Source organism: Ipomoea triloba, chromosome 3, assembly GCF_003576645.1.
Source record: "Ipomoea triloba cultivar NCNSP0323 chromosome 3, ASM357664v1".
Taxonomy (NCBI): Eukaryota; Viridiplantae; Streptophyta; class Magnoliopsida; order Solanales; family Convolvulaceae; genus Ipomoea; species Ipomoea triloba.
Window position 1 is genome coordinate 23,516,075 of NC_044918.1, and position 64,063 is coordinate 23,580,137.

The 64,063-nt window shown below is 34.4% G+C and overlaps 3 protein-coding genes and 3 non-coding genes across 7 annotated transcripts; 4 read left to right on the top strand and 2 right to left on the bottom strand.

Moving 5' to 3' along the window:
• Nucleotides 1-21,881: 21,881 nt before the first annotated feature.
• Nucleotides 21,882-22,274, top strand: LOC116013094. The gene has a single exon (XM_031252753.1). The coding sequence runs from the start codon at nt 21,882-21,884 to the stop codon at nt 22,272-22,274; it is 393 nt and encodes a 130-aa protein (XP_031108613.1).
• A 538-nt stretch (nt 22,275-22,812) lies between these two features.
• LOC116011931 (putative pentatricopeptide repeat-containing protein At5g37570) lies at nt 22,813-28,039 on the bottom strand. 2 transcript variants are annotated; one of them, XM_031251365.1, is made up of 5 exons: nt 25,990-28,039; nt 25,354-25,459; nt 24,387-24,478; nt 23,708-23,800; nt 22,813-23,631 (listed from the first exon to the last, which is right to left on the bottom strand). In XM_031251365.1, the coding sequence occupies exon 1, from the start codon at nt 27,933-27,935 to the stop codon at nt 26,289-26,291; it is 1,647 nt and encodes a 548-aa protein (XP_031107225.1). In that variant the 5' UTR covers nt 27,936-28,039; the 3' UTR covers nt 22,813-23,631; nt 23,708-23,800; nt 24,387-24,478; nt 25,354-25,459; nt 25,990-26,288. The 2 variants fall into 2 exon arrangements, with proteins under 2 accessions (XP_031107225.1, XP_031107224.1); XM_031251364.1 differs by having other exon boundaries at nt 22,813-23,800.
• A 9,363-nt stretch (nt 28,040-37,402) lies between these two features.
• LOC116014377 (60S ribosomal protein L9-like) lies at nt 37,403-39,194 on the bottom strand. The gene is made up of 3 exons (XM_031254423.1): nt 38,692-39,194; nt 37,945-38,067; nt 37,403-37,740 (listed from the first exon to the last, which is right to left on the bottom strand). The coding sequence occupies exons 1-3, from the start codon at nt 39,064-39,066 to the stop codon at nt 37,651-37,653; spliced, it is 588 nt and encodes a 195-aa protein (XP_031110283.1). The 5' UTR covers nt 39,067-39,194; the 3' UTR covers nt 37,403-37,650.
• Nucleotides 39,195-54,297: 15,103 nt separating this feature from the next.
• Nucleotides 54,298-54,371, top strand: TRNAI-UAU. Its single transcript has one exon. It is a non-coding gene; the product is annotated as a tRNA-Ile (tRNA).
• A 2,265-nt stretch (nt 54,372-56,636) lies between these two features.
• Nucleotides 56,637-56,710, top strand: TRNAI-UAU. Its single transcript has one exon. It is a non-coding gene; the product is annotated as a tRNA-Ile (tRNA).
• A 2,314-nt stretch (nt 56,711-59,024) lies between these two features.
• Nucleotides 59,025-59,098, top strand: TRNAI-UAU. The gene has a single exon. It is a non-coding gene; the product is annotated as a tRNA-Ile (tRNA).
• Nucleotides 59,099-64,063: the final 4,965 nt, after the last annotated feature.

The following is a 64,063-nucleotide window of genomic DNA, read 5'->3' on the forward strand; positions in this document are numbered from 1 at the left end:
AGCAGATGAGTAGCAATCCAATGCCTTGGAACAAAAACACCAATCACCAATTACTTTAACTCCTCCTTTCAACAACAAAATGAGTAAAACCACAATCTTGTGAAGCAATTTATAAAAATTTTGAATCAGATGAGCTATACTATTGGTGGACTAAAATCCCTTCTATTGTCCTCTTCAGCTCTAGTTCTATTTCTAAAATTTGATCTACATAATAGTGATGTGATTGAAGTGTCATTCTCCAGTGCTTCTAAATATCTTCACATCTTTAGCCACATTAACGATGAGAACATATAATTGTATGTATTGACAACAACAGGTTACAAAGTCTGAGAGAGTATATAAATACATATAGGTAGAGGTATAGGAGGAGTAGGACAGTGAATCACAATATGAATCAAAGACATAGAGTCCTAACACTCCCCCTCAATCACAGGGCAGACTAGCAACCTGTAGCTTGTCCTTGAGAAAAACAAATCTAGGACTCGGAAGAGCTTTGGTGAATATATCAGCAAGTTGATCCTTCGTAGAAATAAAGTTCGCCTGAATCTCAACAGCAGCAACCTTATCCCTAACAAAGTGATAATCAATCTCCAAATTCTTTGTACGAGCATGAAAGATTGGATTGGCACACATATAGGTGGCACCAAGATTATCACACCACAACTTGGGAACCGACACACCAGTAATACGAAGCTCACGCAAGAGAGACAAAATCCATGTTACCTCAGCATAAACATCTGCACGTGCCTTGTACTCAACTTCAGTAGAAGACCTGGCAACTGTCATTTGCTTCCTGCAGACCCAAGAGACAAGATTGGACCCAAGAAACACAACGAACCCACTAGTGGACTTGCTATCCTCAAGACATCCAGCCCAGTCAGAATCTGAAAACGCATGAAGCTCCCTGGAGGAAGAGGTTCAAATACAAAGCCCATAGAGAAGAGTGCCTTTGACATACCGCATGACCCGTTTCAGCTGCTCCCAGTGCTGAACCGTAGGGGCATGCATATGCTGACACAGCAGATTAACCTCATAGGAGAGATCCGGACGAGCAACAGTGAGATACTGTAGAGCCCCAGCAACACTCAAGTACCTGGTAGGATCATCATAAGGATCTGCCTGCAGAGTAGGAGATTTAGTCAAAGAGATAGGAGTGGTTAGTGGTTTACAGTCAACATGTCTGCATGTTTCAAAATGTCAGTCATATAACGTTGCTGAGAAAGCAGCACACCATCACCACACCACACTATTTCAATACCAAGAAAGAACCCAGGCTCCCTAAGATCTCGTATCTTAAACGTAGCAGATAGTTGAGCCAACAACGAATCCAACAGGCCCTGACAACTTCCCATAACAAGAATATCATCAACATACACCAGTATAAACATAAAATCCGAGTCCAAAGAATGATGAAATAGAGAAACATCCATCTTGGAAGCAACAAAACCCACAGATAACATAAAATCATGCAACCGATTGAACCAAGCACGGGGTGCTTGCTTCAAGCCATACAGAGATCGTCTTAGCAAGTACACATGGTCAGGATACTGGGAATCAACATAACCAGGTGGTTGACACATGTAAACAATCTCACTTAAGTTACCATTCAAAAAGGCATTGTGCACGTCAAGTTGCCTAACAACCCAACCAGAAGACACAACTAAAGAAAGAAGTAACCTGACTGTAGTGGGCTTGACCACTGGACTAAATGTGTCAAAGAAATCCTGGCTAGGCACCTAATTAAATTCCTTTGCCACCAACTGAGCCTTATACCTCTCTATCGAACCATCTGCATTGCGCTTAGTGCGAAAAACCCACTTGCAGCCAATCACATTCATAAAAGGTGTCGACGGAACCAAACACCAAGTCTTGATTCTAAAGAAGAGCATTAAACTCCTGATCCATCGCATCACGCCACTCTGAGTGTTTGACTGCCTGAGAGTAGCAAGTCGGATCAGTAGGGCACACCTGAGCAACCAGACCAACAAGAAGAACCTGAGACCGACTCCTAGTAGCCATGGCATGAGACCTAGTCGTAGGCCGAGTGGACTTCCCACGAGGCCTACCCCGCGGCTTAGTAGTAGTCACAGCCGTAGAAACACCGGACTGCAGAGGGGCGGAAGCAGGCACATCAACAGAGCACGGCTGAAGAACAGACTCAGCCCACGGCAGATGGCGCGGAGATGCAAGTACCTGTGAAGCAGACTTAGCAAACGGAAACTTAGTCTCATCAAACCGAACATGCCTGCACACATAAACTTTATTGGTCAACAAGTCCATGCATCTGTACCCCTGGAAGGAATCTGGGTAACCTAAAAAGACACACTGAGATGACTGAAAAAAAAATTTTGTGACGATTATAGGGACGCAAATGCGAGTAACATAGACACCCAAACACTCGAAGAAAGGAATACGAGGGCGAGGTCTTATGAAGAAGAAAATATGGGGTGGAATTATGCAATGTAGGAGAAGGCATCCTATTAATAAGATAAACATCAGTTTCAAAGGAGTAATCCCAAAACCTAGATGGAATAGAAGCACGAGCAAAAAGAGTCAAACCAGTCTCAACAATATGCATGTGTTTGTGCTCAACTCGCCCATTCTGCTCATGAGTATAAGCATAGGACTACCTATGAAAAATACCTAAATGAGCAAGAGTGGAATGCAACTTCTTATATTCAGCCCCTAAATCAGACTGAATAGACTTAATCTTACGATTAAAAGACCGCTCAACAATGACACGAAACTTATCAAAAATAGCATATAAATCAGATTTCTGTTTCATTGGATAGTACCAGGTATAACGCGAATAATCATCAACAAAGATAACAAAATATCGATAACCATCATAAGATAAAATGGGAGCAGGACCCCAAATATCAGTATAAATTAAGTCCAAAACATCATGACTAGAAGAGTCAAAACGAGATAAAGGAAAACAAGCAGACTTGCCTAACTGACAAGCACTACAAAGACCCGAATTACAACGAGACATAGACTGAGGCCCACTAACAGAACAAAAACGTAAAACAAAACTAAGAACACGATCATGCGGGTGACCAAGACAATCTTGCCAAGTAGGAACGGAGGCGCGGGCTGAAAGAAACGCAGAAGGAGACGAACTAGATCTCGAAACTGGCAAGGTGTATAAACCTCCAGAGCTATTGCCCCGTAGCAGAATTTCCTTGGTTTGTATATCCTTCACAACGAAAAATGACGGGTGAAACTCAAAACACACATTATTATCTGTAGTGAATTTCTGAACAGATAAAAGAGATGTAGAAAGCGAAGGAACACGAAGAATATTAGACAGACGAAAAATACGAGAGGAAGTACTAAAGGTAGCATGACCAATATGACTAATAGGAAGACCCATACCGTCACCGACACGAAGAGTGTCAGTACCCACATACTCCTCAGGAACAGACAACGCAACAATATCCGGCGTCACATGACTCGTAGCACCCGTGTCAGGAACCCATAACTGAGAATCAAGCGGAGGAGCATCGTTATCATAAAGCGACAAATTGGCACGAGGAGCAACTGCTTCATTGAACCGATCGTAACACACCGCGGCGGAGTGACCGGGATAGCCACAGATCTGGCAAAACACACGGCCGGCACCGGAGCCACTCCGACCACCACAGAATCCTCGATCAGACTATTGGCGCCCAAAATGGCCGCGACCACGCTGACCTCCACCACCGGCGTGCTGCTGCCCACCGCGCTATTGGCCTCCACGAAGAAACCGCCGGCCTCCACTACCACCGGCAGAACCACGCTGCACAGAATATGCCGCCGGCGTCGCACCACCGTAATCATTAGCAGCGAGGAACTCCTAATGCCCCAAGTGATCAACCAGCTCCTGAAGCGTGACCGAATCGCCATGAACAGCAAGGAAAGACGTCAACCCCCTGTACTCCGGCCGCAACCCTCGGAGGACATACATGTTCTGCTTGTCGAGGGTCACCGGCCGACCGGCAAGCGCAAGCTCCTCAACAATCAGCTTCGCACGACCGATGTAATCCACCATAGAAAAGTCTCCTTGCCAGAGACTATGGAGTTGGCCGACAAGGTTTTGAGTCCGAGCACGGGTCGACGACGCCAAAGCCTGAGTAACCGCATCCCATAGCACCCGACTAGTGCGACAACCAACCGCCAAAGGCATAATCTCGTCCGTCAGCGAAGACACGAGCATGGAGAGAAGCGCCCTGATCCTGGCGGCGCCAAGCAGCGAAGGCGGGGTTCAGCGTCGGCAGCGCGTCCTTGTTAGCCGCAAACAGCGTGACCGACGTGGGTGGAATGGTACCATCAACGTAATCGATGAGATCATGACCAACAAGGAAGGGCACCACCTGCGTCCTCCAAAATAAAAAATTCTTATAATTAAGCTTTATACTGATGAAGTGATGGGCTGTAGACAACGAATTCACCATTGTCGTGACAGAAGAAATAGCCACATCAGAGACGGTACGTTCTGACGAATTCACAGAATCATCAGCCATTGAGAACCTAGGCTAACAGATACCAGATGAGAACGTATAATTGTATATATTGACAACAACAGGTTACAAAGTCTGAGAGAGTATATAAATACATATAGGTAGAGGTATAAGAGGAGTAGGACAGTGAATCACAATATGACTCAAAGACATAGAGTCCTAACATTAACAATGACTTCAACATTGTATCACATCGGTAGGTACCTATAACTATTCATTAGACAACAAAAACATATTAGGGTTATAAAAACCATCATGTGCTAGCAAATCATCATTTTCCATCTTTTGTTTCCTTTAGTTCAACGAAAATATGTATATCATGAACAAAACTAGTAGTCAAAAACAAAAGACTCCCTTAAATTATAGCTAAAAATTAAAATTTTCTTTTTCTAAAAAAAATTGTGCACCAATTATCATGTATCACAACAACTCTTGTTGCACAACTCCAAAAATACTAACTTAATAGAGCACCAAGATCCAAGTTGGATCTTTTGACCCAAAAAATGTCTTCTTTAATTTACTCCCCTTTAGATTACAACCTTTCTTATGAAGCAAGATTGAATCACCTTTAAGTGACTTGATTGTGAGTACCAACAATCATGGCATTCCTTTGATCTTTAGGCACCTCAATATTTGCTACATGACTCACTAAATCATTTTTCCTCACCCACGCTTGCTTGATTAATCTATTAGAGTAATTAAGGAAGACCAACAACTTGATTATGAGTTATAACTAATCATGAAGTGCAACCAAACATATAGATAAATATGCATAAAAAAAATAGAGACACCAAGATTTTCACGTGGTTGAATCATGAGGCCTAGCCTAGAAAGAAGCTCAATTCACTATGCATTTTTATTTACATAAGACATATATATAAACTTATACAAGTACCAAACCTTACATATAAACTTATACAAGTAAGTACGAAACCTGAACACTTGTTGCACGACTCCTTTGTGATGCAAGATCCCTCTTGCCTTCAAATGCAACTCCCGTTGTAAAGGTGAACTCTCATCCCTCTTGCCTTCACAAATATTTGTAAATTTCAACAAGTTGTATAATTAATTTGACATGCATCACTTTTTTATTTTGAAGTTACTATATTTTACAAAGTATTTTATCAAACTTTGAATTTTATAAGAGAATTATGAGTGAAAGAAAAATATATGTTAATATAGTGTCGACACCTGTGAACTTACTCGGTGGGTGTGTTTGTGCATTAAACTATCTTTTTTTTTTTGGGTAAATTTACAGGGTCTTTTTCTTTCTCTCCGTCAGGGGTTCACTATCTTTTTTTTTTTGGGTAAATTTACAGGGTCTTTTTCTTTCTCTCCGTCCGGGGTTCACCCACGTTCGCTCTTTCTCTCCGTCCGGGGTTCACCCACGTTCGCTCTTTCTCTCCGTCCGGGGTTCACCCACGTTCGCTCCGGGAGGCACGGGAGCTGGCCCAAGGAGAATCGTCACTTGTGGGAATTGAACCCGAGTTCTCCCGAAATTCCTCCCCACAAAGAGAGCTCATTTGCCACTTGAGCTACCCCATTGGGTTAAAGCATTAAACTGTCTAGTATTGTGCAACAACTTTTGTGGTTAGGGAACATTTATATATATATATATATATAGGCCCTTGTTCACTGACCAATATTAATAGAGGGCCATGAGGAAAAATCATATCCATCCAATTCAATACCTTAACGGCTGAGTCATGCATCCATAATTAAGGAGATTCATGCTTAAATATACGAATGGAGGGCAAAAAAGTGATTTGATACCAATTATAATTAAGGAAGGATTTAAATTAACAAACATAGAGATAGAGTTCAAGTATAATTATGGTAGAGGCTCCTTTGTTCCTTAGAATCGAGTGCTATCACAGTGGATATTCACAACAATGTTAGAAAAACTGGTTTTGTATTATTCCTAGATGCATGAATATAAAATCTAGAAAACACATAGAGTGATTAGTTGTTTGGGAGGAATGTGTGTCAATTGTCAATAAATTGTGTGCTAGTATTTGGAACATTGTGTGCCTAATATAATAGACTGCTTGTTATACCTACTTTAGATGGTCGGGAATAATTCTGAAGATAGTATAGTATGCATATTTTGAATTGAATATGGATAGCAATAGAAATTAGAGAACACAACATTTAAAAAAAAAAAATGGTTTCGCATTATTTTTAGATGCATGAATATAAAAACTAGACAAATCCTAGAGTTATTAATAGTCTATGAATAATGTGTGACAAGGGTTATACAATTGTGTGCCAATTTTAAATATATTACATGCCAACCATGAGTCGTTGAATATAGCATTCATATAGGTGTCCGAATTTTGAACATGTTAGAACTGAGTACATAATCATATCACGCTTTTACACGAAAATATAGATCAAAATCATATAAGTAAAACTGAATTATTATACGGTAGAATGCGTCGGATTGCATACTCTAACTCATTGTTTAATATAATGTGTGCCACGATTTGATGTATATTGTGCCACGGTTTTATATGTGTGTGAAAAAAAGTGTCAAATTGACCCCCTAAGTCGAGTAGATAGTGCAATTAGCCCCCTAACTGAAAAAAGCTCCATTTAAGCCCCCTAAACCGGAAAAAAAGTGCAATTGAGTCCTAAATGACTTGTTTAACAGGTTACTACTCCTTGGACTGAAATTAGGTGCAAAAATTTATAATTTGTATCACATTTGGTCCTACTATAAAATTAATTTGTATTTTATAAATAATTTTAATAATTTTTAATTTTTTTAGAAAAAAAAAAAAAAAAAAAGCAAAAGTCGGCAGTCCCAGGGACTGCTGACTTTTGTTTTGTTTTGTTTTTTTTTTTTTAATTTATTTAAAATAATTTTTTTTTATATTATTAAAGAAGTTTTGTGTAATTATTTTAAATAATTTAAAAATAATTATTATAAATAATTTAAAAAACAAAACAAAACAAAAAGGGAAAATTACATTTTTCGTTCCTAGGTTATAGGTAATTGTAGAATTCGTCCCTAAGTGTTGGTCATACTTACTTTTCGTCCCTAAACTATCATTGATGTTGCACTTTTGTCCCTTTACTCATAAAACATTAGGGATGAAATTTACAATTTTAGTATAACTCAGGGACGAAAAGCGCAACGCCAACATATAATTCGTCCTTAAGTGTTGGTCATGCTCACTTTTCGTCATTCAGTTATCATTGGCGTTGTACTTTTCATCTTTTCGTGCTCACTTTTTGTCCCTGAGTTATACTAAAATTGTAAATTTCGTCCCTAATGTTTTATTAGTAAATGGACAAAAAGTGCAACATCAATAATAACTTAGGGGCGCAAAGTAAGTATAACCAACACTTGATGACAAATTCTACAAATTAATTTGACAGTAAGACCAAATTATTAAACGACCGGTGGCTGTTTTTTTAATATTTTTTATTTTTTATTTATAATAAATAATATTTTAATAAATTAAAAATATTTGTTTTGAAAAATAAAATAAAAAAAAAAGTGTCAAATTGGCCCTTAAGTCGGATGGATAGTGCAATTAGGCCCCCTAACTGAATTTGACCTGATAAACAAGTCATTTAGGACCCAATTGTACTTTTTTGCCGGTTTAGGGGGCTTGAATGGAGTTTTTTTTTTCAGTTAGGGGGCCAATTTGACACTTTTTCCTATGTGTGTGCCACAATTAAGTATGTTGTATGCACCCACCACCCAGATGGACAGGACAGCACCAGTGTAGTGTGCGAGGTAGAAACCGGCCAGATATGGGAGGACGAATTTACACTAGATTGAGACAACGAAATAAAATACCCTCATTTTTACACAAACTCGTGATTCAAAAAATAAATTACCAAAAAAAATTGCTAAAAAATTAAAACCCACATGGTACTAACATTTAAAAAACAAAACAATATGATTAATTTTCTCCTAAACACTATCAGGCACACAACTACTCACAATGTGCACACAATAAACCCAACCGCCTACACAACATAAACACATCCAGTTTATCAAACTCATAATTGAATAAAATAATATAAAAAAATAAATTACCACAAATTTAAAAATCACACGGGTCTAATAGATTAAAAAACAAAGATAACACTATGATTAGTTCTCCGCTAAATATTAACAGGCACACAACAATTATTAAGCACATAATTCAATTTTTCAATTCGTTAATCGCGTAATATGATTATATACTCAGTTATTACAATCTCAATGATCGGAAACATATATGCATGCTATTCATCAAATCATGGCTGGCACGTAATATATCCAAATCTGGCACACAATTGAAGACAAATGACACACAGTATTCACAAACTAGTAATAGCTCCATGTTTTGACCAGTTTTTATGTTCTTGCATAAAAAAAATGCTAAACCATTTTTAAAAAATGATGCATTCACTAATTACAATTTCTATTAATATTCAGTTCAGAATATGCATACTATATCACGAATAAAATTTTTCCCAAACGCCTAAAGCATGGTTGTCAGTATATATACATAGGCACACAATATTCCCAACTATGGCACACAATTAAATTACACTTGGCACGTAACATTCTCAAACGAGTAATAACTCTAGGTTTTGCTCAGTTAAACCTATGATTAATTTTTTCCCTAAATAAATTCGGCACTTGATGTCCCTTTCTCTCCTTTTCAAATCTACTTCCCAAGCTGCCAGTTCCTTTTATTTTTTCTTAGGGTCATTCATTGAATCAAGTGGTATATCAACAGTGGCATCATGTTTCTGACCAAAACCAAGAGTATTAGCAACCATTTGAGGAATGTGTGATTTTGATCCTGGAGCATTACCACCATTCGAAAATGGATTGACTTCTTGCTCTTCCTCATCGAAAGGGTTGGGATCGTTTCATCGATGTCATTAAAATCTTCCAATTCTCCCAAAAAATCCTCAGAAAAACACTACGGAGAGAATACGTGTCCTCCGCCGCTTTCGGCTACGGCACTTTCCTTAATCTGTCAACTTACTCAAAATGTCTCATTACTGTGCCTCTTTATTTCATAAAGAAAAAATGACCTATATACATACAGCTCTATACACAATGCCAACATACAAAATCACTCCAAACACAAACAAAACGCGGCCGCCCAATGTACACCCACCGGCCTCTAAATCTTCAAGAGAGAAGGGTGGTTGTGAATGCAAGAAATGTAGAAAAAGTGTTTCCATAAGTGAAGTTACAACAACGTAAGCCATTTTGCTTCACTCTCTCTGGAAGAGGAAGAATTTGGAAGAAATGAATGATTAGAGCGAACAGATAAAATATGTTCTCAAAAGAAAATACGAAAAGTAGAAGAAAAACATTAATTGTTTTTTTTTTTTGAGAATAAACATTAATTGTTTTTTTTTAATTCTTACCATAACACAATTTAGAGACAAAATTAAGGACACAATGTTAGCATTCAATTCAGTGTTGCAAAAATCCCGCCTAGGCGCCGATTAATCCCCGCCTAGGCGCCGATTAATCCCCGCCTAGGCGCTAGGCGCTGGTCGACCGCCTAGCGTATCACATTAAATGGTGGTCTAGGCGGCTGGCCGACTAAGCGACCGCCTAAGCCGCCTAAGATCCGCCTAGGCCGCCAAACCACCTCCTAGGCCGCTTAGGCGCTGACCGCCTAGGCGTCGACTAAACCGACTAGGCACCGACTAGGCCTTCTAGTCGGTCGATTAACTATTGTTCTTTTTTCTTTTGAGTTAATACCACAAATGGTCCTCTGACTATTGGGCTAGTACTCCTTTTAGTCCTCGACTTTCAACTCGACCACAAATGGTCCTCTGACTTTTATTTTTGACCACAAATAGTCCTCCATTAAAAATTCTGTTAAATAGGTGTTAAATCTAGGGATATTATCGTCAAATTGATATATATAATTGTCATAAAATAAAAATGTTTACAATTTTTCACCAACAAACATAATTGAAAAAAATTAACAAATATAAATACTCCTAAATAAAAACACAATACACATTAGTCTCGTAATTATGCGTACAAAATGAAAATTTAATATTAGAGCTATCTATTTTTAATTTAACCAACAGATTAAAATGGAAGATTTTTTTTTAAAACCTTGTTTCCATAATTTTCATGGTTGTTCATACATGGCTGATTAATAGTTTTCACTCTTCATTAATCGATCAAACATTTTGTTTGGGACATAACTGAAGGTCACCACCATTGAATCTATACTATATATAAAAACAATTTCCTCCTCCCAAATTTTCCCCCCAAAACTTAGGGGTATTTTGGTAAAATCATTTATTTTATTTATTTATTATTTTATTATTTTATTAATTATCCATCCTATAATATTATTATGGTAATATATATATATGATAATGATAATATGATAATATGGTAATATTGTTAATATTAATGGGTGATGGGTGATTGGTGATATATAATTGATAATTGATAATATGGTATATGGTATTATTCTTAATATTAATATATTAATATATAATATATTAATATATACTAATATTAATTAATTAATTGGTGATTATTTTAAAAAATAATAATTAATTGGTGATTGGTGATTAGTGATATGGTAATATTGTTATATATTAATATTTATATTTATATAGATTGATATTGATATTAATTAATTAATTGGTGATTGGTGATTAGTGATATGATAATCTATATCTATATCTATATATCTATATATATTTATATAATTGACATGTAATTAACTATATTAGAATGAAAAAATTATATAATATTGTAGTAAAATTTTAACATGTCAATCATCTATATTTACATAAAATTAAAATTAATTATACTTTCCTTTTGAAAAATCTTCCATATTATGTTTATCCTCCACTATATAATGATGAGAAATGACTCTTCTCTCACAACGTACCAATATCTGTGCTCTCACTATTAGTTAGAGATCTATAATCTGTAATTCTACGAAGTCGAAGATCGAACTTTAACACGCGTAGAATTGTTATGGTATGCGATATGATTTAATTTTTAGTTGATTCATTCTGCATGTTGGAGATCCTTATGGTGTAGTCTGCATTCCATAGAGTATTTTGTAGTACTGTGATTTAGTTTGATTTTAACAGCTCAATATGCTTTAATTTTTGCTGATAAGGTTTCAAGTAGCTAGGCTAATTTTTCCATGGGCGTATCACGTATGTAAAATTACAATTTTCAGAGTGATTGTAGTGAACAATCAAATGTTTTCTATAATTATATATTTTAATCACATTACTTTGATTGGTAATTTCTAATGGAAAAACATTGTATTGTAACTTTGTATTACAAGATTTTGAATGATAATACCTTATTTAACTATCCATCTTTTTAGTTGTACTGTGCAAAATAACTAGCAATCTACGGATGCTCATCTATATATTGTAGAATTTGCAATCTTGATCCTCCCCATTTACGGATGCTTATGTAATTTGGTAAAAATGGTGGTTACTATACTTGAATAAATCCTCAATTATTCATTCCAATTGTTCGTTTTACCATTCCAATTCTTCATTTTATAAAAAATGGTGCATTGGAAGCTAAACATGGGTCATTGTATCATTGATTGTTGATTTCAATTATTATTAATCTTTATCATTAATTGCACAATACTAATTCACACTTATTAGTTAAAAAATGGTGATTACTATACTTGAATAAATTAAATAATAATATTAAATTTTGTAGCCTCGATTTAAAATCTATTATGTTAATATAATAATAATGTTAATATAATAATAATAATAATAATAATAATAATAATATAATACTTCGTAGTAATAATAATCTAAAATTCTTAATATAATTTTCCTAATAATAATAATAATATAATAATAATAATAATCCATAACTCTTAATACAAGTTTGTAACTAAATTTTCCTATTAAATCTGTTTATAAAGGTAATTATAAATATAGAATTGAGAAATTCCTATGATATTTTATTTAATTGATATTATTCCTAATATATTTTATCTAAAAGGCTTCCTTCCTTTTTTATAACATTGTTCCATATGTTAATCGTTTAATATGCTAATCTGTATAGGTAATTACCATATACTATTTATCATCTAAATAATTCATGCTAATTACACTATATTTAACATCTAAATTTATTATGGTCATTAAACATAGAGATTTCATTCTTACGATAATTTTATATATTTTACTTCAGATAATGTCAATTACCCGTGCATTTCATTTGATTACTTTTGAATAAAATCTTAAAAATTATGACAACTAATGAATTAATATTGTTGTTCGTAATATAAATTTTATCAAATCAGTTAACGAAATTGATAATACACATATTACATCCATAATTAGAGGAGATTAACAAAATTATGATAATTATTTCAATTCACGTATTATTATGCTAATTCACATATTATTACGTCCATACAATTATGTAAATTATTTCAATTCACAGATTATTACACATATAAAATTATGCTAATGGTTACTTTGGAATAAAATATTAATAATTATGGTCATTGAGAAATTAGTTCAAACATTATACTTTTATTAAACGGTTTTTTATACTTGCCGTAATTTTATCTAATCAATTAAAGAAATTAATGGTACACATATTACGGACATAATTAAAGAAAATTAAACATACACATATATATTACGGATAAAATTAAAGAAAATTAAACATACACATATTACGTCCATAATTAAACGAAATTAAAATATACATTATTTTTTAATTATAATATATACTCCTTAATTACCATACTTATTCATAATACATGGACGTCATAATTAGCATAATATTAATCTATACTATATATAAAAACATAAGAATAGTAAAGGCATATTTTAAATTTTAAACAATAGTAAAGGTAAATTAAAAATAGAATNCTAATTGACTGAAAATTATTTAAAAACTTTAATAGTTAATTATACTTTCCTTTTGAAAACTCTAAGTTATTTAAACTTTAAAAAAATTAATTGAACATGGGTTGTTAGATTTTTATAATAATCAAAATTAATTCATTCAAATATGGAGGAGGAAGATAAAACTAAATGCAATATGGGGAAAATGAATATACTTAAAGTATAAAAGTATAATTACACATATATTAGTGTAATTGACTAATAATAATTGCCTAATAATTATTATGATAATTAAGTTAAGCATTGGTCGTTGAATTTATTTTTATAATAATTACAATAAATTTATTTCTCATTTTTTCATATTTATTTTAGTAATAATATAATTATATAAGTCATATTACTTATAGATCTTTTAAGATAATTTTAGACAAACAAGTCATATATTATTCAATTAATTGAGTAATATTTTTGTACTAATCTTATAATCAAATAAATGTATACGTTCAATATTAGAATTTTTTATAATTTCATCTTTATTTTTATTATCTCAATATATAATAAAAAAATTTATCCACGCCCGGGTAATTGGACAATTATTTGTTCTAATTCAAAGGAAAACATCAGAAAACATAATCGATCCAATCAATTTCATCAATTGCGCTATATAATATTCGATGTTATAATATATATAATTGTATATTGATCCAAATATTCTTTAAATATTATAACAAATCCATTCCGTGCAACGAGCACGGGCGAAAATACTAGTTAATATAATTAATCAAATACAAATTGCGAACATTAATCATGGAATTTTTTTAATTTGTTCATTTATGTGATTTTTCACGTCCTTTTTGTTATTATATTTATTAACTTAATGTTTATTAATGTTTGAAATTAATTATGGTGTCATATAATTCTCAAAAAGAAGTAATCATAATAATATTAATCAATTTGACGATATTACTCCTAGATTTAACACCTATTTAACAGAAATCTTAACGAAAGACTATATGTGGTCAAAAATGAAAGTTAGAGGACCATTTGTGGTCGAATTGAAAGTCGAGGACTAAAAGGAGTACTAGCTTAATAGTCAGAGGACCATTTGTGGTATTAACTCTTTTTTTTTAATGGGTTATTTCACTCAAAACAACATCATTTTGAGCGAACTAATTTTAAATTGTACAAACTTTAGATATTTTTTAGGTTAATATTTAATATTTTAGTATTAACTATTAAAGTATTATATAATTTATAATTATTAGTCTTTAAAAAATAAAAAAATACTGAAACAAATTTTTAAAAAATAAAAAATACACGGGCCCCCAGACGCCGATTAATCGCGTCCTAAGTGTTCTAGCGATTTTTTCAACCATGATTCAATTACATCGGCGACGTCTTACTAGCCACAGCGATGAGAGTTTTTTTTTTTTTTTAACTGATCTGAATGCATTGAACAGCAAAAAAAAAAAAAAAGTAAAAAACACCTTCATGATCGAAAACAAAAGACAACACGAAAGGAAAAAAAAAATACCAACCCTACCTTCACGAACTCCCATTGCCGAAAAAGCCACCGGAAAACAACCCTCACACCTACCACCCAATGCTCGTCCGAACCAATAACCCCATCGGAAAAACCCGTCAAAAGTGCCAAATACAAAAACAATGCAAGACAAACACAATGAAACGGACAAAAAAAAAAAACACGGAACAACCAACCTTTACTCACCGGAACACCATGCATCTCGGCCGAAACACAAAGATCGCCGACGGGAACCACTACATCCGCCATTGAAACACACTGAGACTTCAAAAACAAGAACAATGGACACATGCACGGCTCCCGTCGCCTAAACCGAGCAATCCATCTGCCAGACGACGACTGCTACCAACCCAACAGCCCCAGAACAATGAACCGTCCAATACCTTGCAAATCCCAAGCGGTTAAACCCCTCCTATTACAATTACTACCCAAAAAACACACTACTACCATTATTAACTACAATAAAATGTCACACAAAAGACCCAAATACCCATATAATTAATCTAAACCATTCAATAAATCAATCTAACATACAGAAATAGTTCTCAAAATCCTCTATACTATAATAGTCTTCAGGGTTCTCAAATACCTTGTTTTTTTTTTTTTGTTTGTTTGTGTTTTTGTGTGTTTTCATTGTGGGAGTGGTATATATTTGTATATATCGTGGTGTATTTTGCACCGATCGCACGAGAAGGCGCGACCACATTTATATATATATATATATATATATATATATATNTATATATATATATATATATATATATATATATATATATATATATATATATATATATATATATATATATTTTGGTTCAGGTGCAGTCGTGCTCTCCCGTGCGGCCGTGCGGTCACACACCACTCAATGTTACGAAACACACCACAATGAAACACACCACAATGTTAAGAAACACACCACAATGCATATATGTGTGGTGTGTTTCTTAACATTAAGTGGTGTATTTCGTAACATTAAGTGGTGTGAACCGCACGGTCGCACGGGAGAGCACGGCCACACCTGAACCTGACCCTATATATATATATATATATAGATTGTATGTAGTAGATAATTGAATTGAAGAATTAATGTTTGGATGTTTGTGAAGTCCAATCCGATTTTCAATTGAATTCTTGCATGCATATTGTTTATTACATGAGCCTAGCTAGCTCAAAAAATGAGTCACACTCACACCCCATGCCATCCATCTGGGAATTAATTCAACAATAAAACCAAAACCCGGCCCCCATCATATCCGATCTGACCCTTCCGGTTTCAATTCATATATGCTAGCTAGGCTTGAACGACGTCGGAGTGTTGGGTTTTATCCTCTTTCTCCTTCTCCTTCTCCTTAACGGCAGCGGCTTCGGCTTTTTCCTCCTCAACCTTGGTATTAGCCTCTGAAGCTGCTGGGACTTCCGACACATCTACCAAAGGCTCTAATAGTTCCTTGTTGGTGGTCTCATCCTGAAGAGGAGCGGTAGCAGTTGCAGGGTCGACAAGCTCGGGCTTTTTGGGTGTGATAGGAGCCTCAGACTCAGAAGGGGGAGGAGCAGCCTTCTTCAAATCCTTTGGTCTACTCGCGCAAGCTCCCATTATATATATTTCTAGGATCGGATCGGGGAGGGAGGGAGGGAGGCAAGCTAGCGGCGAGACAACCAAATTAAAGAAAAAGCCAATTAAGAAGGATGGGTTCGATGGAATTCAATTGATGATGGTGGAGGGTGTAAGCGACAGATGATGGAGGTTTTATAGGATGGAGGAATTATTGTACGTTCATCGAGGATGTCGTGAAAGGGGTGTTGATGCGTTGTGGTCGGCTGATGATGCGGAGAAACGGAACAACTTTATGGGATGCCTCATTTGTTGTTGTACGTAGGGGAGCCTTAGGCCAGCATTAATCATCATTTTACAGCTCATTTTCTCATCCTCTCTTGTTTCCTTGTACCATTTTCATCACCAACAATGTGTATGCTTCCAAATTCTAGCCTGCTGTAATCCATTATTTTAAGAGTGACTTTCTGTGTGATTCGTCGGATCCTCGGATCCAAATCAAAATGTAATAGTTATACTTACGTTTTTTTTTTTAAAGTATTATACATCTGCTTATAAGTAATAAGTATTTTATTCATTATTAGTATTATATTTTTTAGTATAAATATTACATTTTCATTTTGGTTCGACCCCTCTCATGAACAATGATTCGTGGAACGGTCTCACCGAAATTTTTTGTCTTATTTTTATTATTATTCCCTAATTTATTATCATTATCTTGCCCAATTTGGGTCTTCAAAAAAAAAAAATTTTCTTTTTTTTTTTATGTTACATTTTATTTAAACAACCATCATTTTTACTCACTAATTGTTCAATTACAATCAGCATATTGTAATTGTAGTCACCAATTATGAAATAATAATTTTAATCCTTAAATTTTTCAAGGTGAAAGGATGAACTTGTGAGTTGTAACACAATTTCAAAATTATTTATACCATACTAAACAATTAACACTAAGATCATTATTCCGTCAATTAACAATTCATCTTTTTTTCCTATAAGAAAATGCCTTTTTGGAGCAATTCTGGTTGCAATGCAATACCATCTCCAACTTTATGAGTTGGCATATGCATGACAGGATACACAATATTTTTTTTGTCCCCACCAACTTATAATTTGCAACATTATAAGTACGTTTTATTTTTAAATATTTGAAATTAGATCTAGAGCCGTCAAAACGGGCTTAGTCCGTCCCACCACGTAAAAAGGGCGGGGCGAGCTTTGATATTTTGAGTCCGTATTTCGGCGGGCTTTTTAGCCCACCCCGCCTAACCCGCAGGTTTTGGCGGAGTGGACTTGGCGGGTCGGCGAGAGCCCGCTAAATATATAATTAAAAAATTATTAAAATAAAAATGCTATAATATATATATATATATATATATATGTCTGTGTGTGTGTGTGTGTGTGAATTTACGTTTACAGTTTACTGTAAAGCAAATTCAATTAGAATTGAATTTGTAAAATTGAATTTGCTTTACAAGTTTACAGTAAACCAAATTCAATTCTAATTGAATTTGGTTACTGTAAACGTAAATTTTATATATATATATATATATATATATATATATATATATATATATATATATATATATATAATCAAGTTCAAAATAATTTAGTATTTGTTATTTACTTATAGATTAATGCATTATGTATTTAATTATTTATTTGTTATTATTGTGTTTAAAAAATTACAAATGCAATAATATATCTTTAAATTATCCAAATTATTTTAGTATATACTTATTATTTTTTTATATTAGTTTTTATTTAAATTTTAAAATTTAGCGGGACCTCGCCAAGGCCCGCAAGCTTAAGGCGCAGCGCGGCGCGGCGGGTCGACCTATCATAGGCCTGTATTTTGGCGGGACTTTTAGCCAGCCCCTGCCACATGGCAGGCTTTGGCGGGCCCCACCCCGTCGGCCCGTTTCGATTGCATATTGAGTTTTTTTTTTCTTTTTATATATAATCACAATTTTTTTCAATTTTTTCTTCTTTTTAATTTGAGTTTATTACCGAAATGGTCCCTTGACTATTGCGAAATTACCAATTTGGTCCTCGACAATTTTTTGTACCCAATTAAGTCCCTCGACTTTGAAAATTTTAACCAATTTGGCCCTTCGTTTATTTTGTCGTTAAACATCCGTTAAATCGGGACCAAATTGGTAATTAATTTTTCACTGAAATAGTCCCTTGACTATAGTAAAATTACCAATTTGGTCCCTTGACTATAGCAAAATTATCAATTTGGTCTCGATTTTTACGGATGTTTAACGACAAAATAAACGGAGGACCAAATTGGTTAAAATTTTCAAAGTCGAGGGACTTAATTGGGTACAAAAAATTATAAAAGACCAAATTGGTAATTTCGCAATAGTCGATGGACTATTTTAGTAATAAACTCTTTTAATTTTATTGTTTTTGAAAGATGCATTAAAGACAGTTTTTGAGTGATGATCGCTTGTGACTCATGAATGAAGTTTCTAGCTTATGTCGTCATTAGTGCTATGCCGCTTTATCAAAATGTTTTATAATTATTTCACACGTAATATATGATATGATTATTTTAAATATTATTTGCTTGAGAAATCAAAAGTGAATCATATCATATCAATTTGCTTGAAGTAAACAAGTGAGTGAATGTTAAAAATGTTTTCTCGAAAATTTAGCTTGACATTTTAGAGATGTTATTGGATGATCTTATTATCTGTATTCCTACTTGACATTGAACTTCAATTCCTAATATATATAGTTGGTATGTTTTCATACATTAGCTATACTATTTGGTTTAATTAGTTTTAATATATTTCTCCTAATTATATATGTGTTACTTTTAGAGACTTGTACATATTTTCTAGTAATTATATTTATTATGTTGTGATACCTTTCTTTAAAAAAAAAAATTAAAGACCTAGATTATTACTCCGTATAAATTATGACATGAGCTAGTGGGTCATCTTGGGTAGAACATAATGTGGCAGATGTTTATTTTTTTGTTGGACATCATATGTCAATCAGTTGGTTCCCTTCTACAATATAATTGAGTATTTTATAAACCATGTGTGGATGGAAATTCTCAAATTGCCTTTTTTTTTTTTATGGGGACATTTAGTCTTACATACTGATGTTTTTATCTAAATCTGGCCTACTGGATATCTTGATTATTTTGCCTTACACATAGTATGTGGTGTAGAATTAAGCATTTCTCATCTATGTTTTATTATTAGTGTGCAATCTATATTATATTCCTATTTCAAGTATATGAATCTTATCATATACTCGAAGCTTTGCTTTTAATAATTCTTCTCTAATCCTCTAATTTTCATGTATACAAACCATTCTAAATTTAGATTGAATCTTATTTGGGCTCCAAATGTAATATCATTATTTTCAATGTTATAGAGTTTTAAATGTATATATACTATTAGTCTAGTTGTTAGCTAGACAAAATGTGAAGTGTATAATTTACCATCTTACTTGAGTGTGTAAGACGGCGGTTTGTCTCAACACCAAGTGTATGTGCCTATAGTCTATTGGCAACAAAAGGGTGAGTTTGTTATACCATTTGCTACAAAGGAGTGAAGGTCGTAGAACGTTAGAAGTGTACGTTATCGGGGATGATGGTGTGCAAGGGGCCATGAGATGAGTTGGTGTTTTGTCTCACCCTAAGCTACAAAGGAGTCAGTACTGTCTCCAGTGAGCCTCGATCTCATGACCTCCCATATGGGAGAATCACTACATGTTATTTGAACACAAAGGGTTGGCCAGACTATGTGTCATTTAGTCAATTGTTACGTCTTCTAACCTGTAAGTGTACCTAACAATTTAACAAACAATATTAACAATTTTACCTAATTGTTCAATTATCAATGATAAGGGACTAAATTGACCAATTTTATAATATAAAAACTAAATTGAAAATTTCACATTAGTATAGAGACTAATGACATTAAATTTTAAAAAATGAAAATAAAAAATATAGCTTATGATTGGATGAATGAACTTAGATACAATTATATATGCTGCCTTGGTGTATTCAGAAATGAGTTGTATAAAACTATATTTATTTATTTATTGATACATTAGGTTATCCTAATTAAGCCCCCAGGTGGATCGTCCCACACTTGATTAATAATAATAATAATAATAATAATAATAATAATAATAAGCCCCATGTCTTGTAGTTGATTCGTTATCTGATTCAAATGTCATAAATGGGGGCGGTCTTGGATTAGATTTTTTGTGTGCACATGAAGACTAAAATTTGACCGATGGATTGATTGCACGACTCATGATTTACATCCGCAATAGCTCTAAGTGGGGGGGTCCTATGGACTTAGGATTAGCCTGGAAAAGGATCACGTAAGTTTTTTAAAATAATAATAGTAAAAATAATTCGTGGGACAATTACACTTTTCGTCTCTAAGTTATAAGGTAATTATAGCATTCGTCCCTGAGTGCTGGTCGTTCTAACTTTTCGTCCCTGAGTTATCATTGGTGTTGCAATTTTTGTCCTTTCGTGCTCAATTTATCTCTCTAAGTTATACTAAAATTGCAAATTTCGTCCCTGATATTTTATTAGTAAAGGGACGAAAAGTGCAATATCAATGATAACTTAGGGACAAAAAGTGAGTATGACCAACACTTAGGAACAAATTTTAAAATTATCTTATAACTTATGGACGAAAAGTACAATTTTTCCTAATAATAATAATACATCCTTTGATGGGAAAAATTATGTATGCCCATGGTTTGGTTCTAGTTTCGGAATTGACTGAACCGGAACCGGAATCGGAATCGAAGGTTCTGGTTCGAACCGATTTTTTTTTAAATTTTTTTGTAAATTCTATTTTGTATTTTTAAAATTGTCTAAATTCAACAATTAAATTTTATTTTAGAAATTTTCAATTATAAAATGTTTTTTAAAATAGTTATATGAAATATTTTTAAAATTCAAAGTTAAAAAATAAAAAATAAAAAATAAAAAAACTTTGAAATGTTATTTAAAATTTATACTTTAATCAAATAGTAATAGTTAAACTTTAATCAAATAATAAATAATTAAATATTTTTACTTTTTCTAGTTTAGAACCGGAACCGCGTCCGTATGATTTCATCCGATTCCAACAATTCACGGTTCGTTGGTCATCCCTCTCACTTGAAATTTGTCAAAGTTGGTGTTGCAGTTGAAGCCGTTGGGACAACTGTACAGCGATTGAGATACTCCCAACCCTAGAAAGCGTCAAACCAGAAAGGAATACTTAGTATACCGCTGCGCTGTCCATCCTCAAAATACCTTTCTTTCATCCTCAAAAAGCCCCCAAATTCTCAAAACTTGTCTTAGGGTTTGATAATTTCACAGGATTTTTACGGTTTTTCAGTACAATAATTTTGGGAATCGACGGCAAAGGGCGAGCTCCGCTTCAAGCTCGCCATGATTTCTTCAGCGAAACCTCCGTTTTCCCTCCTCGTGTTCGCCCTTCTCATCGCCGTTTTCTGTTTGTCCACATCCGTCTTGGCAGAGTCGAGCAACAACCCGCTCCGATTGCCGTCGGATCAGGACGATGGTGACGTCTGCGCCATGCTGGATCCCCCGGCTTCCTGCCCAATCAAGTGTTTCCGGCCCGACCCGGTCTGCGGCGTCGATGGCGTGACCTACTGGTGCGGTTGTGCCGATGCGCATTGCAACGGCGTGCAGGTGGACAAGTTAGGGTTTTGCGATGTGGGGAATGGTGGATCGGGTCCCGTGTCGGGTCAAGCTCTGTTGCTGGTTCACATTATTTGGCTCATTTTACTTGGGATTTTCGTGCTATTTGGGTACCTCTGATTCATTCTTTGGCTTCTCGGATTTATTGATTTTCCACTGTGTTTCACATGAGAGGTTAGACTTACAGCTTTAATTCATATATGTATATGTCTCTTCTTCTATTCATTGTAATTTACACCTTCAGACTCCGATATTGTTCAATGACCTTCTACGTTCAAGAAGATCATTATACATAATTCAATATTTCTACTGTAATGAGAGGGCAGTGCCCACACCAGATCTAACAAGTCAAAGGCTCTTTCTTTTAATGTGATTTGTAAAACCAAAATCTATCTTTATGCAGAAAGATATTTCATTCTATCATCAGGATTTCCATTGAATTCTATCTGGGCTACAAACCCAAACCTAGAATAATAAATATTAACAAAGTAAAAGACAAAATGTTTTTTCTTCCTTTGGGGGAGTTTGTGTAACTAATAGCAGTAATGGAGTTCTTGCCATCAGGCACTCCTAAAGGTCAGTTTATGTATGCTTTCACATGGGAATTAAACATTTAGTGGTTTGAAAAGTGCTTGAGTGCATTTATGAAGGAAGGGGATATGAATATAGATATATTATTGAATCCTCTCAAGAGTTTGTTGAGATCTTCACAAGGGATTTTAGATTAGAATGGAATTCTTGTTGTCTAACAAAGTGGAAAACTGGAGGATTTTCTGTTTTCAAGTGTGTGCCTGCAGTTAACATAGCAGCTGCTGCTTGGAGTTGCATGAACTCTATGTTCCATTTTATGGACTACTATGTTCTTCCATTGCAACCTGTTGTCCCTCTGGACCAAGATATGGCTGGAACATGGGCAACAGAATTGAATACTGGGACTTTGTGTTAGCTATTCTGTGGACATCAGTATTTTCATTGTAGTCTTCAGTGCTTAAGGCAGCACATATATTCTTCTTTAATTTGCATATGGATAACAAGTTAAATAACTTGTGTAATGTAGCAAAGTGGTTATGTTACTCTTACACAAGGTCCACCAAAGTTCTCAAACCCCAATCATGACGAGGAATTTGCAACCAAGAAATCAACAACTCTATTTTGTTTCTTAAAGACGTGCATTATCCGAACACCCCAATCCCGAGCCTTTAGCACCTTACACAAGGTGGGCGTCATGAGCATTTTGTTCATTAGCTAACCACTTGGCCACTTGACTAGAGTCACATCCAACAATGGCATTATGAAAACCCAAACCCCAAGAGGTGAAGAGGTACATATCCTTCAAGAATCAAGACTACCCAAAGCTCTGCGTCTTCAGTGCTGCAGGCCCCAATATTTAACCTTGTACAATTTTGTGACTTCTGAAGCAAGGATTTGAACCATTTTTCTACTCGTCTGCAGTATTTAATGTTGGCTTGCCTTTCTCCTGTAGAGCACATATATACAATATTGAATGTGTGCTGTACAAAAAGAAGCACCAATAGATGAGTAGAGAAAGTTACAATTGCTTAATATTTTAAATGTGATGTAGCTTTATGAATGCTGTCCTAGAGAATACAATTGTTCATATCAGCAAATATCCTTCTTAATTGCCCCTGCAAAGGTAACAAGAAATAAATCAGAAAAGCAAGAAGACCTTTGTTAAAGTTAAATGGAGAATTCACTTCCCATTGTGTAAGCTTTATTATCACAAAGATATCCAAGAACTGACTTAAACTCACTTCTACCAGCAATTTATAGCAGACTATAAACTAAGCTTGTTAGAGAACAACACACAAAACAGTTCCTTTTCCCCCCCATCATGGTCAGTGTAGTTTTGTCCTTGCTCAAAATTATGCCTGAATATTTATCAGGTCATTTTGGAGACTAATGTGGCATTATTTCACACTTCTGTGTTTATTCTTAGTTTATTACTCCATAATAATATTTTTCAAACTGCATACTAAAATCACAATCCCTCTCATAATACAAAACTTAATTTCTACTAAAAGAAAATTTCAGGTGTGAATAGTTGGGGAAAATGAATGTGATTCCAGTGCTTATCAAGGACATGTAGTACTGTATATATTTTCTAAAAAAGTACACATTACTTACACCCATAGAGTCTACTTCCACAGATGCTCAAGGAGCTGAAATCCAAATTACTCAAAATGAACAAACATAAAGAAATGGTTAATTTACCTTCTGATTCTATAACTTGAGCCATTTATTACGTTATATATTTCTGTTTGCATCTCCATTGCTGCCCACCCCAACCGGAGGCGATATATCTCCTGAAGGAGAAAATTTAAGCAATGACAAATAATGAAAGCAATGAAAGGCATAACATTATATCATTCATAAAGTCACACTTATTTCACAGTGCAGACACTTCAAACCCCAATCCTTGGCAGATTGATGGCCATCTACAAGAAACTGCAAGTTCATAGCAGTCAACTGCAAACATTTAGAGTAATGAGAATTTGACAACCTAAAATCATTTCTTGACAGGCATTCTATGTTTTACAACAATCATTGTTCACCCTGCACATTACGATGGTGCAAAAACATATTGACAGCTATCATCCAACGTTAAGTCAAAGTTACTAAAAGAACCGTAAGCCCATATAACTTTATTACAACAATTTCTTGATAAACCCGACATGTTTAGGAAAATCCTACACTGTCATACATAATAATGTTGTGCAAATATTTGTGTTTGATGAAGTTGTACTCTCCCTCCTTTATATCACTAGTAAAGCAAATGGTATAACTTCACCAAACATATTGCACCGTTCGTATTGCACTATAGAATTTTCTCTTTTTTTAAAAAAATAAACGGAATATGACGTCGATACATTAAGTAGTGTAAATAGTTGTTACAGCAGTACGTCACCAACACTCTGCCGATTATAAGATCATTGAAGTACCAAGATTATAGTTGATAGACAGACTACTTGCAACCTAGTTAAAATACCAATCCCTTAAAATACACAGTTTCTGTAATTTTTTAACTGACACCACAGCTCTACTCAATAAATGCCTAGCTGTTTTGTGTTCAAAAGTCTCAAATCAAAAAGGTAATATAACTAGCTTCACATTTAATATACTTTTAAAAAAAATGGATTTACTATCAGATAGGGAGTTAAAGAAATGGTACTATAAATACCTGACAACTCTTGTATTATTTAGAATTCAGGTCAGCAGTCTCCTTCCACATAAAGCAAAATATAGAAGTGTATTCTCTTTTGTTCTTCCATATATTCTGAAGGCATCTGAAAAAATTTGATTTCCATGATTGTAAAATTTATATAGAGCTTTTATACAGTGAAGCATGTAAGTTACACATTTTGAATAGAATAGTCTGCAAAACAAATTTCAATATTTTTCTCTTCATATATTTTTCTTGCTCTTAATCTTCTATGCTCTCCTCAAAGGTGCGCTGGCCACTCTGTTGGGGCAGTAAGGCATGGGGTATGACTCTTTCAGGGCACCACACTGTGGCAGTGAGGTGAATGGGGAACTTTTTTTCAGCTTATTCTGGAACAGCTTTCAAACCCGTTAATCACTCAAAACTATGAGTTATAGAAGACTATTTGTGTGCAAAGAGAGTTAGGGGTAGTTAAAACCTCACTGCTTTAGAATTACTCAACTCAGCCAAGCATTAACCCAAACTAAGCAGCAACCAGCTATTTGTATTCTATTTCTCAAATATATTCTTAGTTTAAAACTTGTTTGATTTAAATTTAAAAATAAAAAGAAAAAATAAAAAACCACCATGTCGACAGGGTGCATGACCAATTACCTTAACGTGCAGCATCTTGAATGGAAGTAGCATGGTAGCCAATATTGCAATTGTCATCACTACGGAAACACAGTGGTTACTGATTACCATGCCATCGTGTTTCTTCTCTTATAAAATTTCGCCAAAATGAAGTACCCCATTGAGAAGGTCATTTGCTTTCCACATTTTGTAAAACAATTTCATTGCTCACAATCTATAAACTAAAACTTCCTGTTCCTAGCAATGACTTGAATAGAATACTGTACCAAGCCCATTCTAGAAATAGCAACAGAGGTTATAGGGCCAATCCATGTCTATAACTATACCCAACTGCGACCAGGTATCTTCCGAATACCCCTCTCACACATTTTATCCCTCAAATATGAAACATCTAACCACCTATCTGCTGCAGCATATATGTCTGACAAGAGCACATAATTTCCCGCATTGAGAGGCTCAAGTTCAAAAAGCTTGCGCGCTATCTCCTCACCTAATTCAATATCAGAATGTAGCTTGCAAGCCCCAAGAAGTGCACCCCAAGCGCCAGCATAGGTCTCTATGGGCATTGCTCTAATTAGGTTATAAGCAGCTTTGAGCTTTCCTGACCGTCCAAGAAGGTCAACCATGCATGCATAATGGTCAGGAGAAGGCTTTAGAGAGTACTCCTTAATCATAGAGTCAAAAAAACGAAAACCCTCTTCAACAAGTCCTCCACGGCTACATGCTGTCAAAATCACAGTGAAGGCTACACCATCAGGAACTAACCCTTCACCTAGCATCCTATCGAACAGCCCAACAGCCTCTTCACCACGGCCATGAACAGAAAGTGCTTGCATCAATGAACAATACAAAATTACATCACGCTTAGGTATCTCCTCAAACAAAGTCATTGCTCTGTCCATATTTCCACATTTTGCATTCATATCTACAAGAGCAGCAGCAACATGAGGTTGGTGGAGATCAAATGAGCTTTGCTTAATGTAAGAATCCACCCGTCTGGCCAGATCCAAACATCCTATTTGGGAGCAAGCAGACATCAAACTGACCATAACAAATTCATCTGGTCTACAATGTAAAGACATCATTTCAAAGAACAATTTCACAGCCTCATCAGGTTGTCCATTCTGAGCATACCCCGATATCATAGCAGACCAGGAAACTATATCCCTTTCGGAAGACTGATCAAACAAAAACCTTGCAGACACCATGTCACCAACCTTTGCAAATCCATCAATCATAGTCGTAAAAGAAACCACATTCCTTTCTGGCATTCCATCAAACAGTCTCTTGGCAGTATTCAGATCCCCAAACTTCACAAATGCACTAATCATCACATTCCATGAAACAAGATTTTTCTTGGGCATTTCATTAAACAGTTTCTGAGCTTCCAAAAAGTCACCAATATTCACATACCCAACAATAATAGCAGTCCAAGATACTTCATTTCTCACAGGCATTTCATCAAACAACCTACGCGCACACTCAATTTCTTTACACTTGCCGTAAAAATCAATCAATGTCGAACCAACAAACACATTATTATCGGTCCCATACCTGACTACCAACCCATGAACGGCCTGCCCATCTCTCAAAGCCAGCACATTGGAACATGCCTTGATAAGCGAAGTTAATGTATATCCATCCGGAACCACGTCTAAACATTTTTTCATTTGGTTGAAAAGTGACAAGGACTGGGCAAGAGATGAATGTTCAGAGTGCCCTTTGATGAGCGAGTTCCAGAGGTAGATGTTGGGCTGAAGAACGCGCTCAAAGACTGTGGTGGCATAGGCGACGCTGGAGGAGAAGGAGTTGCAGTGAGAGATGAACTGAGTTATAATGATGTGGTCTTGTTCGAAGCCTTTGCAGATTATATGGGTGTGGACTTGTTTGAGGTTCCGGATGCTTGTGCAGGCCCTAAGCAGATTGAGGATCGGTGAAGAGGCGGCGCAGATGGCAGGGACGGACATCGACGAGGACGACAGCGGCTGTTGGACAAACTATTAGTCAAAGGCCGCAGAATAAACCCATCTATATGACTATCAATTTCCATTCCATTCCAAGAAGCTATAAATCAGACGTTGTAGTTGTCAAAGTGATTATACACAAGAGAAAGATTATAGGGCTATACTTACCGACTTCCTAAATTTTACTGTTTGCCATCTCCTACTCAAAACACTTTTGGTTCAAGAAATGAATTTTGAGAGAATAAGAATTTTATTCCATAGGAAATGAAATATTCATGGTGAAATATTCATGGTGACAGGATAATTGGACAAGGTAGAGACGTCGCTTAAGAAGAGGTAACGATTCTTAGGGTCCGCATCATCAAAGAAGCTTTACGAAGGAGCGCACAACAATGATTGAAGAGCCGAACACTTATGGAGAGAGCCGTTGCACTTATTAGGAGGCCGTTGGTGTCCATTATTGTAGTCATTACTATTCTTTAGTATAAAAGCCGAGTCCATTAGAAAGTAGAGGGACTCTATGGTTTTCCTACACACAAATTCTTGTACTGAAACTGTTATATTCACTTATGAAATATACTGTGGTAACATTTTTACCGTCATTAGTGCTTTTATTGAGAGCCGTGATCAAATCTCAGGCAAAATTTCACAAATTAGCTTGTCACTAGCAATAGCACGACCAGAACTAGCATCTCCCATAGTTCCCGTTACTTGAACTGCAACGGCAATCATGGCCGCGAAGGGGATCTTCGTAGCCAGCTCAACAACAATCGTGGATGGAGGCCGCGTTCCCGTCCAGGCCGTGGACTTCCAAGAAATGCCCAGGTCATTCAACAGGCGGCGACAGCGGCGGCGTTGGCTCAACTAGTTGCAGGGATGCAAGGCCAAGCTCCCACACTGCCCCCTCAAGAAGTAGAGGTGGAGTCCCCATGGAGAGAGAAAACACAGGGTCGAGGCCACAATTCAAGCCTCGGCCACTTGTGCGTTCGCCTTCTCAAGTGCGTCTGCCTCCTCAAGTGTATCCATCTCCTCCATGCGTACGCTTCCTCAAATGCGTTCGCCCCCATGCGTCGCCTCCACAAGCGTGTCCGCCTCCATGAGTCTGCCGCCACAAGTCTGTCCGCCTCCATGCATCTGCGCGTCTGCCTCCATGCGTCCACCTCCATAAGCATGTTCGCCTTCATACGTCCGCCGCCACAAGTTCGTCCGCCTCCATGCGTCCACGCATCCCCCTCCATAAGCGTGTTTGCCTCTGATGGTTTTATTGGGACCGGATCCACCATAAACCGGGCAAAAAGAATACATACTAGGGGTTCTGAGCCCAAAGCCAAAACTACAGGCTAATGAACAACTATGCTAGAAACATGAATTGAAGGTAGGAACTATGAACCACTAGGCTATAGTGCTTATTGTGTTCAGGTCATCTCCTGATGAGAAGCTAGGCGCCTTATTTATAGTAGTATTTCCCTCCTATGGGCCGTCCACGTGTACGCTTTCAGATCCCGCTTTGGCTCCTTGCGCCACGTGGTTCACGTCCTCCCCTGCACCATCACCCTGCACGCGCACACACACACCGGACCCCCCTTCCATCGCACCACGCCACATGGGGGTGCCAAGGGGCGCCTAGTCGCAGCATGGCCGCGCAGCAGCCAGCGCGCTGGCCACGCCTCGGTCGTGCGTGGCCGGCGCCCCGGCCAGTGTTATCGCCGGCGGTCGACTGCCCACCCGGCGGCACCCCCTCCGATCCTGTCCCTCAGCCCGTCTCTACTATACTCCCGACCCAACAACGCGAGCCCAATATGTCTTATGTTGGAAATAATTCTCGAAAACTCAAGAAAATGGAGAAAATAGAAAATCCACAGAAAATAAATAACCAGAAAAATTAACCTACAAAAGGTTAGAATACACCTGGAAGAGCACGGGGACGAAGGTGGACGATGATCTTTGGGGTAGGTTGTAAGAACAAGTCGTGTTGCCACTCTCCTTAAAACCTTATTTACCTCCTCCCGGGATGCTGGAGCGTTGCGGTCTAGGTTTCCCAGGATAAAACGTACTACAGCTCCTGCGTTTGAGCACACAAACATAGAGCCCGACGAACGAGAACGTGGGATGAACACATGTGGCTAGAAGGAAGGATGAGCAGAGTTTCGAGGTAGAAAAACTAAGTATTTTCATTGGCTTGCATGTCCTATATTTTGTGTGTAAGTCTGATGCTCAACCTAGAAGAATATATAAGAGATGAAGGACTAATGGCATTTAACATGGCATTCATTTCTGGTATCGTAACCTCCTCCCACTAACAAGAATTAAATCTGTTTAACCACCCACTAACAAGAAACTTAATTCTAGATGTTAACTCTCCATTTAAGCACCCACTAATTAATAAAAATTAATTACATTAACAAGAAACTTAATTCTAGATGTTAACTCTCCATTTAAGCACCCACTAATTAATAAGAATTAATTGCGAGGCTCAATTTGGGATTTGATTTACACCCCCCTGCACGCGAGAGAGAGCATCTATGCTATACAAGTTAACAAGTCATAAAAGACCCTTGTATATATAGTGTGTCAAATCTACTTTCCCAACCAATGTGGGACAAAAGGCTTACTTAAAGCTTTTTTCCACACAAATTCCATCTCAAATGGGTCTATTTTGAGAATCAATTTCTCATTCACCCATTATCCATTTTGAGCGTATGATATATCGATATCTTCGTCTAACTACGAAGAACCCGAATCCACTTTGACCCGAACCAAATCGGAAGTGGACCCCACATATATTTATACCACAAAATGGCCACTTAAAATGTCATTTATGTCATTTTTTTCAACAATCCCCCACATGAATGAAACTTGTTTTCGGGGTATTTTGAAAAACGGAAATAACTGTGTTCAACGGTTGATTCCTGCATAGCAAAGGTAGGTGTAACCCTTTGAACCTTGCCTTGTGATATTTACATACTCTACTAGCTGTACGGTAGAACGCGATGTCTTTGAACAGACTGCCGTTTGTGTAGACATTGACAAATCTCACACAGGAACCGTCCAACCATGCATTGTTCTCATGAATGTGCCCATTTTGGTCGTGGGACACCATTCCTGGTTCTACAAGAGTTTCTAAAGAATTGAGCCCAGTTCAATTCTCCTTTAAAGCGACGCACACTTCTCTCTCACATAGGTGATTCTTTCTCGAGTTTCTATCAACTCAACATATGTCCATTGGCAATTTGGCATTGCATACTCAGCATATGTCAAATGACAATCGAATCATTAAAGCACTAATGTGCTAGCCTCGATCGGGAGTCACTGAACCTAGGTGCCAACTAGGTTGGGTATCCACTATGGAATTTTTATACCAAGGGCATTAGACCCATTCCTCGTATAAATTTCTCAACAACAATTTATAACCCTCAGGTTAGCAGCTGCTAAGTTATCCTTTGACCTTATAGTCAACAGAGACAACACCAGTTGCGAGAAATTGTTTAATGGTATTATATCCTAGACTTACCATACAACTCTATACTCTACCAATTTTGGCTTGACTATCGCAAAGCAACAACATTGGAGGTGTGAGTTTTTCCAACTCAGGAATATTCTCAACAAGAATGGCATAGCCATTCAACCTCTCACGACACATGTGTCTAAGGCTTTCAACATAGATTCCAACGCGGATCTAGGTATCACGAGAATTTCCACTTGACTGACTACTTAGGCTCACATCAACCATGTAGCCACTCATGGACTTATCGTCATTTTAGATATCTGGTTAACATGTTATACATCTCAAGTATGGTTGGATATCACACGAAGTGCAGTCCAAAATCATAAGTATACCATAGGTATCTCATAATTTTTCACTATTGCCTTCTAGTGCATAGCACTAGGGTCACTCGTGTAACTACAGAGTTTATAAACCGCAAGGCAATATTTGGCCAAACACAACACATTAGATACAATTAAACTTACCAATAATCTGAGTGTATTCTACTCGAGAGATACAATCTCTAAGATTTTTGGATAGTTTTACGTTAGTATCTAACGTTGTCTAAGCCACTTGATTATCATCCTTTTGCAAGGAATTAATCAACACTATGAGATTGGCTTCACACGAGACCATCAGGTCTTCTCACGATTTTAATCCCGAGGATTTAAATCTGCCAACTCACATCTTTCATGTCAAATTTCTAATTTAACATGATCCTGGTAGACTTGATCATACAATCATTTACTACCCACGATGAGTTTATCGTGTATAAACATATAGTAACATCACCATCTATTGTACACCATACATGGACACTTTGTCACTTTGTTTATACTAAACTCGTTGGTTTATCATTGTATGATCAAATATCACATGCCAATATTTCAGGCTTACTGTTTTACCATACAAGGATTTTACCAATCTACACACTTTCTTTCATAACATGGAACCAACAGAACCCTTAGGTGGTTCATTGACTATAAAGATAGTGGTTTTCCACATCCATTTGATGCACTTCCGAATCCCACACAGTGGTTACAGCAAGTATCATCCTCATGGATTTTATTCTCATTATGAGAGAATACACATTGAAGTAACCAAGGCACTCGCAAGTAATCTTCAATTACAGGCCTGGCTTGTACTTCAATTAGATTAACCGGTTTTATCTTCTAACTAATGATCCTTTAAGATCCAAAGGTTTTGCAACCCGGAGGAAGAACAACCAGTTCCAAAGTATGATTCTCTAAAGTAGAATCTACTTCACTTTGTAGCCTCTTTATGGTATAAACCATTTTGCAACCTTCGAAAACAACCAGCCATTAACAGAAGATTAATTCTCAAAATTAATATTGGACTTAACCTGAAGTTAATTCCGTAATGTTTAGAATTAATCCCTGAATAGTCTGGCCGGTCACAAGAGGTGACTTTGTCCATTCACGAGAGGTAAACTTATTTTACTTCTCACGAACATCCGTAGAAAACACAATTTCTACATCCACTCAAGGCTTTGTTTTCTAGCAAGCCGTGTCAGAAAACCTGATCCATTTTCTAGTAAACAAGTTAGACCATTAATAACGCATTCTAACAAGTCCGTTAGAAAATTCGGGCCATAGGATTTTCCAATCCTAACCAAACCCAGTTCATTTCCTAGTTAACAAGTTAGAATATGCTCACCACATTCTAATATGTATGTCAGAAAATCTAGATTACAGGATTTTTCAATCCTTACTCACTTGCTACGTCTAGCTTTGAGCTCGAGTGTTAGGTCCCTCAATAGGCCTTCACAGAGAAACATCTTCAGAGAACGATGGATTTGTGATTTATCATGTGCTTAAGTACGTCCGTCCAAGACATGGACTTTGAGTACTAAGAACAAAACCACATTTGGCAAGCCGCCCCCACATTTTAAGTATTAATAGGATATCTAAAATCTATCCATCACTCGTAAGGAACCTTATCGAGTTACTTGCAGGGAACCTTCGTTAAAATGTTTTTGCTTGTCCAAACAACATTGCCTCACCCCCATATTCTTGGGGTAGGCCCGAACATATCAACGTTTTGATATTCGTGTTCGGTAGCATCGTTCGATTGAGGTGAATCCACATTATACTCTCGAGTATAATAACAACATAGAAATCACCCGAAGGTGTTTCTTATTGATCGGATTTAAACCGCATTAATTCCATAATTAATTTGGTTTTTCCAACTTTATTCTTATAAAGAATAACATACCGCTACAACGGTCCTGAAAGCAATAAGCAACCTACTTCGCGCAAGGTGCATGAAACACCCTTGCAATAGTGCAACGAGACACCAAATTGCGTCCCACAAGAGGTACATGAAGTCATCTCTCGCAAGGTGCAATTGGCACATCTCGCAAGGTGTAAACACCTTTCAATTGCTTCCAAAATCACATAGTTGTAAAGAGCCATGTTTAAACCCACTAGCTTGAGCTTGAATTCCATTTTAATCCCATTAAACACTACGATTAGTGCCTTAACCAATGGATTAATTTGGCATTAAACAAGCCATTTGGGCGTTAGTGCCGTAGAGCACTTTCTTAGTGAATTTAATTGGCATTCCAAAATGCCAATAATGCACTAAACCGTTAGTGTACGAAACACTATTACGTTGGTATGTTAGTAGTTCATAAAACCCACTTTCCCAGTAATGAAACATTTATCATTAAGCGGTTAAGCTTTATAATAATTTTTACATAGGTACTACCACGTACTGACTTGCTAAATAATCAGTAACACATTAAGCCTTTCGTTAGTGCTACAACATTATAACTTAAGCTCAATCAACAGATTATTGAACCATCCATCATTTGTCTCAAATTAATTTTACACTAGTAAAATTTGGAATTATTGATCAAGTTCATTATAACACAATTAACGAAGTGAAATCAACCAAATTTCCAACTAGTTGAGTCAAACCATTATAATCGTATTAAGAATATCAATTAAAATATTCAATATACTTGAGCCGTGACGCTCACGATTATAAGGTTATCCCAATTTTTTGACAAATGATTTTTTGTGAAATCTAGAACTGAGGTTCTTTACGTGATTTCAATCACGTGTAACACACTAGTTACATTTCGTTAAGGTCATTAACCAGTTTAGTATTTCTCAAAAATGCTACATACGCACAAAGCATATTATATATTGAATCATACACCAACATTATTATATGAAATAACTCGCATGTATGTCGTGATTCAATAATCTCAATGGAACATATGTATTTTTAAAACACTAAAAATATTACAAGGATACTACTACAAATTTATTAAAAATAAATTTAACTATATAGGAGATTACATTGGAAATAAAAGTTCCTAATTTCTATCTCGTAGTAGTCCTTCCAACCGTGTGCTTTGTTCCATTTGATTAGCGGTCCACTCCCTTAGGGTGGTCTCATCACAGCACATCGGGTATTAAAGGAATCTGGTTGTGACATCACTCGTCCAACCATCCACCGCATCCTTTAATCATAGCGAAGTTGTCCTCAACCTTTTCACCAGGATGACGATTCGCTTCGTAATGACCCTTCGCCTTCTTCACATAATCTTGTTTAGGACTAAGCTTTCGCTTGTCCTTCCCTCAATTATGATCGAAGTAGTTGGTCACACTACCACAGTCCTCGGACCATATATTGATCACGCCACCGGATCCTCCGTGGCTATTAGTTGATCCATTTGGTACCGAAGGTACCTGCATCGTTGGAATAGATTCCATGATGCCTACACCGTTCTGTGAACCAATGTTCACCGGTGCCTGGGAAAGTGCAACAACGTTGCCGTTCCCTCCATTATTGTTCACAACAACATTACGGTTCTCGTCCCCATTAACAATCAAAGGCAAAGCGGGATTTTCCATTTCTCCGTGGTATTCGAGAATTAAGGAAAAAGATTATGGATAAATAAGGTTTTAAGATTGTTGGAAATAATTCTCGAAAACTCAAGAAAATGGAGAAAATAGAAAATCCACAGAAAATAACTAGGAAAATTAACCTACAAAAGGTTAGAATAAACCTGGAAGAGCACGGGGACGAAGGTGGACGATGATCTTGGGGACGAAGGTGGACAATGATCTTTGGGGTATGTTGTAAGCACGAGTCGTGTTGCCACTCTCCTTAAAACCTTATTTACCACCTCCAGGGGTGCTGGAGTGTTACGGTCTAGATTTAATTTCCCAGGATAAAACGTACTACGGCTCCTGCGTTTGAGCACACAAACTTGGAGCCCGGCGAACGAGAACGTGGGATGAACACAGGTGGCTAGAAGGAAGGATGAGCAGAGTTTCGAGGTGGAAAAACTAAGTATTTTCGTTGGCTTGTATGACCTATGTTTTGTGTGTAAATCTACTGCTCAAGTTAGAATAATATATAGGAGATGAAGGATTAATGGCATTTAACATGACATTCATTTCTGGTATTGTAACCTCCTCCCACTAATAAGAATTAAATCTGTCACTAGACGTGCGCCATAAGCACGTGTCTAACTGTTTTTTTTTTTTTTTTTCATGTCAAATACTCAACACTTAGGAGAAAAATGTGCCTAACAATTATTATCCCCATTAGCTAAAAACCACTATTCAATTTCTTCTTACCTATAAAAACTCCAAAAGATCACTAATGGAATTGCTCTTCTCCTCCTGTCGAACGCATAAAAAACTGTCAAAACTTTTTTTTTTCTCAAAGACCCAACTGCTGTGACCGCTCTTGGAACTAAAGAGGGAAGGGTTGCTATTTTGCTTTTTGAAGTTTCTGTTTCTAAAGCCTTACAAGAAAGAAAAATGTCTATTTCCCAACCAAAATTTTCTTATTTATAATGTTTAAGAAAGTCTATCTTCATTATTTCAAATAATAAAAGAAAAATATTACATTCGTGTTATTTTATCTATTATATTTATTATTCATTAGTCAACCCAATCTTTTCTTATCTATTACATTACTGCATTAGTTAAACCAACTATTTATTTCTTGCTTAATTACATTAGTATTTTTAATAATTTTTAAATTTAATTTTTTATGTTTAATAGTATTTTTAATTTTTAATACTCCGTATAATTTTTAGATATATAAATTTATTTATATATTTATTCTAAACTTTTTTTTTTTGAGTTCTACTGACTCTGTTACAATGTAGTATCTGTTCATAACTACTTTCTCAACCTGCGGAAGCACAAAGAGTCAACGAACCCACTCCCTTCCACATGGGAGTGTACACCAGGTGCCGCTTGACCACAAAACCTTTGGCATATTTATCCTAAACTTAATCAAACCAAACACATAAAATAAAGAATAATACATTTTTTTTGAAAAGAAAAGAGTAATACTTTTAATCTCTCAATTGTAATTATAGTGTAAATTTAATCTCTTACTAATCCATGATATAATTTTTTTTGTAAAAATCCATCATATAAATTTAATACTTAGGTTCTTCACAAAGTAGCATATTTCGTTCCTTGAAAATTGACATTACAATAAAATTTTGAATAGTTAAGAGGCTAAATCCACACCACAATTAGAAAAAGTAAATGCGTCATTTTTTCAACCTAAAATATTGTGTGATAAAACACCCTACAATACTCATCTCGATAATTGACATTGCAAGATGAATTTTTTCAACCTAAAATATTGTGTGATAAAACACCCTACAATACTCATCTCAATAATTGACATGCAAGTTGAATTTGGCTCTCAAAACTTCTCAAAAAACTTTACATAACACAAAGCCACTACTCAAAGATCACCGGTGAAGAGTGCCTTGTGACCCAAACAAACAAACAACCACACAAAAAGGTAAACCAACCATAATTCACTAACTCAAACCAAGAAAACCAATTGACTAGCTCAAACCAAGAAAACCAATAGGCAACTTCTTAGGGAGTTCAATCTAAACCCTTGGCCAACTAGTACAAGCAGAACCAGAGACCCCAATGGCAAAATCATCATACCTAACTAGATACATAAATTTTAACACAAAGCAAGTGCATACTTCTATATATTACTGAGTAATTCAAATATGATGAACAACAATCAAACAAAACCATACAGATTAAGAAAAATGTAAACCATACTGAATAGTTGATACAGTAAACTCATGACCTCAACACCAAAATCCTTAACTTAAAACAAGTATAACTGAGGCTCTAAATTGTGTTCAACATAAAGGGAGAAACAAATACTCCAAAAAACAGTAGTCATACACCCACTAACTAACTACTCATCTTCCTGGGCTATAGTTCCCTTTTCACTCACATAGATACCATCAAGAAACTTTCGGATATCCTTGTTCTTGACATGACATTTCTGAAAGAAAACACATAAAGAGAAAATCTCAGTTTCAATATATTCAATATACAGTGTCCGGTTTTAATTGGTACTGAGAATTAAGCAGGTGATGCAATTTTACACTAAAGTATAACATATAAATACTTGAGAAACAGAACATGCCAGCCCAAGAAAACAGACAAAGAAAATAACAATATTGAACAGTGTACAGAAGTAACTTACCTGGTTTATAAGGGCACATGATCGAGAAACAAGCTCAATGTCATTGCCATCCAATACCAGTTCATCCTTAACTTTTTCAGATCGAAGAACAGTCACACCCTCAAGCATTTCAACTTTCCTAACCTAGGACAATTAAAGGGGGAAAAAACTTTCAAACTCCTAACAAAATTGCTTACTGAACAAAGCAAATACAGATGCAACCAATGCAGTACTTGCTTAAATGCATTAGACAATAGACATAACAGACACGCATTCAAAGTTATGAAAACATTTATTCTTCCAAAAGTTATAAATGTTTGCAGATCATGCTTCATTGATGCTTTTGCATATACTTCACAAATCACAACAAAGTTAAGAGTCCAAAAATGATGTTTTCTTAATTCATTGAAATTGCATTAGGCATAAGAAGCAGCCTTGTGAATTTACATACAAACACATAGACTACAACTGAAATACAGAATCAGTTTAATTTCAGCACACAATGTCACAAAATCATGTTCAAAAAGCCCATAAACTTAGCAGACATTCCAGACAACAATCAAAATAGGAAACAAAGCAACAGGGGAAACACAATCAAAACCCTAGAATTACCGCTAGCAGCATAACAAAACCACAGCGATCTAAACACTAAGAATGGCACTACGTTCAATCTACTGAAAATGCAACAGACAGAATAGCAGAACTGAAGAATAAAAAGGAAAAACATTAACTCCAATATTTTCTGATAAAGGAAATTAAGCATAGTACCTTCTTCTCGCCAAGGAAGTTACGGATTTCAATACCCTTGTTGGAATTAGTGATGGAAGCGTTGATGGGAAAGTGAGCGTAGACAAAGCGCATCTTGTAGCGGTAGCCCTTAGTGACGCCGGTGATGAGGTTCTCGACGTGGCTGAGCGCGGTACGTATAGCGGCGGTGGTTTTGCGCGATCCGAACCAAGCATCGACCTTAAGTTTCCGTTTTCCGGTGGCCTCGTCGGTGATGAGTTGGAAATCGAGGTTGAGGTGCTTGAAGTTGCGGACGAGTTTGCCCCTGGGACCCTCCACCTCAATTTCCTTCGCTTTAACCTTGATCTTCACCCCATCTGGGATGTCCATGGTCTCTGAGGAGAGTATCGTCTTCATGCTGTCTTTCCCAACAGTCAACACACACTCCCTCTCTCTCTCTCTCTCAGAGGCAGCAGAAAAACCCTAGGAGGAAGAAGATTATATGAGAGCGAACTGAAAACCCTAAAAACTTGAACGGGTTTTCTCTTTTGTTGGGCCAAGAGTAAAGAGAGCTCGCTTCTTCAACTGTTAGAAGTTCAAATATGGGCTTAAATCAACGTTCTAATAAACAAATTACGGACTAATATTGAATTAAAGAATTATATCTTAGATTTATAAATGAAATAGTCCAGTCCTTTTTATCAAAATATTTATATTTGATCCTAATATTATTGTAGCATTATTAATTTTTGTCCTCCATCAACAAAATCATTAAAATGTCGTTAAATATAAAGGCATTTTGATTATTTTTATACAAAGTGAGTTGACTCCGCTATATTTTTATTTTTTATTTTTGAAAAAATATGTAATTGAAGACCGAAATGCATTTGTATTTAACGGCGTTAAAATTATTTTGTTGATAGAAGACAAAAAATATCATGTTATAATAATACTAGGATCAAATGTAGATGTTCGGATAAAAAAAGACTAAAAGTTGACTGTCACCTATAAATCTATAACCAAAATGGAATTAACTCTTCAATTAAATATTACGGACTATTTCTTAGCAAATTATTGTGTGGACCGCAATTCAAAACGACGTTGTTTTGATGTTAAAAAAAATTCCTTGCTTCACGCGCATGTTAGAATAATAAACATTATCGAGTAAGATAATGTATTTTATGAGTTAGAATAATGTACTTTATCTGTTAGAGAAATGTACTCTATATGTATTAGAATAATGAAATTTTTGGGATAAGATAATATATTTTATGAGTTAGAATAATGTACTTTATGTGTTAGAATAATATATAATGTGTTTTATGTGTTAGAATAATGAAATCTTTGGAATAAGATAATGTATTTTATGAATTAAAATAATGTACTTTATGTATTTTTGGACCAGTGTTCGCACAGTTGTGTGGACTACGATCCACACAATAATGATTCTATTTCTTTGGGGCTCATTAGGCTTATCTCATGCATGTTTTGGGCTGATGGAGGTGCCTTGCTTTCACATTAATGAATTATTACGTGGACCATGGTCCAAGATCATAAAAAATATTTTTTTAATATATTAAAAGTACAATATTTGTGTACTAATATACATTATACAAAATAATGTACTTTTAGTACTCAAATAATGTATTTTCACTTAATATAAGGTACATTTATTGTGACAAAAAATAATAAGGTACATTTCTAATTTACAAAAAGTACATTATTTGTGTACTGATGTACATTATACAAAATAATGTACTTTTAGTACTCAAATAATGTATTTTTTATGAATATAATGTACATTTTTAATATACTAAAATTATATTATTTTTGTACTGAATGTACATTATTTGATAGTATACAAAATAATGTACTTTCAGTATTAAAATAATGTACTTTATGTAGACAAATAGTGTACTTTTTATTTATGGTTCACGCAGCTATGCGGACCATGATCCACACAATAATGCTCCGGTGTTTGCTTGTATGAACAATTTTTTCAAACAAAAAGTTTTCTTTAAATTTGAGAAAAATGGATTTTTTTTTCAATTTGGTTCATGAAAATACTTTTTCCACCAAACAATGTTTTACTCAAATATGAAGAAAAGGTTTTTCAAGCTCAACCTTGGTATTTTATTTTCTATTGACTCACTTTGCAATTTAGAATACTATACTATGCACTTTGACACTAAATATGTATTACTGGATAACTTTTAAAAATAATTGAAAAAGTTAAATTTTAAAGGCTAAAGTTTCATCTAGCACCATGAACTATATCCAATTATTCATGCCGCACCTTGAACTTTCATATCGTATATATCGAGCCGCAAACCAAAATAAAAAATTCACCTAGAACTTTTAGCAGGTTTCCAGGTCTTCCAGCTGACATGACGCAGGTTTTCAAGTGATGTGGCATTTCTTTTAACATTATGTTGTCCATGTAAGCATTTACATATTAAAAATAATTTTTTTTTTTAAAAAAAAAACAAAAATACAAACAAACAAAAATTAGCATTTCTATAAATTTGGAAAATTGAAAAAATACTAAACAATAAATTGGCCAAAAAATATAAATTCTGAAAAAAAAAATTGAAACATTGGAATTGCAAAATTGAAAAGAATACATTATAAAAATAAAGAGAATAAAATTCTGGTTATTTTAATATAATAATTTTTTTTTTAACTTTAAATATGTAAACGCTTACATGGACAAAATAAGGTTAAGAGAAATGTCATATCAGACGCCATGTCAGCAAGAAGACCTGAAAACCTGCTAAAAGTTCTAGGTGAATTTTTTATTTTGGTTTGCGGCTCTCATATATACTATATGAAAGTTCAGGGTGCGGCATGAATAATTGGATATAGTTCATGGTGCTAGATGACACTTTAGCCAATTTTAAATCTAAATCGTAAAGATTTCATAGGAATGGGGCTGAGAGACTTTATCCCATCGAGCAAGATTGGCTGTGTGAAGCCAAACCATGGAACACGGCTAGATTTACCAACTTCCACAGGCTTAAACAACAATTTACTTCTCGGTGCCAAACAACGAAATGAATTTTCAAAACCAAGCACCAAAACACCTTTCACAAATTTATTACTCCCTCTGTCCCATTTTACCTGTCCTATTTACTATTCATTGGTCAAACCAACTATTTCTTTATTGCTTATTTTCTTTAGTAATTTTTTTTATTATTTTTAAATTTAATTTTTTATTTTTAATAGCACTTTTAATGTAGTTTCTAAATATATAAATTTTATATATTAATTCTAAATTTAATATTATGAAAAATTGGATTAAAAATAACTTCATTCAAGCCTCGTTAAACGAACCAAACAACCAAAATGGGACGGAGGTAGTATAATTATAAAGTTTTCAATGGTTACAAACCACCTACTTTTAGATTAATGAGATCTATGTGGATTTGGCTACCAAAAATTCCTAGCAGTGAAGAACCCAAACAAGTGTGGGTACCTAAAATGAACTAATCTTTTTGTAGGATATTTGGTACTTTGACAGTGGATGTTCACGACACATGACTGGAGAAAAGTCAAACCTAGTGCAATTCAAAGAAGTCAAAGGACCAAAAGTCATTTTTTGTGGAAATGGAAATCATGGAATCACCAAAGGAGTAGGAACAATTATCAAGAATGGTTTGAAAATAGAAGATGTTTCCTATGTCGAAGGATTAAAGTTCAACCTACTGAGCACAAGTCAATTTGCGACAAAGGCTACCTTGTGGAATTTTGTAAAGACAAATGTCAAGTCAAAGATGAGTCTACAAATGAAGTAGTACTCATAGGAACAAGAAGAAAGAATATGTACGTTGTAGACTAGAACACAACCAAAAGCTCAGTGTGCCTAGTTGGCAACAATTTAAACGTGACTAGTTGCCAACAATTTAAACGTGACTAGTTAGGAATGACACAGGAAGCTCAACCACTTAAACTTCAAGACTGTCAATCAACTTGCAAGGAGAAACCTTGTAGAAGGCTTACCAGACATAGTCTATAAAAAGGACAAAATGTGCAATGCATGTCAAAGAAGAAAGCAAATCAAATCTTCATTTAAGTCAAAGACGCATAAATCAACCTCAAGACCACTAAGCCCACTTCACATGGATCTATTCGGTCCAGTCGGCACAGTAAGCGTAAGTGGTAACAAATATACTCTTGTTGTTGAAGATTTTTGTAGGTACACTTGGACTACATTTCTCAAGAAGAAGAATGAAGTTGAGCAAGCATTGCCAAAGCTATTGAAGCAACTCCAAAACGTGAAAGAAATGCAAATATAAAAAATCCGAACTAATCGAGGAGCCGAGTTCGTGAACAACATAATTCAATCATTCTGCAAGTCACATGGAATTTCTCATCAATTGTCTACTGTAAGAGCACCCAGTGTTGCAAAAATCTCGCCTAGGCGCCAGTCGACTGCCTAGCGTATCATCTTAAATGGTGGTCTAGGCGGCTGGCCGCTTAGGCGCTGATTGCCTAGGCCTCATAGGAATCGACTAGGCCGCCTAGTCGGCCAATTAACTATTGTTCTTCTTTTTTCAATGGATTCTTTCACTCAAAACAACATCGTTTTGAACGAAATAACCCTAAATTGTATAAACTCTAGATATTTTTAGGTTAATATTTAATATTTTAGTATTAACTATTAAAGTATTATATAATTTATAATTATTAGTCTTTAAAAAATTGAAAATACTTAAAAATAAATTTAAAATAAAAAATAAAATAAAAAAATACATTGGCGCTTAGGCGCCGATTAATCCCCACCTAGGCGTCCTAGGCGTCCTAGGCGCTAGGCACTCCCCGAGCACCTAGTGATTTTTTCAACCATGAGAACACTACAACAAAACGGTGTAGCCGAGAGAAGAAACTGAACACTCAAAGAAGCAACACGTGTGTTGATTTCAGCAGCCGGATTCCTTAAACGTTATTAGGCGGAAGCAATTAACACTTCTTGCTATACTCAAAATAGAAGCATGATCCACAAGAAATACAACAAGACACCATACAAACTTTGGAAATGGAGAAAACCTAACATTAGCTATTTTCATTATTTTGGTTGCAAATGCTTTATTCATGTTAATGATAAAATGCATCTAAGAACCTTTGATGAGCGTGCAGATGAATGAATTTGCTTAGGTTATTCAACTACCAGTAAGGCATTCAAGATTTTGAATAAAAGGATGATAGTGGTTGAAGAATCCATACATGTTGTATTTGACAAAAAATCGTTCAACATAAATGTTACACAAGATATGAATATCGTGCAAAATAGTAATGAAAATCAAAATGATTTTTATGATACTAATGAATCTTTTAAAGATGATATTTTGCAGAGATTACATGAGCTAGAAATTAATTCTCTAGAAAATCTCATCTACCACACATTAGAAAGAAATGGAGTTGGAGGTGAAATTAATGATGAACATGCAAGCGAAACTGGAAATGAAGTTGGAATTGATGAAAGAGTCGAGGATCTACCAACCACAAGCACACAGCCAATCAACACCATAAGAAGCTCGCACACCTTTGAGCCAGATCTAAGATGGTTAAGGGATCACCCTCTAGAACAAGTTATTGGAAATGTGCAAGACGGCGTAAAGACAAGATCTACAATAAGAGATACCTTATTCAGATGTTTCTTGTCACAAATTGAACCCAATGAGATAGACGAAACTCTAAGTGATCCAAGCTAGATAGATGCTATGCAAGAGGAACTCAATCAGTTCAAAAGGAAGGGACGTTTGGGAACTTGTTCCAAGACCAAAAAATCATAACGTTGTTGGTACAAAGTTAGTCTTTCGGAACAAAGCAAATGAAGACGGCGTGATTGTTAGGAATAAAGCAAGGCTAGTAGCAAGGGTGTACTCACAAGAAGAAGAAATTTTTTTGATGAGACCTTTGCCCCGGTTGCAAGACTTGAAGCAATTAGAATCTTCTTAGCCTACATTGCATTCAAAAACTTCATATTCTACCAAATGGACGTCAAAAGTGCATTCTTGAATGGATTACTCGAGGAAGAGGTTTATATTAAACAACCCCCATGTTTCGAGGTAAAAGGCGATGGTGATAAAGTTTATAAACTAAAGAAGGCATTGTATGGGTTAAAACAAGCACTTAGAGCTTGTTATGATACCCTATCAATGTTCTTAATTAGTTGTGGTTTCACCAAAGGCCTTGTTGATAAAAATTGATTCAAAATTAAAGAAAGAGCACATTTTATTAGTACAAATTATGTTGATGATATTATATTTGGTAATACTAATAATTCTTTGTGTGAAAAGTTCTCTAAACTTATGTAGAACAGGTTTGCGATGAACATGATGGGTGAATTAAATTACTTCTTGGGCTTACAAGTCAAACAATTTAAAGAATGAATATTCTTCAATCAAGCTAAGTACACTAAAGACCTGATCAAGAAATTTGGCCTTGATAGTAAATCCTCAGTAAAAATACCCGTGAACACATCATTAAGACTAGACAAGGATGAAGATGTGAATGATGTCGATTAAACAAAATATAGAGGAATGATTGGTTCACTCCTATATCTCAATGCAAGCATGCCAGACATATCTTATGCCGTGGGATTGTGTGCAAGATTTCAATCAAAAGAGAGTCACCTCACTGCCACAAAGAAAATCATAAGATACTTAAAGGGCACAACCAATGTTGGATTATGGTATCTTAATGGTACTGACTTTACTCTAACTTGTTTTTCATATGCTGATTTTGTAGGATGCAAGATAGATAGAAAAAGCACATCCGGGACATGCTATTTCTTAGGGGGGAAAACTTGTATCTTGGTTAAGCAAAAAATAAAATTCAATAGCAACCAGTGCCACTGAGGTCGAATATATAGCTGCAGGGAGTTGTTGTGTACAAATTCTATGGATGAAGCAACAATTGAAAGATTATGGAATCAATTTCGCAGACATTAGTATTTTCTATGACAATACTAGTGCTATTGCGATCACACAAAATCCAACTTCACTTAAGAACAAAGCACATCGACATTCGACATCATTTTATTCGAGATCAAGTTGAAAGAAGGACTTAAAGATTGAATACATCCCTACTGAAAATCAAATTGCCGACATTCTCATAAAGCCTTTGTGCGAAACAAGATTTGATACTTTAAGACACGAGATGGGCATGATTGAATTGAGCTAAGTATTTCAATCTTTATTCAATGATTGATTAAATACTATATGATTTTATTGCATACTATGTGTTATAATTATGTTACACTTATTCCATAATCCTCAGACTACACAATTTGATAACACTCCCTATGTGACAAAATTTTCTGTCTTGAAATTAATTATTGTGTGAAACTAGAATTAAATTTTGGCTAAATGTCATTCCGCACCATTAACTATATTGGATTATTCATGCCGCACCTTGAACTTTCATGACGTCCATTTCGATACACAAACCATTAATTTTTTTTCATCTAGCATTTTTCACAGGTTACTATGATGACATGGCACAAGTAATTAGCTTATGTGGATCTTCTTTTTAAGTCAACCCAAAATTTTTAAGTAAACCCCAAAAATCAACGCCTCACGCTGCTCCTTTCCTGTGCCTTCAGCCGGACCAGTGCTCACTAGACCAAATCACCACAGCCCTTCCACAATCCACTGCTCCTCCCCTCCCTTGTGGCAGTGTGCGCCGAGCCCACCGACGACCTGCCTAGGGGTGATCGCGGTTCGTTCCGGTTCCGAACCACCGATTCACGATTCCAAGGTTACACAAACTAGAACCGAAACCTTATATAAAGGTTCCGATTCCGATTCAATTGGAATTTTTTTTAGTATATATAATTACATATAATATGTTTTGTTATTATAAAAACATATTATAATTTTTTTAATTATTATTTTGGCTACTACCTACTGGCAGTAGCTAAATATAATTTATATATATATATATATATATATATATATATATATATATATATATATTTATTTATTTATTTAGCTACTGCCAGTAGCTAAATGCCTAAATATAAGAATTTTTTTATTATTATTGTACGGTTTCGGTACCGGTTGTTGAGATGGAAAAGGTTTAGAAGAAAACAAAAAAATAAAAATAAAAAAGTAAAAAAAGAAGAAAACAAAAAAAAAAAAGTCCAAGTTAGCATAGATTACCTATAACTTGTAGGTAACCTGTAAAAACTGCTAGATGAAAAAAAATTAATGGTTTGTGTATCGAAATGGACGTTATGAAAGTTTAAGGTGCGGCATGAATAATCCATTATAGTTCATTGTGCAGGATGACACTTTAGCCTTAAATTTTTCTTGTATATTTATTTATATTTCTTGGTATATGAGCATGTAATTTTGTTATTAAAAATAAAAATAAAAATTTATCCACTATTCTCTACACGGCAATGGCTGCTCCTATAGCAACCCAAACTACAAACCCAGAAGCTAAAGGCAATAAACCTGTTCCCAAACCCAACCTATCAGTTTTGGGGAAACAAGTTATCTCCAAGCAAATTTTAGATCTTCAAGATTTTCACAAAGTTGCAGAAGACAAAGCCCTAGTAAATCAGATCTTTCAAGCTTTGGAGAAAACTGGTCTTCTAAAGCTCTACACTTACTCCTTCACATGTATTTTTGATGAAGACGTAGATGATTTCTATTTAAACTCATCTGTTAAAAATGAGGTTATATCATCAACTGTGAATGGGATAGGAGTGGAAATTAGACCTAGTGATATTAAACCTAGTGATATTAATAATGAAGTTTTTGAATTGCTTGAGTCTACTTTGGATGTTGAAAATCATGCCTTTAATCATCAAGATTTATGGAATATAATCCAAGGAGTAGGCATGCCTGAGTAACCAAAATTTTCTGGATTTAAAAAATTCCTAAAGCTAGAAGTTGAGATGTTTATTGATATTTTATATAAGTGTGTGGAATGCAAGATGGGAGTTTTGATGAAATTAAGCCTAAGAAAATATCCTTGATAAATACTATATGGTAAGGGATGCAATTTAATTGGGCAGCACTTATCTGGAAGAAATTGGCAAAGTTATGTATGAAGGCAGTACCATTGAAAAATAATAAATTCAAACAAAAAATTGGTTATGGATTTATTATTACTGAGATTTTGATCAAAAAAGGAGTCAACATGAGAAAAGGGAAAAATGTTGCCTACTACAAGTATCTGTTTACGAACACTAAAACCCTTAAGAGGAAGCAAACTGATTCCACAAGTAGGGCAACCCAAAGTTCTTATGCACCTACTACACAAGCTGGTCAATGAAGGAAAAGAAAATCCAAGGTTTTTGAATGTGAAGATTCTAATGAACCATCCTATGTGGTTAGGAGCAATGCAAATGAAGAAGTTGTAACTTCAGCCATGCAAATCATTGTTACTATGCCTCATGTATCTAATGATGAAGCTACTCAACCTATCTTATCTTCACTTCCAATACAAAAAGAATTCCCTAGAAGTAATGTGGAAATTGCTACAAACCCTATCACTCCTCTTCAAATTGAAGAGATTGATCATGAGTTACTTGAAGTAAATAGGAAACAATTTTTGGATGAGGATCCGGTTCTAGCAACTGATGTAATACCCGGTTATTTTACTATATGATTCATAATTATATAAATTTATTATTAGATATTATGTGACCCAAAATTATTTTGAGGATATTTTATTAATATCATTTTAAAGATAATATGGTTTCCTAATTATCTTATGAATATTATATTGAGTAATATTTTCCCAATCTGAGTAGTCATAATATTCCTAATCCTAATTATATTATCCCTCTACATATAAATACCGTTCCTGAGATAACCCTAATTCTATGTATTTCTTTCCTCCCTCTGTGTCGCCATTCCCTCTCTCCCAAACAAATAAAACCCTAATTTTCTCCCCATTCATCATCAATTAGTCTCAAACTAGCAGACAATCAAGGATCATCAAGAATTTCTAGTAGGTGCAGTAGAGTTTTGGCTCTAGATCATAGTAAGTATCACCAAAATTATTTCTTTTTCTCAATAAAAAAATTATTATTTTACTAAGTTTCTATTGTGAATTGTGTATAAATATATTTTGTGTGATATATAATTATATGGTGATTTTATGGTATTAAGAAATAAGGGTTCTATTCATTGTAGCCACGGTTTAATTTGAGAAAATTCTGACAGGCGCAGTTTGAAATCAAAATTCGTGAAAAATACTTTTTGAACTCCGATTGGCCTGAAATTTTATTTAGAGATCCTAAACTTATTATACTTTTTGAAATCCGATTGGAGATATGCTTCATTATTTCTAGAAAAATTTCGTAAAGTTGTGGCAGTGTGCTGTCAGTTAAATTTCTGTGCAGCGCAGTGTTGGGAATAATTTCGAAAAAAACTACTTCTAGACATTGGATTGACTTGAAAATTTTTGTGTATAATCTAGACATGCTGTACTTATTATCTGGAAAATTTTGTGTTAAAATATGCTACCAATTTTCCACAGAAAATTCTACAATCCATGGCATAATTTCTGAAATTTCTGTCAGTTTCTGTTTCTTGTGTCTTGTTGATTATTTGAGCCATGGAGAAGTTGTTTACTTGAGATTATATGCATATGTGTTGGTTACAGAGGTTGGAATGTTATGTTAATGGGAGACATATGAATATTTTTGGAAAATTTATACATTTGTATATGAAATTCAAATGAATGTTATTAGTAGTATATGTTTTAGTTGGCTACAAAGCTTGTGATCGAATTTTGAAAATCTACCATCTTGGAGTGGCATTTGAGAAATATTGTTATTATTAACTTTATAAAGATGAAGGATAAAATCATTTGTTGGGTTGTGATGATGCCCTTAATGAATTTTAAGGTTTGTGTAGTATCCTGTGGTGAAATTCTGGATACTTGGGTCAAAACCCAGTTTGTTGTGAGCAGTAGAAACATATCCTGTCTCAAGAGGACTTTTAATTTTGTTATTTTGAGGAGTGGTTAGCGGAGTCTACCACTAGGGTATTTACCCTGTTGAGTAGTAGTCATTAGAAACGTATCATGACTACTAGGACTAGTTACTACCCATTGGACTTGGAAATCCATTGGGGGTGTGCACACTTAAGGTATTAGTTCTGTTCCACTTAAATGGGATTTTTGTGTAGTGTTCAGTAGAGTGATTACTGTTCACTAGGGCTTATTAATTAAGACCCTGCCCATTATTTGAGATTAAATGGGATTTATGCGTAGTGTTCAGTAGAGTGATTACTGTTCACTAGGGCTTATTAATTAAGACCCTGCCCACTATTTGAGATTAAATGGGATTTATTCGTAGTGTTCAGTAGAGTGATTATTGTTCACTAGGGCTTGATAAAACAAGACCCTGCCCATTATTTGAGATTGAATGGGATTTTGTGTAGTGTTCAGTAGAGTGATTACTGTTCACTAGGGCTTATTAATTAAGACCCTGCCCATTATTTGAGATTAAATGGGATTTATGTGTAGTGTTCAGTAGAGTGATTACTGTTCACTAGGGCTTATTAATTAAGACCCTGCCCACTATTTGAGATTAAATGGGATTTATTCGTAGTGTTCAGTAGAGTGATTATTGTTCACTAGGGCTTGATAAAACAAGACCCTGCCCATTATTTGAGATTGAATGGGATTTTGAAACAAGACCCTGCCCATTATTTGAGATTGAATGGGATTTTGTGTAAAGACCCTGCCCATTATTTGAGATTGAATGGGATTTTGTGTAGAGACCCTGCCCATTATTTGAGATTGAATGGGATTTTGTGTAGTGTTCAATAGAGAGATTATTGTTCACTAGGGCTTGATGAAACAAGACCCTGCCCAATTGTGTTGAGATTGGTGTTCCTCCATGTATATGTAAATGTATATATTAACAATCGATTTTGAAAGATATATTACTTTTGAAATGTTCCTAAAATTTCTATTGTGGGAAATATTGATTTGAAAATTATGAATTATGAGTATTTTTTAGAAATTATGAGTTTTGGAAGTCTTCATATTTTTGGAGAACTGTGAGTCCTTAGAATATTGTGAGAATTGCTTATTTGCATATATATGTTCCAATAATTTATATGTACACATTTATACATATTAATTATTATCTACAAGTTTTTGCTCATTTGTGCTATGTGTAAATAGTTATTCTAGGAGGTGAATTAAATCTTACTTAGCTTTGCGCTAACTTTGGATACTCTTTGAGTATATTTCAGGTGATGATTGCATGATTTGGAGCATGAGAGCGATTTACACCCTTCTATATTAGTATTTGGAGTTTTATTTTATTAGATAATCTAGAGGTTGTATTTAAAAAAAATGTATTTAGTTCCTTGTAGTAGTACAAACTATGGGTTATTTTTAGTAATTGTTTTAGCCTGTGCGTTTAGATATAAGTTTTATCTAAACGTGGAGGTAGCATCCCTATTTTCTGTAGTTTTGGTTTTGGGCTTCCGCAAGTATAAGATATTTTTAATTAAATAAATCCATTTTTAATAAAAATATTTTGGTTTGAAAAATGGGGGTGTTACAACTGAGTTGTTTAGAGTCAAAGAATGAAGATTATGGAGGATAGCTGAGTACAAATCTCATGTCATGTGTCGATCCGGAGATGGAAAGAGAAGAATTGTTTGCCCTTTCTTGGTTAGGGACAACTGACATTGCAGAAGCTCTCTAATTGTCCATAATTGATCAAGTTTATTCTAGTAAATTCAAGTCAAGCTAGCAGGTTCTAAAGAAAAATTGCCATCTTTTGTGAACTTAGAGGAAATTGATCAAGCCAGTTTACATGAAGGGATCCAAAGATCATTAATAGATTTTCAACATCATCCTGGTGCAACATCAAGTGCTCAACCAGAGAGTGCACCAATGCAGGGGGAAGGTCAGATTAATGAGAATGAACTTGTTGATGTTTGTGTACATGATAAGCAAGTCACGACCTGTGAAGGTTCAAACATGCAAGTTGTGGAACCTGTTGTCAGCCATATTGTTGAAATGACCCATGAAGAAATGTTAGAGGATCCTGTGATGATTTCGGGTCATTCTCATGCAATGGTTCAAATTGTTGAATCAAGTGAAGAACTTGGACGAATTCTAGTCTTAGTTGAGAGACCTGTATTGGAGACTAAGGAGATCTCAGTTGGAGGTTGTGAAATTAACAGGATTCCAGCAAAGGTTGAGGTTGAGGAACTAGCTACGACTTTAGCTACGGTTCCAATTGAAGTTAAAAAACTAGCAGAAGCTACAATTTTAGCTACAATTTCAACTGAAGGCACGATTCAATTAGATGAACAAGCCATAGTTCTAGCTATAGTTGATAATCTAGTGGTCACGGCTATGGTTTCTGATGAGCAGGTCACGACTAAAATACCAATTATTGCTACGGTCTATGATGATGAAAATCAAGCTGAAAATATGGCTAAGGAATTTGAGGAAGTCATGACCACGGATCAACAAATTATTCCATTCACTGCTACTGTGTCCCATTCACAAGGTGAAAAATTCAAGAATTCATTAAAAATCAAAATTCTTTGATAGAAATAGATATCCAATTTTCTGAAAATTTAATGGATGTTCAAGTTGAGTTCCCAGAAGAAATTCAAGACAATGTTAAAGAAGAAGAACAGGCTCTATCAACAAAAGAAGAAGAAGAAGAAAAGTGGTTATCTCTTAAACATCTGAGACTAGTGAACCAAACAATGATAATGATCTAGACATGGAAGTAGCAACTGAAGAGGAAGGACAAATGCAATCGGTTACAATTCCCATTCATAAAAAATGAGCAGAATTTGACAAACGAATCCTTGATCTGCTGAGCTCTTTATTCCTCAAAGTGGATGAATATCAGGAAGAAATTAACACATAGTTTGGAAAGGTGATAGAACTCAAAGGAGATATTAATAGAGATGCACATGAGAATATATTCAAATAATTGAGAAGTTTGAATGATCAACAAAAAATATATAACCGAAGTGCTGCTATATTCTGCTGAGAAGAATGAGAAAAAGTGGGATGAATTTTTTTTGAGTTGGTGCAAGCCTTGGAAGCGGATAAACAAAGAGGAAGATACAATGGTGCTAGTGGTTTCATTCAATTTGCAGGTACGACATGTCCAAAATTCAGTGCTACTGAATACTTCAGAGAAGAGCAGCCCAAGTATACTTTGAATGATGCACTTCCTATAGTCAAGAAGCAGCCCAAGAAAGATCGAGTTGCATGGGTAGCATATCAAAATAAGAAACTGGAAGATGAACTGAAGAAGGGTCCTAAAGTTCCAAGAAGGAAAATGTTTTATGTGTATGATGGAGTTTATATGATGCATGAACTAATGAATTATACAGGTCATGAAGGCAAATACTTGGATGGAGAAAGAAGCTTTGTAGAATGCATCAAATTGTTTCGTTAAGGAGTGCTGCTAAGAGGATCCGTTTAGGAAACCTACGGATACTACATTACTGGCTAAGTTCATGACAAGTACAATAATGAAGGAAATTTCAAAGGCTTAAAGGATCATATCAACATAAGAATCGAAGAAGAAGCTAAAGGAAAAAAGGAAAAGATGATTTGGGTAATGTAATTTAACTTTGAAACTGCTTTTGTGAAATATTTTCTATAACTCTTATTTATGTTTTGAATTAGTTTTATCATATTTGTTAAGTTTTTTTTTTTCAGAATTGTTTTTAGATTTAGTCTATATCAATTGCATGACTGAGAATCTTTTATAAAAGGGGAAGAAATTATCTTTAATCTCATATATGCGTTTAGGAACATTTTCTATCTAAAAAAACAATTCTTGTAGGTCATATATTTATGTTAAAATCATCAGAGGCTAGTCAAAATAACATAAATATTCAAGATTAAAAAAAAAAGAAGAAGAAATTGACTAAGCCAAATGACTGAGTATAAGTTTTGGAATCATCAAAAAGGGAAAAATTGTTAAGAACAAATTGTAATTAGATTTTTGATGAGCCAAAATGTAATATAGGATAAAACATTTTAGTCCCCTATTTATTTTATTTTTGTATGAGTCTTCTCAACAAGTTCAAGAAATTATTTTTCCGGAAGAAGAAGAAGTTGGTACGTGAAAAAGAGCCAATAAGAAAACTAATTTGAAGCCTATGATCTCAAACTAATTTTTAGAAGAAATTATTTTGAAGATTCTATTCTTGGAAAGAAGATACAAATTATAGAAACTAAATTTTGATTTTTGTAATAAGAAAATCAGGCATCTCTTTATTTAAAGGAAGAAATCATGTTATTTTTGCTAAGGAGAAAATCATGGATTTGGATGGCGATACACGTTGGATTTGTTTATAACATAGCAATACAATCCACTACTAACATGTCCCCATTCGAAATTGTGTATGGTTTTAATCCTTTGTCTCCCATAGATCTACTTGTTTTACCTTACACTGCGCATGGCAGTTTGGATAGCGAGGAGCATGCTATGAAGATTAAGCAAGTGTGTATGACCAAACCCTAACCCTATTCCCTTTGTTTCTATAGGTAATTTACTCTGTACCATTGAATTGAGAACGTTCCTGGATAATCTTATTTATTCCATGATCTACTTGGGACACACAGTGGAATATAATTATGTAAAGTTATGTGCTTTTATCTTACTTTAATAACACAGGTCCTGTAGCTCAGTTGGTTAGAGCGTTGGTCTTATGAGCCGAAGGTCGCGGGTTCGAGTCTTGCCAGGACCATTAAATTAGCTATTCTATTCTCGGTTTACAAAATCCCATGTTGACCTTATTTATATCCTCAACTTTTCCTAAAGAACTAATTTGTACTAGCGGTGGGCATTTTGGTCTTCGAATTTTTAGTTTTGAAAAAAGGGTTCGATTCGGTTTTAGACCCCTGAATGTCAACATTTCCTAAATTTTTGAACATATGACCAAATAATACTATTCACATAATTAATATCCAATATCTAAACATTATATAACGAAATAGCAAATCAAAGTTCAAACATACTACTAATATCCCAAACTTCAAATATTACAAACTTGAAACATAACATATCTATCCAAAGTCTAATACCAACATAACAATTCAAAGTTTCAAACACAATCAACATATCCAAAGTTAAACACCAAAATAACAATTCAAAGTTCAAACACAAAGTTCAAAGTCATATCTTGTTCAGTTGTTAATCNAGCAGAATTTGACAAACGAATCCTTGATCTGCTGAGCTCTTTATTCCTCAAAGTGGATGAATATCAGGAAGAAATTAACACATAGTTTGGAAAGGTGATAGAACTCAAAGGAGATATTAATAGAGATGCACATGAGAATATATTCAAATAATTGAGAAGTTTGAATGATCAACAAAAAATATATAACCGAAGTGCTGCTATATTCTGCTGAGAAGAATGAGAAAAAGTGGGATGAATTTTTTTTGAGTTGGTGCAAGCCTTGGAAGCGGATAAACAAAGAGGAAGATACAATGGTGCTAGTGGTTTCATTCAATTTGCAGGTACGACATGTCCAAAATTCAGTGCTACTGAATACTTCAGAGAAGAGCAGCCCAAGTATACTTTGAATGATGCACTTCCTATAGTCAAGAAGCAGCCCAAGAAAGATCGAGTTGCATGGGTAGCATATCAAAATAAGAAACTGGAAGATGAACTGAAGAAGGGTCCTAAAGTTCCAAGAAGGAAAATGTTTTATGTGTATGATGGAGTTTATATGATGCATGAACTAATGAATTATACAGGTCATGAAGGCAAATACTTGGATGGAGAAAGAAGCTTTGTAGAATGCATCAAATTGTTTCGTTAAGGAGTGCTGCTAAGAGGATCCGTTTAGGAAACCTACGGATACTACATTACTGGCTAAGTTCATGACAAGTACAATAATGAAGGAAATTTCAAAGGCTTAAAGGATCATATCAACATAAGAATCGAAGAAGAAGCTAAAGGAAAAAAGGAAAAGATGATTTGGGTAATGTAATTTAACTTTGAAACTGCTTTTGTGAAATATTTTCTATAACTCTTATTTATGTTTTGAATTAGTTTTATCATATTTGTTAAGTTTTTTTTTTTCAGAATTGTTTTTAGATTTAGTCTATATCAATTGCATGACTGAGAATCTTTTATAAAAGGGGAAGAAATTATCTTTAATCTCATATATGCGTTTAGGAACATTTTCTATCTAAAAAAACAATTCTTGTAGGTCATATATTTATGTTAAAATCATCAGAGGCTAGTCAAAATAACATAAATATTCAAGATTAAAAAAAAAAGAAGAAGAAATTGACTAAGCCAAATGACTGAGTATAAGTTTTGGAATCATCAAAAAGGGAAAAATTGTTAAGAACAAATTGTAATTAGATTTTTGATTTATTTTATTTTTGTATGAGTCTTCTCAACAAGTTCAAGAAATTATTTTTCCGGAAGAAGAAGAAGTTGGTACGTGAAAAAGAGCCAATAAGAAAACTAATTTGAAGCCTATGATCTCAAACTAATTTTTAGAAGAAATTATTTTGAAGATTCTATTCTTGGAAAGAAGATACAAATTATAGAAACTAAATTTTGATTTTTGTAATAAGAAAATCAGGCATCTCTTTATTTAAAGGAAGAAATCATGTTATTTTTGCTAAGGAGAAAATCATGGATTTGGATGGCGATACACGTTGGATTTGTTTATAACATAGCAATACAATCCACTACTAACATGTCCCCATTCGAAATTGTGTATGGTTTTAATCCTTTGTCTCCCATAGATCTACTTGTTTTACCTTACACTGCGCATGGCAGTTTGGATAGCGAGGAGCATGCTATGAAGATTAAGCAAGTGTGTATGACCAAACCCTAACCCTATTCCCTTTGTTTCTATAGGTAATTTACTCTGTACCATTGAATTGAGAACGTTCCTGGATAATCTTATTTATTCCATGATCTACTTGGGACACACAGTGGAATATAATTATGTAAAGTTATGTGCTTTTATCTTACTTTAATAACACAGGTCCTGTAGCTCAGTTGGTTAGAGCGTTGGTCTTATGAGCCGAAGGTCGCGGGTTCGAGTCTTGCCAGGACCATTAAATTAGCTATTCTATTCTCGGTTTACAAAATCCCATGTTGACCTTATTTATATCCTCAACTTTTCCTAAAGAACTAATTTGTACTAGCGGTGGGCATTTTGGTCTTCGAATTTTTAGTTTTGAAAAAAGGGTTCGATTCGGTTTTAGACCCCTGAATGTCAACATTTCCTAAATTTTTGAACATATGACCAAATAATACTATTCACATAATTAATATCCAATATCTAAACATTATATAACGAAATAGCAAATCAAAGTTCAAACATACTACTAATATCCCAAACTTCAAATATTACAAACTTGAAACATAACATATCTATCCAAAGTCTAATACCAACATAACAATTCAAAGTTTCAAACACAATCAACATATCCAAAGTTAAACACCAAAATAACAATTCAAAGTTCAAACACAAAGTTCAAAGTCATATCTTGTTCAGTTGTTAATCCATCATCACATATCACTATCATGATGTTGCCGTGCTGATTTGCGGATCTCTGTATAACAAAACAAAAGGAAAAAAACAAGATAAATAATAAAATATTAAAGCATAAAGTAATATAGTACATTAGTATTAGTATATACTATACATAAATTCATAATTTGCAGGTACTACATGTACTAGAGGTAGAGAAAGAGGAAGATCCAATGGTGCTAGTGGTTTCATTCAATTTGCAGGTACTACATGTCCAAAATTCAGTGCTACTGAATACTTCAGAGAAGAGCAGGCCAAATATACTTTGAATGATGCACCTCCTGTAGTCAAGAAGCAACCCAAGAAAGATCGAGTTGCATGGGTTGCATATCAAAATAAGAAACTGGAAGATAAACTGAAGAAGGGTCCTAAAGTTCCAAGAAGGAAAATGTTTTATGTGTATGATGAAGTTTATATGATGCATGAACTAATGAATTATACAGGTCATGAAGGCAAATACTTAGATGGAGAAAGAAGCTTTGCAGAATGCATCAAGTTGTTTCGTTAAGGAGTGCTGCTAAGAGGATCCATTTAGGAAGCCTACGGATACTACATTACTGGCCAAGTTCATGATAAGTACAATAATGCCAAGTTTGTAGGAAATTTCAAAGGCTTAAAGGATCATATCAACATAAGAATCGAAGAAGAAGCTAAAGGAAAAAAGGAAAAGATGATTTGGGTAATGTAATTTGACTTTGAAACTGCTTTTGTGAAATATTTTCTATAACTCTTGTTTATGTTTTGAATCAGTTCTTATCATATCTGTTAAGATTTTTTTTTTTTCACAATTGCTTTTAGATTTAGTCTGTATCAATTGCATGACTGAGAATCTTTTATAAAAGGGGAAGAAATTATCTTTAATCTCATATATGCGTTTAGGAACATTTTCTATCTAAAAAAACAATTCTTGTAGGTCATATATTTATTTTAAACTCATTAGAGGCTAGTCAAAATAAATTAAATATTCAAGATTATTAAAAAAAAAAAGAACAAATTGACTAAGTCAAATGATTGAGTATAAGTTTTGACATCATCAAAAAGGGAAAAAATTGTTAAGAACAAATTGTAATTAGATCTTTTATGAGCCAAAATGTAATATAGGATAAAACATTTTAGTCCCCTATGAGCCAAAATGTAATATAGGATAAAACATTTTAGTCCCCTATTTATTTTATTTTTGTATGAGTCTTCTCAACAAGTTCAAGAAATTATTTTTCCGGAAGAAGAAGAAGTTGGTACGTGAAAAAGAGCCAATAAGAAAACTAATTTGAAGCCTATGATCTCAAACTAATTTTTAGAAGAAATTATTTTGAAGATTCTATTCTTGGAAAGAAGATACAAATTATAGAAACTAAATTTTGATTTTTGTAATAAGAAAATCAGGCATCTCTTTATTTAAAGGAAGAAATCATGTTATTTTTGCTAAGGAGAAAATCATGGATTTGGATGGCGATACACGTTGGATTTGTTTATAACATAGCAATACAATCCACTACTAACATGTCCCCATTCGAAATTGTGTATGGTTTTAATCCTTTGTCTCCCATAGATCTACTTGTTTTACCTTACACTGCGCATGGCAGTTTGGATGGCGAGGAGCATGCTATGAAGATTAAGCAAGTGTGTATGACCAAACCCTAACCCTATTCCCTTTGTTTCTATAGGTAATTTACTCTGTACCATTGAATTGAGAACGTTCCTGGATAATCTTATTTATTCCATGATCTACTTGGGACACACAGTGGAATATAATTATGTAAAGTTATGTGCTTTTATCTTACTTTAATAACACAGGTCCGTAAAGTTATGTGCTTTTATCTTACTTTAATAACACAGGTCCTGTAGCTCAGTTGGTTAGAGCGTTGGTCTTATGAGCCGAAGGTCGCGGGTTCGAGCCCCGCCAGGACCATTAAATTAGCTATTCTATTCTCGGTTTACAAAATCCCATGTTGACCTGATTGATATCCTCAACTTTTCCTAAAGAACTCTATTCTCGGTTTACAAAATTCCATGTTGACCTGATTCATATCCTCAACTTTTCCTAAAGAACTAATTTGTACTAGGGGTGGGCATTTTGGTCTTCGTATTTTCAGTTTTGAAAAAATTAAACCATCAACATATCCAAAGTTAAACACCAAAATAACAATTCAAAGTTCAAACACAAAGTTCAAAGTCATATCTTGTTCATTTCTTAATCCACATATCACTATCATGATGTTGCCGTGTTGATTTGCGAATCTCTGTATAATAAAACAAAAGGAAAAAAAACAAGATAAATAATAAAATATTAAAGCATAAAGTAATATAGTACATTAGTATTAGTATATACTATACATAAATTCATAATTTGCAGGTACTACATGTACTAGAGGTAGAGAAAGAGGAAGATCCAATGGTGCTAGTGGTTTCATTCAATTTGCAGGTACTACATGTCCAAAATTCAGTGCTATTGAATACTTCAGAGAAGAGCAGCCCAAGTATACTTTGAATGATGCACCTCTTGTAGTCTAGAAGCAACCCAAGAAAGATCGAGTTGCATGGGTTGCATATCAAAATAAGAAATTGGAAGATAAACTGAAGAAGGGTCCTAAAGTTCCAAGAAGGAAAATGTTTTATGTGTATGATGAAGTTTATATGATGCATGAACTAATGAATTATACAGGTCATGGGTCCCCTATTTAGTCCCCTATTTATTTTATTTTTGTATGAGTCTTCTCAACAAGTTCAAGAAATTATTTTTCCGGGAGAAGAAGAAGTTGGTACGTGAAAAAGAGCCAAGAAGAAAATTAATTTGAAACCTATGATCTCAGATTAATTTTTAGAAGAAATTATTTTGAAGATTTTATTTTTGCAATAAGAAAATCAGGCCTCTCTTTATTTAAAGGAAGAAATCATGTTATTTTTGGTAAGGAGAAAATTATGACAATGAAGAAGAGGTCACACTTTTAGAAGAAGTCATAATTTTAGAAGAGGAAGGAAAGTCACACCAATTCTAGTTGAGGAACTAGAGGTTACACTTTTGGACGCTATGGTTTATTCTACAAGTCTTGATTAAGCAAGGAGTATAAGAGAATATTGAAGCAAAAAAATTAATAAGAATTCAAGTGGCTCAAATCAAAGGAAAAGATTAGCAAAGTAATTAATGCCAAATGTATAGGTTTAAATCTTCTTAATAATATATTTTTAAAAGATGCTTAAGAGGGGGTTACGTTTTTCCTTGATCTAAGGAAGATGTCACACTTATATAAACCCTGAAAGAGGTCACAGAATGATGGAGGAGGTCACGATATGATCAATGATGGAGGAGTTCACGACTTCTTATACAAAAGTCACGGTTGATACCCTAAGTGGCAAAGTGGTAGGAGCAAAGGAAAATGATGCTAAAGGAGCATGGTTCAAATTTTATTAATAACTTATTTTTAAAAAAGCTCTTCTAAAACCTAAGAGGAGGTCACGATAATCCAAACCCTAAGAGAATGTCACTCTTTGATCAGATGAAGCTCGCTCTACTAAAGGTCACACACGCTTTGATAAGATGAAGCTTGCTCTACTAAAGGGTTCTACTAAATGTCACGATTTGATCAGATGAAGCTCGCTCTACTAAAGGTCACACTTTTATCCAACTAACAGGAAAATTAAAGCTGAGGTCTAGAAGTAGATTAACATTAAGCTGAGCATTAATTTCCAAGGAAAGATAACTTCAGAAGCAAAATTTTCAACACGTCAACTCACTGCAAATCTGACAAAGGATTCAAAGGTTGAATTTGAAATTGTTGCCTCCAATAGACAATTTCAAATCCTCATCTATAAATAGAGATGAAGACAAAGAGAAGAGGACACACACAGAGAAAACAAGCAATTTTTTGAGCATACAAACGCTATACACGAGAGCAAGCTTTCTAAAATTGTCTCATATTCTTCATCTACTAGGAAGACTCATTATTCATTGATAATATCCTCAAGAGTCTTCACGTTGGGAAAAGAGAGAAAAATTCTTGTTTTGTAAACAAGTTATTTCCCTACTGAGTGTAGGTAGATGATAGAGTAGCATAGGAGTTGTGAGAACCGTAAGAGTGCAAGCTTGGTGTAGAGGCACTCGAAATTGACTTAGCGCTAGCTTTGTGTTCAAAGCACTACGAGGAAGGTTGTAGAAGTGCTGAGCTATACAATTTAGAAAGTGCAAGTATTGAGCTATACACGTTAGAATTCAAGTCTGAGAGAAAAATAATTTTTCTTGTACACCTATCTCTACTGAGTGTAAAAAGAGGGAGAGTAGCAAGGAACTTGTGAAAATCCTAGTTGAGTGTAGCTTTGTGCGAGACACTTAGTTGGTGAAAGAGTATAGCTTTGTGCGAGATACTCGGGGTTGTAGAAGTGCTAGAAGGGCACTTGTTCACTATTGTATCTAGGTGATTGAAGATAGTGGAATCCATCTTGGAGTGAAAGGAGAGGAGTAGATTAGGAATATTACATCACCTTCGAACCACTATAAATTTCTCTCTCTTTAATTACTTGCATTACATTTTATTCTTGCATACTTATCTGGACTAACTCTTTTATTGTTTATATTATCATTCCGATCATTTTATCATCTAAAATTTCATGACATCACATGTGCATGCAAGATATATTTCATATTTGACTCATTCTATTTACACTTGTTCATTTAATTCGTAATCCATTTCATACTGCCTAAGAATTATTCATCTAGGTTTGATAGTTCCCACGTTTGCATGCGAACCAAAATTTACATACTTGTTATTTGAGCAATTTCAAGTGTTTCCAACATATTGCATGTGATTTATCTCTTATATTTTACGTGGTATTAATTATAGCATTTTACATACATATATTCCGTTGTGCACTCTAAGTAGGTTATTTATTTAATCTGGTTGCTTAGAGTTGAAATTACAAAAGTGTTATAAAATTTTATATTGTTATAAAAGTCTATTCACCCCCCCCCCATACTTTTACCACCCAATCGGGACCAACACCCCTAAACCAAATAAAATCAAAAGCTCAGTTATAAACTCTAAAATACAAACTCTAAGTGCAATGCACTTTTGAATTTTAACAAAAGCAATTTTTTAATATTAAATGTGGAATTTTTTAATACTAAATGTGCATTGCTGGATAGTTTTATGAGAAGTGTAAAATTGATGATAATTATGAAAATGCCGCCGTAATTTTTTTAAAATATGACTAGATCTGTCCGATTTTTCCAGATGTAAGACTCAGATTGGTTCTCAATTTTCTCCTAAAGACTTGTTCTCATTTGATCCACTAGTTATAATGCGCGCAATCCGCGCATTGCGAAATTAAATTAATGCATAAAATGAAAATGAAAATAAATAATTACTTAGTATAATTCTTAAATATCACAGTTAATTAATACTCCGTATAAAATAAAAATGATTATTTTCAATATAATCAAAATAAGTATTTTCAACTTGTAATAAAAGTAGTAGTAAAGATAAGTATTGCTATATATAATTATAATTGAGAATAAAAATTATGTCATAAAAATTTTCATATTAAAATAAATTAAGTCTTCTTCATGCATGTGATATTGATGAGTGAGTAAAACTTAACTTTTTTTTTTGTTAAAAATAAAAATGCTTATGATAAGCTTACTGATATTGTCAAAGAGTAATTAAAGAGTTATGCAATGAAATTACAGCGTACGAATTCATAAAATTTCCTTGTGTATGGTATATGATTGGGATCTAATGGTCATTATATGTGATTTATTCATATTGTAAATTCTCATTGATATTTTAAAATATTAATATTTTTCCTTAAAGATTGATTAGATAATGAAATTTTTGCATTTAAATTTTTAAAGGAGAGAGATTTTTTCTTATACATAGTAGACCAACTTGTAATTTAATTTACATTTTAATTAAAGTAATATAGATTTGGAAAAATAAATTAAAATTTGTGCTACAACAAATAATGTTTGGTTCGAGTAAAGAGAAGACAATATATTCTTCTTCTTTTTTTTTGAAATAAAAGACAATGTATTTTTAGAATAATGATAGTTTGACATTAATATTGTTTTAGGATGAAGAGTCAACAAATAATAGCTTTTAACTTCTTTTTTTTTTTTAATATTTGAAAAATATAAGTCAAATTAAGTAAATATTATTATATTTTAGTTTTAACCACAAAGAAAAAAATAGTTGAAAAAAGAATAGAAAAAAAAATTAAAAATGATATAGTTCCATTTGTGTACACTAATTTAATTATTATGATAAAAATAATATAAAAACAAAAAACAAAATACCCATCGGCATCATCCTCTTTGTCGTTGTTGTTGCTATTAAAATATTAGTAAAGTCAAACTATATAATATATTTAAAGTATTATCACTGAACTTCTAATTTTACGGTTCATTGAACTTTAAAGTTTACATGTATAAATTTTAATATTTATCTATATTTATATAATAATATAAAAGTATTATTAATGTCTTTTTCTATCAATTTATGTAGACATTTTAAAATATGCCTAAACTCATACTCTTAATTGAAAAATTCATAAATATTTAGAAATTTGATAAAGTACATAAATATAGTTTGGAACTACATTAACCCATAAAAATATAAAAACTAAATTCTTCTAATTTCTTAAATGTAATTCTCTTAATTATAACTAGTATTTACACCCGTGCGATGCACGGAATGTGTTTGTTATAATATATTAAGAATATTTGAATGGATATACAATTATTTAAATTATAACATCAAATATTATATAGTGCAAGTGAAGATATGAGTTGGGTCATTTATGTTTGTTGATGTTACCATTGCTTGAATTCGAGTAAATAATTGCTCAAATTAATAGCTAATGTGTAGATGTAGGCATGCGGTGT

What these genes read in the sequence shown, in the direction of transcription:
- LOC116013094 (XM_031252753.1), top strand. Translation starts at nt 21,882, where the DNA reads ATGATTTCTTCAGCGAAACCTCCGTTTTCCCTCCTCGTGTTCGCCCTT.
- LOC116011931 (XM_031251365.1), bottom strand. Translation starts at nt 27,935, where the DNA reads ATGTCCGTCCCTGCCATCTGCGCCGCCTCTTCACCGATCCTCAATCTG.
- LOC116014377 (XM_031254423.1), bottom strand. Translation starts at nt 39,066, where the DNA reads ATGAAGACGATACTCTCCTCAGAGACCATGGACATCCCAGATGGGGTG. An exon ending in ACTTCCTTGGCGAGAAGAAG is followed by an intron (nt 38,068 to 38,691) that starts GTACTATGCTTA and finishes TAATTGTCCTAG; the next exon opens with GTTAGGAAAGTTGAAATGCT. An exon ending in CATGTGCCCTTATAAACCAG is followed by an intron (nt 37,741 to 37,944) that starts GTAAGTTACTTC and finishes GTTTTCTTTCAG; the next exon opens with AAATGTCATGTCAAGAACAA.